General features: G+C 39.2%; 1 protein-coding gene and 1 long non-coding RNA gene across 2 annotated transcripts in view; both read left to right on the top strand.

Annotated features, from left to right (window-relative positions):
- Window positions 1-19,109: 19,109 nt before the first annotated feature.
- Window positions 19,110-20,463, top strand: LOC144239298 (uncharacterized). The gene is made up of 3 exons (XR_013337373.1): window positions 19,110-19,213; window positions 19,947-20,036; window positions 20,315-20,463. It is a non-coding gene; the product is annotated as an uncharacterized LOC144239298 (long non-coding RNA).
- Window positions 20,464-71,934: 51,471 nt separating this feature from the next.
- The window catches only part of LOC144239296 (uncharacterized), a 154,601-nt gene continuing 154,446 nt past the window's right edge, over window positions 71,935-72,089 (top strand). The window contains exon 1 of the mRNA XM_077773336.1: window positions 71,935-72,014. Within this exon, the coding sequence (XP_077629462.1) occupies window positions 71,995-72,014 (20 nt within the window). The 5' untranslated portion in view covers window positions 71,935-71,994. The remainder of the gene's footprint in view (window positions 72,015-72,089) is intronic.

Here is a 72,089-nt window from a genome sequence, read left to right as displayed (position 1 = left end):
ACGAACCGCGAGATCATGACCTAAGCGAAAGTCGGACGCTTAACCGACTAAGCCACCCAGGCGCCCCGGCATTAAACTCAGATTTAAACATACTTAAGTTTTATTTGTTTTTCCTAATGTTTTATTTATTTCTGAGAGAGAGAGAGAGAGAGAGAGAGAGCGAGTATGAGCAGGGGAGGGTCAGAGAGACAGAGAGACACAGAATCCGAAACAAGCTCCAGACTCTGAGCTGGCTGTCAACACAGAGCCCGACGTGGGGCTCGAACCCACGAACCGTGAGATCATGACCTGAGCTAAAGTCGGACGCTTAACCGACTGAGCCACCCAGGCGCCCCAGATTTAAACATTTTTTGATCCCACCTTGCTCTGTACATTCATTCAGAGGTGAGGCAAATATTCGGATTCTGTCATCTGGTGCCTGAGTGCCTGGAGAGTCAGTCTTGGTATGAAAAAGGGATAGAACTGTTGAAGTTCTATGAAGCTTCATTTTTTGTGGAGTTACTATTTCAACTTCTTTCTTTTCCTTTCCTCCTCAGGGGAGTTAACCATTTTCATGAACTGTTTTATCACTTCCTTCTTTCCAAGGTGAATCTTTGAAACTCTTCCACGTGTACCTTTTCAGGGACCTGATTTTTTTACATTCTTTTTGCTTGTCTGTCTCTAGGATGTCTTTCCTGGCAACATGTGAACATATTTCTATTTCTCCCATCATTAAATGCAAGCAAGCAATCAACTTCCTCTGTCTCACCAAATGGATATTCTCTTCCTTCCAACTGCATTCCCTCTTTCTCCCCAGGGCCAGGCCAACTTAAAGATAAATGTCTAATCCTGGTCTCCACTTGCTTATGCCCGATTCATATCTTACTGTATTTCATCTCGGTTTGGCCTCCATGACTCACCTAACCTTAACTTCTAATCTCACATTCCTTCACAGAAATTGCTCTCTGCTGAATTACCACTGGCTGTCCACTTGCTAAATCCCAAGGATCTTTTTCAGTCCTTATCTGTCTTGGTCCATAGAAACACAGAATCTCACATCTAGGAAACATCTACAGCATCCCCTCCAGCCCCCTCAAATTAAGCATACAAAAACTGGAGCCATGAGTCAAGGCATTCTCTTTCCCCACCACTCTCAGCAGCCCTTCCCCAGTGAAGGGAAAGAAATGAAATGTCATGTTGCCAGAAGACTCTTCACTGTTCATCTCCCTGTCTCTCTACCAGGAGAAATAAATGAAAATTCATGATGCTGAAAGTGAAATGCTTTCAATAGGAGGTCGGGGGAGAAGTGTTTTGTGGTTTGCATGCCTAATAAGTCTCATTCGTGAACTTCATGGTAGCTAGCTTTTAAAAATAATGTGTGATTCTGGAATAGAAGAAAAATAGATATTAAAGAACCAATAAAGGTTTGCCAGGAGTATAATCCCTCTCTTAGTACCAGTGTATTTCTGAAATGGTCAAAGCTGAGACACCTGCATGAATGAATTGTAACTACTTACACAGTAAAGAAGTGAAAGACGCCTCTCGTTGCAGATGTGACCTATCAGCCAGCTAGAGAGCTTTCTGCTGGAAGAGGAAGCTCTCTTGTCTGCTTCTTTCCCCTCACCTCACAAAGATGCTATTTTTAACCTTTTACTCTGGCCAGCCTGGATCTCCTCCTGGCCCAACTCAAGTACTTTTCATTTTTACACTCATCTGGTGTTTCTCAGCTTCAGGAATTAGGTCAGCATTTTAAATATAGAGCAACTCATTATTTAAAAAGTTGAGAAGCGCCGGAGCCACATCAAGCCTTATCTCCATGAAGAATTCTGAGTCACTCTTACTAACACGATTGGATAATATTATTTGAAATGTCCTCAGCACTTGCATATTCAGTTTGTGCTGCAGATCAAATGTCTGCTCACATGTTGTCTTGGAACCCTTTTGTAGTTTTTCTCTTCTTGAGGTGTGTTTCTTGGCCCACTCAGCTCAACATTTCCATGAAGAACTTGGACTCTACCCAGAAAGTTGAATGATTATGGGCAATTTACTTATCTTTCCTAAATCTTAATCTGCTCCTCTCTCCAATAGGAGTACTATTATTACCTGCTTCACAGAATTGTTGTGAGGATTGTATGTTCCCAGCGAGCTTGGCATATGGTGGGAATCTAACACACATTGATTTCTTATCTCCCGCGTTTCCTCTCTTCCCTCCCTTTCTCCCGTGCAGCACCTCTTACCAACTCACCTTTGGTAGATGCTTCTTTTTACATTCTCTTTAGGTGCATGGGTATTTCCACAGGCAGATGAAAGTGGGCATGTACTTTGCATGGTTAACATCGAAAACCATAGGTGTAACTTGGCATGAGTTGTTCTTTATGATTCAGCTAACTAGATATCTTATGCAACCTTTCAAATAATACAATAAATTATTAATCCAAATTAGAGAGTGGTAGACTGGAGCCCTGGATTCCTGCCACGTTATAGGCATATGGTCACCTGGCTGGGACAATGACTTTTTGTACATGTGCCAAATGAAACTTTACAGTATCTGTTGACATTCTATCCTTCCTTTGTTTTTCCATTATTGGATGACTTTGCTGCTCTTTTTTTTTTTGTGTGTGTGTGTGTATGCATATATTTGATCCTAACTTATGCCAAGTAAACTATTGCTGAGACAATGAGCAAGATGAAGGAACAGGTTTCTCTTCTTAGATGGTTTCATTAAGTGTTAAAGTGGAAGCCCTCTATGTTCATGAGTAGAGGTTCACACCTTTTGACTGAAGGCCTAGTTTTGTTTCTACTCATGTTTACACAATATGAAATACTCAGCAAGGCAAAATCTCTGTGTATGTGGAGTATGTGTATTCTCAGGGACTAGGAAGACACTGTCCTCCCACACAATAAATATCTGCCACTCAGCTGCCACAGAACTGCCTTCCACATATATCTGGTTAGGAATTCCTGGTACTGCAATCCTCAGTAGATTGGTAGTGATAAGTAATTTGTACCTATAATAATTTATATCATCTGCCCTATAAGTAGATTGCATAGCTAGTATCTAATTTCTAGGCATAAGATTAGAAAGCTGAATGAATCTTCTCAAATATGCCCAGATACTAACTAATGTTCCTTGGTTAAAATCAATGATACTTCTCAAAAATATTTTTTCTACTTCATAAAGCAAGTGATGTGATCTAAATTATAAGAGCATACATTTTGATTACTGAAGTTAATTCAGATATTTTCAGACTAAATGGTGAAGTAAAAAAGTTTCAACATTTTTTTGTTTTCTCAGCTAGACCCACCTGCCAGCTGCTTTGCCTGGCGTTCACTGATAAGAGGCTGGGAATTACTCTATGAAGGCCACTCTGAAACACAAACATGTGGGACAACTTATCTAAGTCTCTTTCTGAGCATATTTACCTGGTTAATGGAACAGACCAGTGAGTTGCCACTTTGGATTTCTTAGGGGGATCAGATGAAGGATTGGTAAGATTCAGTGGGGAAGGAATGAGCAGGGTCACATCAGGGAAAGGCTTCTTGAGGGCGTGGGAGGGGCAGCTACAACAAGGAGAGACAAACAAGACTGGCTTCTCTCAGGCGCAGTCACACAAAGGGCCTAGTCCCTGCATCAGAGGAGCCCAGCTGCTGGGATTGGCATATGGCGGTACAATAGGAGAGTGGAAAGGAAACTTCTGTGAAAGGCAGGAATTATGGCTTGATCTGGGTTTTGTGTTCACCAGCCCTGATTCTGAATAAGCCATTATTTTGGATGAGGCTTCCGTTTCTTCAGTTATAAAAACTGCAGTCAGGCGACTTAGGCCCATCTTTCTTCTGGTAACATTCTATGATTCTAAGATTAGCTAATCCTTATTCCATATTCTCTATATAATAAGAAAATTTCCCAAATTTCTAGGTAGAGCTGGGGAAATATCCACTGTTATCTTCTGAAGATTAGTGGATTTGACTTTTAAGTAAATTTTGTATTTTCAAGTTGACTAAATCGCTGTATCAACTATTTGTAGCTACCACTTTACTGATAAGACATGGTCTGAGAATATTAAATATGATTCATAAATATTTTCAGAAGCATTCTGCACAACTTTAAAATACCTCTATGTTTGGGGCACCTGGGTGGCTCAGTCAGTTCAGTGTCCAACTCTTGATTTTGGCGCAGCTCATGATCTCACAGTCCTGAGATCCTGGGCTCAGAGCCTCCCTGGGATCCTCTCTCTCTCTCTCCCTCTCTCTCTCTCTCTCCTTTCCCCTCTCCCTCTGCCCCTGCATGCCCCCACCAAAAAAATAAAAGTTAAAGAAATAAAATACCTCTATGTTTGGTAATTAGAAAATGCATTTCAGATCACTATTAACAATGATAAATTCTGACCTCAATATTCTTTAAAAAAAAAAAAAGCTTGATAAATTATTTGTAATGTGTATTATACTTTCATTTAACTTTATAGCTCTTGTTTTCACCCAAAGTGCTGAGACTAATAAGTGGTTATACCATAGTGTACCAAAAGTTCAAAATTAACTCTTTTTCTTATCTTATGGTTATTAAATCACTTGTTCCTTCTGCTTGTTTGGTTTTATTAAATAAATATTACTTATATTAAGAATTCATGGGGCGCCTGAGTGGCTCAGTTGGTTGGGGGTCCGACTTCGGCTCAGGTCATGATCTCACAGTTTGTGGGTTCGAGCCCCACGTTGGGCTCTGTGCTGGCGGCTTGCTCAGAGCCTGGAGCCTGCTTCAGATTCTGTGTCTCCCCCTCTCTCTGACCCTTCCCTGCTCATGCTGTCTCTCTCTCAGAAATAAATAAAACATTAAAAAAATTAAAAAAAAATTCATACACAATCCCCTATGACACAATTCCACATTCAAAATTATCCCTGAATTGAATGAGGAAATTCAGAGTATATATATCAAATATTACCTTAGAGGTGAAATGCATCATTTAAGTACGGAATTGAATCAAAAGAGATGTTAAATAGCTTTAGAAACCGACATGAAGTGAACATATGGAAAGGGCTAGAAGAAAAAGCCACTTCCTAGACTGGAAGAAACATCAGCATCTGGTTATGCCACTGGCACAGATGTAAAGAGGGGCCATATTTTTCCAATAGATTAAAATATTCAAAGGCAGAGAAAATTCCCATAGATTAAGGAAATTTATATCCCATCAATTAAACCTGGATAGAAATTATTACAGAGCCCTGAGAGACGAAATGCTAAAGGAATCGGTCGTAAAGAGTTACAGAACCACTTAGCCAAGTTTCCAGGCCCTACGGAAGATATTTCCTTTGACAACACTCCTGAAAAGAAGTAATGTGTGGGGATTTCAACCGAAATGGAGCTCTACCAGGGGAGTGCGAGCGAGAGTAGGGCAGTTTTTAGGAATTCAGTCCTTTTCTCTCTGTGGCATTCAGAAAAAAGAAATTGCAAGTGACCTGAAATTCAATGAGACAATATGTCTGTTTCAGTGAAAAAGTTCATCTGGTTCACAATGAAGGAAAACTGAAGTGAGATTTTTGCTGCAACAAGCAATGTTTATAATAACCACATGAGATTTTAAAAAAGAGGAAAAAGAAAAGCATTCTAAATAATTCTAAGAAAATAAGACGTAGCTAGAAAAATCACGGCAGTTCTTTGCCTGTTCCTCCTCAGGAGCTGGAAATCGTATACAGCTAAGAAGGTAGGCAAGTGTGGACACAGCAGAGCCTGCTGAGGCCTCTGCTCCTTTCCTAACCTAGCATCCTACAGCCTGGGGGGGTGGGTGGAGAAGGACAGAAAGCCAGTCAGCCCAGCTGACATCCGTCTCTAATGAGACACCATAATTCTGTGTCTTCTAATCTAGACTTCTCCCAGGTCAGAGATGAGAGTTTTAGGTATCAGGAATAGCAGCCCCAAAGTAGTTAGGAATTGCTGATTAGAGAAAGATTTAAGAACAAACAACACCACCAAAAAATTCCATGTCTGTTTAACATGATGAAGTTATAGGCAAAACCTATTTTAAAATATGTTTTTAAAATGTAACTTAAATGTTATTTATTCCTCTAGTCCGTAGAGGAGCCTGGGATTAAAACCAGGTATGTCGGCTCCATCCCGATCTTCCTCAGGGCCCTGTGCTGGATCCGATGTTATTCCTTTTCTCCACAATCCCAGGTAGCCCAAGCACTTCCATGACCACATGTGCATCACCTTCACATCTGTGTTTCTCTCTCAGATCTACCCGATGAGCTTTAGACACACAGTACACACCTGAAAGTTCCTCATGGATGTCCTACAGGCAACTCAAACTTAATAAAATAAAACGAAGTCATCATTTCACTAAATTTTATAGCTTCTTTGCTGCTGTGTGAAAACCCTGATTATCAGTGTTTTGTTCTCCTCCTGGTCCTCTAATTCCTTTTCCCATGCGTATTTTAAACTAAGTTTGTACTTTTCTATTATTTGTATATTTAGTAAGCTACCTTACACCTCTCTTCTGGAAGAGTAGTAGGTAAAATAAAGATGAAAAGCGAAAACACTCTAATGTGGCAGTGAGGGAGGGCACATTCACAAGTCAGAATGCTGTGTCCAGGAGATGGCGCTCACAGTGTATTTTTGTTTTTAGGTTTTTATGTTGAGAAAAATTTTACAATTTTCATATATAGAGAATTAATTCAAAACAATATGATGTTTCATATTTTATCATTTTGAAGACGGTTCTCTGGGCTACCAAGGCTTTACCTAATGACTTTGTGCGCTTATTTTACAGCTGTGTGTAGGGTTTGGGGGTGCAATTGCTAGAAAGAATGAAATTTTTGATGAGGGAGATCTGAGATATAAGTTGAGAAGAAGTACACACCTAAAAGCTGTTCCAGCAAACAGAAGGTCATAATCTTATTATTATAAGGCGGGAAGCATACAAGCTGGAAGGCAGAAGGGAAGACAGAGATTTGGAGAGAGACAGCTAACAACTGAACATATATTTAGGGTTATCTGAAAAAATAAAGTGGTAAAGCCCTATTTCAAGGGCAATTATATAAAGCAGTCCTGGCACTTCACTTAAAGGTTTTTTTTTTTTCCTCTCTGGCTTTTAGATTACTTCTCTTTTAGAGTCCCAAAGTTGAGCTGAGTTAATATCTATGGATACTACAGTTCTAAAATTCTATTGATTGTCAAATAGAACTACGGATGAAGGGGAAAAAAGCAATTCCAAGTTTAAAAGATGGAAGATAAGGGCTGAGAGAGTTTTCATGCCTTATGAAAAGGTAACCTACTGGTTTTTCCACAGAACTAGTTTGTTGATGGATCTTAACTCTGGGTCACTATTATTAACTCCGGCTTCATATTTGGTTCACTGGGGAGAATTCTGAATTATTGCAATGGCTGGGCCTCACCCACACCAACTAAACTGAATCTCTGGAGATAGGCCTAGATATCATTAGTTGTTAAAAAGTGCTCCAGGCAATTCTAGGTACAGACAATTAAGAACCACTGATCTAAATAACCTGGAAGATAATAAAGCTAAAAACCTATACTGGAGATAAATAACATTCTTAATACTAGTGAAAGGTGTAGGCATAAGGCTAGAAGGGAAAAAGATACAGAAGAAAAAAAAGCAAAAGAAGAGAGAGAGAGAAGATATAGACTATAAATCTGGGGAGGAGAATAGAGTGTCAGCTGCTGGGGATCTTGCCAACTCAACATGTCACCACAATTGGAAAATTTAATCTAATGAAGACAATTGTTCCACTGAAAAAAGAAGAAATATTTTCCTTCACCCATTCTATACCTTCAATTCTGTTGTCACTGTTGGGAAATGAAAAACCTCGATGTGGGAAACGATGGGAGAAAGAAATAACAGTCATGTTTTTATAGCTTTCATCATGTTATCTGGAATCTCTTCTCTTTCCAGATAGAAGGACCAAGTTTAAGGCATCTTTGCAGACAGTCTTCTTTCTATGAGATCTTCCTTATTGAACCCTTTGTTGAATTCAAGGTTGCAAGTGACTCTTATGTTTCTCTACTTGATTTTAGTACTTTGTCCCAAACAAGTCTGCAGGTTTTTTTTGAGTGTAAGGATCATTCTTATAGCCTTTTCTATCAGATTACTTGGCTCCATTTTGAATGAAGAGAAACTATTTGTTGCTTGGGTCATTGGACTTGGGAGCACTAATAACAAAAATGTCTCTTTTTGTAAACATAATATTGCTGTTGTGAAAATCTTACATTCTAAAAAGTTTATACTTGAGTAAGAATGCAGAGGAAAATGATAATCATCTCAGAGAAAACAAGGTAAAAAGAATTTCATTTAAAACACACACACACACACACACACACACACATTTTATATACAATCTTAAGCGCTTCATTATGGCCTTGAAGCCCATTCCTGGATTTCTACTGGGCCCTGGGTCTCAGGATATAACCAAGAGGAATCTGGACTGGACATATGGACAAGTTTATCTGCTGTCTTTGACTTGTCAAATGAATTTGTATGTATGAGTGAACTCTTGAAAGGCACAGAAGTAGACCTGAGCAAATGAAAAAAGAAACAAAAACAAAAACAAAACTCCTGTTCTTGGAAGGGTGACTCACCATGATAAAGTTGTCAGTTTTCCTTAAGTTATTATTTTAATTCAATTCAATAAAAATACCAGCAAATATTTAATGGAGCTAGACACATTGATTTGAAAGTTTATATTAAAATTATTCAAGAGTAGCCATAAAAACACTGAAAGCATAAAACTATGAGATGGACTAGCCCTACCAGACGTTAAAACACATCACAAAGTCGCCATAATTAAATCAGCCCAGTACTGGCTCTTGAATAGACAAATAGACTAAAGGAATAGAACTGGGGGAAAAAAAATGAAAACAAAAAAACAAACAAAAAAAAACCACCCCAAAATAGGCACAGTATTATGGGAATTAGTATAAGATAAAAATGATATCTCAAGTTACTGTAAGGAAGATGGACTTTATAGTAAATGGTGCTGAGACAACTGGGTAATAATATGGAGAAAAACAAAATTAGATTTTAGACCTTATGCTATACATAAGAATAAATTACTATACTAATCTAAACATACTATACACAAGAATAAGTGGAACAGAGATAAAGACAGATAGATAGATAGATAGATAACCATACAAACAATAGAAGAGAACATAGGTAGATTATTCCCTAACCTCAGTATTGGAAAAGGCTTTAAAACTATATTCAAAGTCTAGAAGCAATAAATAAATTGATATATTTGACTACATAAAAGAAAATTATTTGCATGCAAAAAATTACCTTTAACAAATTAAAGAACAATTGAGTATTCTCATGTAAAGAGATTGGAAATTGCTACTCTGTCTTAATAAGTAAAAAGCCAAACAGGCTGAAAAATCAACTCTTGATTTCTTAAGAGAAGTGAGGACACAGGGCAAATCCCAAAATTAGAGAGAAAGTCACGTGAATACAAGGAGTCACAGCTCAGTCTCCTTAACTGAGACGTGGGTTTTCTTAACAAGGCCTGCCCTCAGGAGAAACTAGTTAACCAGAGGCATCTCAGTGGGGTGTTATCAGAGACTAACCAATCTGGCAGAAGGGAAATACTCCAGCCTACTCTAGTCATCCTCTCCTACGTAAAGGGGAAGAAAAAGCCCTGAAAAAACCTCCATCACCCATTTTCCCCTCTCCCTTCCCTACCCCCCATCAACCCTCAATTTGTTCTCTGTATTTAAGAGTCTCTTATGGTTTGTCTCCCTCTCTGATTGAAACTTTTTTCTCTCTTCCCCTTCCCCCATTGCCTTCTGTTAAGTTTTTCAAGTTCCACATATGAGTGAAAACATATGATATCTGTCTTTCTCTGACTGATTTATTTCACTTAGCATAACACCCTCCAGTTCCACCCACATTGCTACAAATGGCAGGATTTCCTCCTTTCTCATTGCCAAGCAATATTCCATTGTATAGATAAACCACATCTTCTTTATCCATTCATCAGTTGATGGAATTTAGGCTTTTTCCGTAATTTGGCTATTGTTGAAAATGCTGTTATGAACATTGGGACATATGTGCCCCTATGAATCAGCACTCCTGTATCCTTTGGATAAATTCCTAGTAGTGCTCTTGCTAAGTCATAGGGTAGTTTCAGGGGTTTTCTTTTGGATAGAAAATAACATTTTATGAAACATTTAAGTGACAGTTTAAACAACACTACTTAGGCTATTTTAAAGGCTGTTTTCAATTGAACATAGATGTTCAAATAGTCCCAATTCAAAAAGATTGCAGCTCAAATGAGCCAATTTATTGTTTTCAATCCTAGACATGTGTTAAAGTTGTTGATTTTCACACTAGATTGCCAAATGGATGCAATTACTTGGTTACCTTAACTACTTAAAGGAAAACAAAACAAAACAAAAATTCATAGGTATATTTGCTGAGAGAACATCTTTGAAAAACCTACCAAACAAAGGATTTTCATTTTCATCTGATATGATATTTGGATGCCATAACAGGCAGTTATTTGGGGTTCTTTTTAGATTATGAGGTATAAAGTTGGCCTATAATTAGAATTTGTAAGTTCCGTTGACTTCTTTTTTGCAACACAAATTTATTTGCAGACACAGTGCACTATAATAACAACTACCAGTTGGCTTCCTCTCTCTTCTGTTTCTTTCATTAGTTACAGAAGTAGTTATATTATAGGTGAACATTGGAAACAGTGGTTTTATTTATCCTAGATGCATACTTAGCCCTCTATAAACATGTAGTAGTCCTAAAGGTGAATATTCCTTGGTACTTTTCCTTCTCTTCTCCTTTGTGCTCAACTACTACTGCTTTAACTATTTCATACTGGGTTTTAGACTTTAAACACGGTCTTTAATTTATGATCTCACTTTCTCCTGCCCTTTGGACTAGGCATTTCCACTTGTATTCTGTCCTTGCTCCTTAGTTCTGTGTAAAGGACTCTGGCTTGGATTCATTTGACTGCTATTTGAGAATTTTTTTCTGATTGCATATATACAGTCCTAAACTGGGTCCTTGCAATCCAAGTTGGTCTACCTGAGCCATAGTTAAGGGGATATTATGACCAGTGGGGTAAGTACAGAACCACTCAGTATTTTCTAGAGCATGAATATTAGTTTGGAGAAAAAAATGAATCTTCATTGCATTGTGAGCCTCTTCACTAGGACTAGCTTGATTACATAACCAATTTAAAGGAATAGCCCCAGTACTGCTCTATCAGCCCTTGCAAAGCTAGAGGCTCTATAAAAGTTAAGGAGTTGCAAGGCAGAAGATAGGTGGCCCCAAATTCCAAATGTGAAAGTTCTTCAGCTGGACCTTCTGAGGTTAGAGAGTGCCACTGCTGCCATGATACAGTATCAGCACAAGCCACTCCAATCCTATTTCAGAACCAATGCATTGCACAGGAGAATCCATTAACCACTTAATGTTACCTTTAGATCGGCAAATCTGTATTCCTGGGATTCCAAAGGGCTGATAAAAACCATACGATATGATAATAGAGATTCATTCATTCTGGCCTAAGAATCTCCAACTGAGATATTCACAATATGAAAGAAAAATTTCACTGGATGCTTATTAAAAATGGTAAGGAAGACTCTGTTCAACCATTTGCAGTGGGGATCAACTCCACTGAAACAAAAGGCAGCAGAGTTTAGAAGCTCTGATGTGAGCTAGTGGGAGATCACTGGAACACATTTAGGGGGAGGTCTGTCAGGGTGATTAGGCCATTTGTGTTTGCCAATCAGTGCTTATAAATTGGGCTTCCACTTTCCTACACAGACTTGGAGACAGGGGCACTATCTTTCTAGATGTTTACATTTCTGGGAGAAGATTTACATCCCAAAGGCGCAGAAAAAGAATTTCCACTTGCAAATTTTCTGGAGTAAATCCTCTAAGTTAAAGGGAAGTCAGGGGCCTATAGTCAGAAAGAAAGTGTCTAAAGTTAAAGTCAAACTGAGAGGATTATTAAGGCCATCTTGGTCAATTGGTGAGGGGAGCAGTGAACCACAAAAGTACCCAGGAGACAGGAAATTTTAAGCCATTGGCCGACCCACAACATGAGAAGAGAATACCAAATACCAGGCAATTAAGAATTTCTTGCCTCCTTTCTTCTGTCTTGAGTAGGAATTGATGTTTTAACTATTTTTATCCAGTTCTGAGGAGTCTGGTCCAGAAGGCTTCTTGATGGAAGAAGTGGAAAATCATGCCAAGTATTGAGCTTGTAGGTCAAACCTAAAATAATACACAATACTGCTTCTTTCTCTCTAGTCCTCATCCGTCTTTCCCATTGATATATTTTCAGGTTGTATCTCACCCCTTCATTTTTTCCAACATCTTACTTATTCTGGAAGTCGTACAGCATCCCTCCTTTCCCTTAGTCCACTCCATTGAAAACAGAATGAGATGTGATTTGAATTTATTAATTCTTAAGGGGATGAATGAAGTGAAGATATAATTAAAACATAAAGATAAGATATCATAATGTTAAGAACTTAAAGACGTTTCTGGAAAGAAAGATTGAGGACTTGCCACTGCTGGGGTGTTTTGAGCCACTGGAGACTTTTAATTCAACATTACATGTTAGAGTAACAGCACCAAGCAGGTCATGTGCTTGGTCCTCTGGCTATAAACTCTATCTGTTTATGATGGGGTTTTGGAGTGGTAGTGGGGGTTTGGAGCTGATGGCTAAGAAATAATTCTTGAAGACATTTTTGGTGCAAAAAAATGTAATTTTATTAAAGCATGGGGACAGGACTCATGTGTAGAAAGAGTTGCACTGGGGTTCTGAAGAGTGACTGGTTATATACTGTGGAGTTGGGGGAGGTAAAGTCAAGAGGAAATTTCTTAAAGGGATTTCCATATGCTAAAGAAGACTCACAGATTACTGGAGGTTTAGCTATTATCAAGCTAGGGTTGTTTTTCCCTCTAGCAAAGTATTATCCTTAGAACAGTAGGGGGTTCCTGGAGATTAGGCTATTGATAAGATTGCCCTTTTCTTGTAATATTACTAAGATATTTGTAAACTGGTGGAGACCCTATTAGTTTAACCTTTCGTTTTCTGTCCTTTCCTTTGTTCTTGGGCCAGGAGTGCTTGAGGCATGTCGCACATATCCTACCTGGGGGGATGGGTATCCTAGTTTGTGCTCTGCCCTCAGCTTGCCTTATGCTTCCTCATCAGTTTATCCTTTCCTTCTCAGGGAAAAGCGCTGGAGGAAAGCCTAATGATGTCTAATACCACCTGAAGATAGTCTGGCTTGTCAAGTTGTATCAGGCTATTAAGGGAAAAGGTTACTGATCCTTGATCTAGTTCTTTTCTAAAGAAACAGAGCTGTGGGGCGCCTGGGTGGCTCAGTCGGCTAAGTGTCCAACTTCAGCTCAGGTCATGATCTCCTGATCTGTGACTTCGAGCCCCGTGTCCAGCTCTGTGCTGACAGCTCAGAGCCTGGAGCCTACTTCAGATTCTGTGTCTCCCTCCCTCTCTGCCCCTCCCCGCTCATGCTCTCTCTTTCTCTCAAAAATAAAGAAAAAAGCCAACTCTGGGCCAAACACAGGGACAAGGATCCTCTTGTTTGGCCCTGTCAACAACCACATGATGTAGATTTATTATTCCTATTTTATGAGTAAGAAAATTAGAACTTCGAAAGGTAAATATCATGTCCAATCCAAATACTACAATTGGATCTGAACTCAATCAGATCATTGCAGAATCCCAATATTAACCACATCGCTATCCTGAGTTAGATGCTGTTAAAGAAAAACATTGCACTGTACACTTGTTAAAAATGACACAGAAGATTTTATTCAAGACTACTGCAGTAGAGGGTCACACTATTGCAATACAGGAGAGAAAATGAACTCAACTTCAAATACAATTAGGACAAATGGGGCTATACAGCCAATGGGTAAAGTGAGGGAGTGGGTGAAAAATTACTAAGTGGAACTTGGTTAGGTGTCAAGGGTGAGAAGGAGTAACTTGATTAGACCTCAAGGGTAGAGGAAAAGGACTTTGAATGGACATCAAGGGTAAGGATTCTTGATAAACTTGTTTAGTAGGATTCTTTGCTCAGCAGCCCAAAGTGAGAGGACACAGGAGCCTGACTAATTTTTGTCAAAGTCCTTGTCAATGCAGCAGTGAATTAAACAGCTGAAGATAGTAGAGTTTAGAAGGAAAAAAATAGGCATATAAAGTTGTTTGAGTCATTTAGATCAAAATGTGGTTAATTTGTAGATCTTGTTTTATAATGATAAGCTTTGAAAAACTCTTGGGCCTCAGGTCTCAGACACCTTGCCCTAATTAAATTACTCTTATTCACAAGAAATGATATTATGTCAATGTACATTGTAATATGCAGGAGGGAGGTAAAGAGGAATAATGTGGAAATGTTTCATATTTTTTGTTGCATTTCAATGTTTATTTCTTTCATATAGGTTATAGGGGAAAAATTTTGCCAGCCCAATATGTATATTATTTTTTTAAGCTGGATATCTATTTTAAGTTTGATTTATTTACTTATTTTTAAGTAATCTCTACACCCAATGTGGGGCTTGAACTCACAACCCCACGATCAAGAGTCATATACTCTTCCAACTGAGCCAGACAGGCACTCCTTAGACTGACTATTTTTAAGAAATTTCAGACACAAGAGAAACTCTAAAAACTGTATAAGTTACCTTTTTGTATGAGAAATTTACATGTATAAGGGAAAGCTCCATTTGTAAGAGTATCTCCCTCAGTACCAGGAAGATGAGGAAACTTAAATATCTAGAAACTGTTATCAATGGAGAAGGCATGGACTTAAATCTGGTAACGATCTTGCCCTTGTTTACTGTGCTTTTCCTGGTAACCTCCCACAACTGACTCCTTACCCCCAACATTTTGCCCTTAGTGGGAGATGGTATTTAAGGTTACGTCTTTGGCCAATCTGGGGAGTTATTCAGTTCTCCAGGGTCTCTTCCATGTGTACAGGAGGTATACATGTTATTAAACTTTGTTTGATTTTCTCTTATTATTCTGTCTCATGTCAATTTGATTCTTAGGCCAGCTAGAAGAACTTTGAAGGGCAGATAAAATTTTTTTCCTCCTCAATAAGGTACAATCCCATCGATAAGGGAGCATAAGGCAAGATGGGGGCAAAGTATAAGCTAACAAAATACCTGTCTCCCTTCCCGCCTCCCCCCCCCACCCCCAACACACACAGATGGGATATGTGTGGTATTTGCTGGACACTCCTGGCTGCCTAAGAACAAAGGAAAGAAAAAAAAATGGTTGACTGATAGAGATCACTGTCATGCAGGACAGGAGTCTCCTTCAGTTTATGGATAACTTAGTAACTGCAAGAAAAAGGCAATCTTACCCATAGACTAATCTCCAGAAACCTATAGACTCTGTTTCCTGGAGCCCTAATATCACCCTCATCAAGATGTAAGAGGGTTTGTTTAAGCGCTTGCCACGGTAATGAGGGAAACAAAGGCAAATGAAAAATTACATTCCTTTACTGTCTACAGCCATGGACAAGTCCTTGAAACAGGCAGAAACCTTCCTCTGGGAGCTCAGGTGCCTTGATGATGACACTTTGCTAGGGGCAAAGGGGAGCTTGGNCCGCCCCCCCCCCCCAACATTCTACTTAAACATATAAACATTCCTTTGCAAACCTCCTTTATCTTTAACCCCCAAATATGTGTTGGCACTTATACACCAAGCATATGACCCCTTGATTTACATCTGAAGGGGCTCATGACTGAGGTTTTACTAAACCTTAGTACATGACATTTTCCTAACAACAGCTAGCCTCTCAAGGGCCTGGAAACCTTGCTTTCAAAATTCCTTAGAGACTTATCCTGTCCTTAACTCCCTCCCAACCTGAAGGTATATAACCAGTCACTCTTCACAACCCCAGCGTGGCTCTTCCTGCCCACGGATCCGGTCCTCATGCTTTAATAAAATCACGTTTTTGCACCGAAGATGTCTTCAGGAATTCCTTCTTGGCCATCAGCTCTGAATCCCACCATCACCCCAAACCCTCATCACCATTATCTGGATTTTGTGTCGATCTCGTATTTTCCACCCTCCCTCCTTCCCATCCAACTTGATCTTTTTCTTTTTCTTCTTTCCAAATAAAGAAAAGGAGATTTATTTTTTCTTTTTATATCTAGAGTCCTAGTTTCAATTTTGTTTTATTTTTTTCTCATAATTTTTAGGTTTTTTAAAATGTTAAGTTAGTTACTTTCCTTCTTTAAAATGTGTTATAGCAAGAGATAAACATACTCAACTATTTTAGGACATATGCAACTTTAAATTATCTGTGAAAGCCAGCTGAGATCTAGAAACATTGGTATGCAAGAGCATGTACTTGAGACTATTTGGTTTCCAAAGGTCCTTCATAACATCCAGTCCTGAAACAACAAACATCCTTTTGCTCTTGAAACTGGTTCAGGACAGAATAGAAAGAACAAGGCCTGCTGGTTAAAGCATTGGAGGTAAGCCGACCATTTGCTGAACAAAGCAAGGCTTTACCTCTCCAAGGCGCTTTCATCTGAAAACTGGGTTTGGAACCAAGTAGAAACAGGCCCGCTCCAGTGGGATTCATCACTTCCTGGTTTCAGATGGGTACAAAGAATAGACTCTTTTGTGTTTTCCTGCTATTCACATTTTTAGTCAGATCCGAAACTCAACTCGAGGTGTGCTTCAATAATGATGGCTGGTACACATTTCCTTTTCTCCAGTTGGGGATTCAGATTCTTATTTTCCCAGAGCAAGGTGAAACTGCTTTTCAACTCAGCACACTAAAAGCTGATGCAAAATAATATGAAAGGAACAGTCCTTCATAATGAGAAAGATAATTGGAAACATACAGTCTCTGCTGCCCCCTCTGAATGCCCTGTAATTTTTTTTTTCTTGGCCTTTAAAAGCTCTGGGTTTCTTTCTGAGGACAGAGAGTAGAAAGGGGAGCTCTTTAGCTATACAGATACTGCTAAAATCAGATAATTTGGCCTAACATGCCGTTCAGAAAGCCATTTGTTCCCCATCTTCCCGTTTTTGTGTAATTAATGAGAACTGTGTTGATTTACATATGTGTACACTAGAAGTTTGAACATAGTGCTAATCATCAGAATAGACACGGTTTCATCTCCACCGCCTTTTAAGAGTGGTCAGCCTCTATTGAAATGGAAATAAAAAACACAAGCTAAAACCAAAACCAAACCACAGGCAAGTGCTGTTTCTGCCTCCAAATGTGCATAACTGTAAAACTCCGTTTCCTGGTCTGACTGACCCTTTCAACAAATCCTGGAATTTATGACCACAAAGGCACATTGTTTTGTTCAGAAGTGAGTCTGGTCAACTTGAAGATGTGGAGAAGAAACTAAAAGCAAGGGACCGCTAATGTTTGAGGCTAGCTCATGCCAGGACACTTGTAAGACCATCACATTCCATCTTCTTTGTAATGGAAGAGCACAAAGGCACAATATTCAGTATTCGAAAGGCCTCTTAAAAGGCAATAGTTGAAGAAAAAGAGGTACTAATATTGCAGATGGTCATTCACTTCTTTTTTTTTTTTAAATTTTTTTAATGTTTAATTTATTTCTTTGAGAGAGAGACAACGTGAGCAGGGGAGGGTAAGAGAGAGAGACACACACAGAATCCGAAGCAGGCTCCAGGCTCTGAGCTAGCTTTCAGCACAGAGCCTGAAGTGGGGCTCGAACCCATGAACCATGAGATCATGACCTGAGCTGAAGTCAGATGCTTAACCGACTGAGCCACCCAGGCGCCCCCATTCACTTCTTTCTTATCACAACCTACTAAAGACAAGAATCTAAAGATTGGGTCTAAACAAACAAACAAAAAATACAAAAACAGAAGAGTGAAAATCATGAAGGACTGATAGGTGGGTAGAAATCTAAATATTTAGTAAGTGAGCATTTTATTAAATGCTGTACCAGATAGTAACTAAGAAAAAGATATATTGTCCATCTTTGAGGACTTCTTGCATTCTAGACACTAGTCCAGAATAGAAGAAGTGAAAGCATAGCCTCACTTGTTATTGTCAAATGACAAAATAAAACAATTTAAGTAAACAGCGTGATGTCTTTTATTCAAGGTAAAACAATCCACGGACTAGGGAGTGCAGTTCTAACAATCTGTGGAGTGCTCTTCCCAAGGGATTTTGGGTGAGGGAAAGTTTTGTAGAGCTTTAGAAAAGGCAACATGAAAAATGGCATGATTGATTAGGGGGTCAGCGATTTCCTCATAGGGCGAGCAGACCCTATTTTCTAGGGTCAGGTACTCTAGTTAAAACTGAGTTGGAGGATTGTGACTCGTGTATGGTAGGCTTCCTTGACAGTGAGGCATTTTCTCCACATGCAAGCTGATTTAGGTTCAGGCTTGTGGTGTGGGCTGGGCCTCTGGGGCAGCCTCCGTGTTGTGGGTCCTGAGGTACGCAAATTAGTTTATCATCATCAGTCCTGAAAGCAGGTGAACAGTAAACTAGAATTGTTCATTCTCTGTCTCAACATCTAATTCCCTGCACACCTTATCCCTGACTTTAACAGCATGTCTAAGGTTTATCAGGACTTATACTGACCCAGCAATACTTGAAGACATAGAAAAAGATGCTTTTGTTTTTGTTTTTGACAGAGTGTGAGAATGAGAGGGGAGGGGCAGAGGGAGAGGGAGAGAAAATATCAAGCAGGCTCCACACCCAGCATGGAGCCTGACCAGGGGCTCGATCTCACCACCCTGAGATCATGACCTGAGCCAACATCAAAGGTCAGATGCTTAACTGACTGAGCCACCCAGATGCCCTGAGGATTTTTTTTTTTAACCAACAAAACCATGATACAACAATTGTATGGAAGAAAGAAGAACAAATGCATACATTCTGTTTGTCAAGGCCTTTTATGACAAGGCTGAAAATGGTGTTTACTTTTCTGAGGTTTTATTTTATTCTTTTGTTTGGAACCTATTCCTGTTTATTTTGCTCCACTCTCTGTGCTGGTTTCCATGCTTTAGGTAAAACGGCTACCTCTCTCTCTGTCTTGAAGGAGTGGCCTGGAGCAGGAGATAAACCTCACGGTCCAACACTGGCCTACCTCTGGGTTGTCCTTCAAACCTTTGTGATTGTCTCAGCCGCCAGTTTTATCGGTGATGGCTCCCAGTGGTTCAGTCCGGGACCTGAAGGGAATGATCTCAGCACCTGATTCAGGTTGATTGGCAACTGGACCCTCAGGCAGTAAGTAGCTTCTAAAGTATGCAAATACGGGGGCGCCTGGGTGGCTTAGTCGGTTAAGCATCCGACTTTCGCTTAGGTCATGATCTCACGGTTCGTGGGTTCGAGCCCCGCGTCGGGCTCTGTGCTGACTGCCAGCTCGGAGCCTGGAGCCTGTTTCAGCCTGTGACTCCCTCTCTCTCTGACCCTCCCCTGCTCACGCTGTCTCTCTCTCTCCTAGAAATAAATAAAAATATTAAAAAAAAAATAAAGTATGCAAATACAGACAGTCAGTGGGGGCAGCAAGCTTGAGCCCCCCTGGCCACCAGTGCTAGGTGAGGTACCGGGGTCCCTTGTGCTGCAGCTGCAAACATCCGGCCTCCGACACGTGTATGTAAGCTCCTGTCTGGGAGGCAACAGCGGGCGGTAGGGAGGCAGAGAGCTAGAGTAGAGAACGCGCCCGCCAGGAAAGAAGAAAACAGAGAGAGAAAAGATGGCACCCGCCAGTCTCCATCCTCAGAGAATTCCCTAGCATTGGGGCGCCTGGGTGGCTCAGTCGGTTACGTGTCCGGCTTCGGCTCAGGTCATGATCTCGCGGTCTGTGGGTTCGAGCCCCACGTTGGGCTCTGTGCTGACAGCTCAGAGCCTGGAGCCTGTTTCGGATTCTGTGTCTCCCTCTCTCTCTGACCCTCCGCTGCTCACATTCTCTCTCTCAGAAATAAATAAAACAAAAACATTAAAAAAAATTCCCTAACAGGCCTGCCAGTGTTTGTCAAATGCCTGCCCTTCAGGCCGACCCTCCAAGACGAGCCCAGGAGCCTCTCCCACGCGAACCTCAGGCGGGGAGGTGAGTCCCTGCACACCAGCCGCCTCTCGGGTCCTTAGAGCCCTGGGGGTCTGAAGGAGAGGAGCCCTCCTGGGTTTCAAAGCGGGGTGTTTTGAGGGCTCCTCTCTCAGATGCAGGACTTAAAAGTTTGGGGGTGCCTGATGTGGGTTCAAACCGTTGGGGTCCTGAGGGAGAAGCTCTGGGATCTGAGTTCCCTCCCTGCTGTGGGTCCTGGCGCCGCCGTGGGCGGGGTTTATGGCGAGACTGTGTCCCAGCCTCTCCTACCTGCTTCTGCGCAGCTTCTCTCGCCCGGGACGCGGAGGGGCCGCTGCACCTATAGCTGCACCTGTAGCCCCAGAGTCCGTCCGCTCCATGGAGGAACTGAGTTCAGGATGCTCTTACGTCGCCATCTCAAATCCCAACCTGATGTTGATATTTGAAAGCTGAAAATAATAAATAAGGAACAATTCAAAACTATTAAAAGTAACTACGGCAAGGAACTTGGATGAATGTCTTCATGATTTTCTATCAGATTTTCAGGCCCAAGAGACCCGTTTACCTGAATGAGGCCTGGGCTAGTCATTTATTTATTTATTTATTTTCTAAACATTTTTTTTATTTTTGAGAAAGTGCGCCCACATGCCTACCTGCGTGAACGGGGGGGGGCGGGAGAGAGAGAGAGAGAGAGAGAGAGAGTCCCAAGCAGGCTCTGCACTGTCAGGTCAGAGCCAGAAGCAGCCTGGAGCCCACAAACCATGAGATCATGACCTGAGCTGAACCCAAGAGCCTGAGGTTTAACTGCCTGAGCCACCCAGGCACCCCTGGACTAATTATTTAAAAATCCAAACCCAACTAAACAAAACAATAGCTTCATTGTTAATTCAAGCATTCATTGAATAAATTCTAGTGGTTAAAGAAACCACAACCCAAGAAGTATCATAGTTCTTGTACAAGGGCTTTTCCTTCAATGAGCATTGTTATTCATGATAAATGTCTAACAATACATGGTATTTGCTGAATGAATATATCTTGAAGGTGAGACTTATTTTTTATTTTTTATTGCACAAATATTTTGTTTGTGGATGTTATAGAGAAATACAATTTTTATATATATTTTAATTCTAATATTTTATCAGCATATTCTTTGGCATTTTCTACTGTGTGTGTGTGTGTGTGTGTGAAAATAACAGTTTTTTTTTTTCCTCTCCAGTATTTGTTATCTTTTTTCTCCAACACAATTTGAATAGAAATGTGGACGGAAGATATGCCATTCTCATTTTTGATCTTATCAAGTTTCGAACATTTTGCCATTGGGCATGATATTTGCTGGAGTTCTCTTTTTTTTATGTTGATCCTTTATCAAAATAAGGAAAATCCCTTCTATTTTTAGCTTCTGAGATTTAAAATTTTTATCATGAACTGATGTTGAATTAAATCAAATGCTTTATTTTCATCCACTGGAATGGTCACATTATTTTTCCTCTTTAGTCTGTGTATTGGAAAGCTATTGTTACCACGAAACTGCAAATCACCCCAAAATTAAGTGATTTAAAACAACAATCACTTGTATCAGGTCTGTTAATATCTCACTGGCCAAAGCAACTGACTTGGCTTAGTTCTGGGTCGAAAGGAGGGAAATGCACTCTGCCACCCAGGGAAAGGAGCCTCAAAATTACAGGACAAAGGACATGGATAGTGGGAGGGGTCAGTAAACAGATCTTCACTCCTTGGCCACAATTATTTACAACTCTTTCCATAAAGAATACATTTATGCTCAACCAGAATCCCCAGAATCTTACAATACGTAGCAAGAGGCTTCAGATCAGATCAAGATGCCACTCCTATTGATCTAGAGGGCTATAAACAAACAAACAAAAAGTCAAATTATCATCTCATTTACAGGCAACACTAACCTGTGGACCAGGTAACCAACCATAATAGGTGCTCTTAGATAATGGGAGAAGGGAGCCGTATAGCAACCCCTAGTCCAAGGTGATTCTGAAATTCCATTGGGAAAACGCTACCATCATCACTTATATGGGAGGTAGAAAATATTACTTGATCAACCTACATTGCTATCTGAGAATGGCTGCCCATGAACTGTTTCCTTTGGCTCTTGCCTCAATACTCTAGGAAATCATCCTCTTCCATTATCCTTCCTGGCCTCTTCGGAGGAAAGGCATTAGAGACTGTGCTTTCAGGGGGAGCAGGTGAGCAGTTTCATTGGCCTGCATACTGTCTCTGGGAAGTTGAGGACTAAGTTTTTTAAAATCTCCAACAGCATCAGTCCTTTTAGCCCAAGCTAGTGACACTTGAGCTAATAGAGGTCGTTGATTACCTTTGCAAAAGGAACTTTAACTCAACTCCTTTTGTAAAATGCTGCCTCTATGGTTCTTTTAAAGAGATTTCTTGCTTTCTTTAGGCTTAATTATGGGTATTTTTGGTCTATCAGATTTCTATGGGACCACATCCTTAAGCTTTCTAGGAGTCTTTTTATTCAGCTGGAAGGGTCTACTAGGTACCACCTTAATTTTTTCATAGCTTTTTAACAAAAGACATGACTGCTTCATCTTTGATTCAGTTTTTACTACCAAGATTAATCAAATGGCTGCAGTCTTGATTTAATTTCCCCCACCCCCCCTCACAATTTGAAAATTTACTCTCTGGAAAGGTATAGATGAAAGACAGTTTTATTTTTCAGCCTAGCAAGTTCTGGCCTCTTTATATACCGTCTAAAGTCTGATTGTAAATTGGCCAGTTCTTTTCTGAATTTATCTTTGCTTTGTAGTGTCTTTTTTGTACAGGCAAAAAGGATAAGCTGGAGCTTTGAACATCCTGCCTGTAAAACATCTTTCCCAAGACTACACGTTAATTAGGTACACTTTAAAAAAAAGTTTATTTACTTTTTTTGAGAGAGAAAAGGAGAGAGAGAGAGCACATGGACATGCACACACACACAAATGGGGGCAGGGCAGAGAAAGAATGGCAAGCAGGCTCCACATCGTCAGTGCAGAGCCAGATGTGGGGCTCAAACTTATGAACCTTCAAACTCACGAACCATGAGATCATGGCCTGAGTGGAAATCAAGAGTCAGACGCTTAACCAACTGAGCCACCCAGACACCCCTCATTAGGTACATTTTTCACTTTGCATGCTATAGTAGGTAACAGTTTTGCCCCTACGTAACATAGGTTATCATTTTTTTTTTCAGTGTCCTGTATTTTGTCACTTTTCGAGATTCATGACATTTTTCTCAGTTTCCACTATCTGGTTCAAAAAATGCTATATATATATTGCTATATACATTGGCATCATTCATTTCTGTTTTGGTTAACTATTGCCATAACGATGCTGCCAACAAACCATCCTGAAACTCAACACCTTAAACAGCAGTCATTTACTCTTCAGGTCTCCAGGTCAGGTGCAACAGCTCTGCTCATATGTTGTCAGACTCATCTTGGGACTAGTCATCTAGTCTGAGCATGTTCTTCTAACGTTGATGGCAGAAATACTAAATATCAAGTCCACTCACTTGAACCATTTCAAGTCTCTGTTCCTCCCATCCCACCACTGCTAACATTTCATTGGTCAGAAAAATCACATGGTTAAGCTCAAAGTTAAAAAGAAGGGAAATGCATTCCTTTAAAATTTTTTTTGATGTTTATTTCTGAGAGAGAGAGAGACAATGTGAGCAGGGGAGGGTCAGAGAGAGAGGGACATACAGATTCTGAAACAGGCTCCAGGCTCTGAGCTTGTTGTTGGGGCTCGAACCCACCAACCTGAGATCATGACCTGAGCCAAAGTTGGACACTTAACCGATTGAGCCACCAAGGAGCCGCAGGAAATGCATTCCTAATTAATGTAGTGGAAGGAAATGCAAATTTAAATGATCAAGGGCATGGATTCAAAGAGAGGTGAACAGTTCAAGCAATAATACACTCTAATGTGTTCATGTTCATGTTAAATTGCTCATGTTAAAATATTACTGGCATTCCTAGAATCATCTCAATTTTATCCTAATAGATTATACTCTTTTTATTGGCTGGATTTGACATGTTAATATTTTGTTTAAGAGTTTGAACTTATTTTCCTGATGGATTGACCAGTATTTTTTTTAAATGCCAGTTTTTAATATTAAGATATTATTGACCTCATAAAATGAATTCAAAAGGTTTTCCCACTTTTCTATATTCTGAATGTGTATAAAGTTGGTATTGTTTCTTAAATGTTTGGTAGAATTAATAAAGTCATGCATACCTGGTGATTATTTTTGTGTAAAGCTTTCAACTATGGTTTGAGTTTAATGTTTTTAAAAAATGTTTATTTATTTTTGAGAGAGAGTGAGAGAGAAAGTAGAGGGAGAAGCATAGAGAGAGAGGCATGGATGATCCAAAGCAGGCTCTGCATGCTGACTGCAGTAAGGCTGACATGGGGCTTGAACTCACAAACCGTGAGATCATGACCTGAGCCAAAGTTGGATGGTCAACCAACTGAGCCACCCAGGCACCCAATGTTTTGTTTTTGTTTCCATTTATTTATTTTGAGAGAGAGAGGGCGGGGGGAGAGAGACAGGAAGAGAGAGAATCCTAAGCAGGTTCTGTGTTGTCAGTGTGGAGCCCTATGTGGCTCTCGACCTCATGAACCATGAGATCATAACCTGAGCCAAAATCAAGAGCCAGATGCTTAACCAACTGAGTTACCCAGGCACCCCTGAATTTATTTAATGTTACTCAGGTATTCACTTTATCCTTGAGTCCGTTTTGTTTGACATTTGTGCTTTTCTAGAAATGTTCCATTTTATGTAAATTTTCAAATTTATGAGCAGAAGTTGAATCATTTTATCCTCATTTTATCCTTTTAATGTGTAGGACCAAGAGTTTTTCTTCATATTGATGTTTTCTGGCAACTCCCTTTCTCTCTTACACTTCACCACCTCCTATTGTGACTGTCTCTTCTATCTTGCATTTGCTTTACAGAAGCCTTTGTTTCAGCCAGATTTTTGCATCCCAGGTGATATATTCTGTTAGATTCTTCATTTGCTCTATGCCAATATTTTTGTGGTGGGTGCTCTTCATCTACTTTTCTTTCCTTATTCTTATCTTCCTTTATTCTTGGGGTATCTGCTAGAAAAGATTTTCTGCTGGCTTCATTATGATCACTTACCTTTACATGAGTTGAGATTAATTTCCTATACCAATGACTTGAGAAGTAGGGTGAGCCCAGAGCCATGTATCAATTTTGTAGGCATTTTCCCTATGCTCTTGCATTTTCATAAGTGAATAGCCCTAGTCTTTACTTTTTCCCAATCAATGGATATCAAAAGCTTTAAGTCTACTTAGCATTCAAAATTTTTCCTCTCTTCTTGCAAATATGGCTTATTTGTATGATTCCATTTTAATTCTCTTCTGCTTATTAGAACCAAACTGGAATAATTGAAGCTTCCATCTCTAGCATGTTAGTAGTCTTGTTAATTTTAGTTTTGTACCTGAGATCTTGATGCATCAAGATGCACTCTGGAGATGTGTATATACCTTGACTCTTTTCTGCTAACACATAATTCTTGTCTTAATTCTTCCTCAGAACCCTAATGCACTTCCCTACTTTCGACCCCTCTTTCACTGTTTTCGTCTTGTTAAATTTGGGGAAGATTCATTATTTTGCTAATTTTTCACTAATGCATATTGTTTCTTTTTTCTAGTTCTTCTTGTTGCATTTAGCTTTCTTTCTTAAAAGGTAAAGGAAAATGCCAATTTTACACAATTAATCAAAATTATGGACTGTGTTGATATGTGTTCAAATTCTGTTTGAAGTAATCTTTTGTGGGTGCTCTTGAAGTCAAATCCTGTGCTCTTTTCTCATTAATGCACAACACTTGGCTTCAGGTGGATTAGAGACCAACTATTTCAGTAGATCTAAACAAATCCAAATCCATTTTTGGAAAACAAGATTTATAATGGGTTTTCCAATGAAAAGAAAAGAAGCATCATTTTTGCATTTGAAGAATTCTTTCCATATCTATCTCTCTATCATATCTTACAATCATATGATAATAAAGAAAAAAATGAGTATTCATGGTTAAAACATTAGATATATATTAGTTGAGATCCCCAAGTAGACAGAAGACTGTATGATGTAGCCCTGAGGAAGAGAAAATGTATATACATGGTACCAAACTAACACAGGGAAATGGTACAGTAGATCTCAGCAGGAGGACCAGGCTATCTGAGGTCTAATCCCATCTCTGCTCTGTCCCAGCTGTGAGGCTTGAGGAAGTCACTTAAACTCTGTGTTCTCATTTATAAAGATGGGGAATTAGTAGCATCTCTCTGATAACGTTGTTGAATTGATATATGTGAGGAGCTTAGAATAGTATCTGGCATATACTAAGCATTCAATAGATGCTTACTATTATTGTGTGACAGTTGACCTTATGCAAAATTCTCCACAAGTTAAAATAAAGGCTTTTTCGTGTGTGTGTGAAATGTATAAATTTATGTATACATTTCCTCAGCTAGATAGTAGTCTTGTATGCATGAAATGGAAAACAAATTGGCAGACTTTTGAAGTTTTAATTATACTTTTGCTTTATATTATTACTTTACAGATACTTGCTTTAAATTTCTCATAACTTAAGGTAATTCTGACTCCATAAAAATGATTTTTTAGAGAGAGTTTATGCTAATCGATTGCTGTACATGAAAAATATAGTCTCTAATTTTCAGAAGATCAGAGAATCTGGTCTTTGTTCAGGGCAGACTCACCCTGTACACCGTTCATTGACAAATGCTTTCAAACCCAAGGGGCCCAGCTCTGTGCTGTCTTCCTCAAGAAACTTTCCCAAATTCCTGCGGGACTGTAAGTCTCTCAGAGCAGTCCTCTAGCTTATAGCTGCAAATATGCGAATCCCCTAAGAAAGTGACCTAAACAATGGTGGTACTATAGAATACAAAAGTTCTAGAGAGAGCCAGCTCCAAGATGGGTTCAGCTGCTTTCTGCCATTGTTGAGGGTCCGTCTTTTCACCTTATTATCCTCATAGTATTGCATGAGTCTAAGGGACCTGTGGAAAATTGCTAGATATCAACTCAAGGTCTTCCCTCTTCTGCTTCTTTTTTTGCTAACAGAATGACAGTTTTATTTGCAAAGGCTACTTGTCTCGCTTAAAAAAATGTCAGAGGAACGCCCCATGGATGTTACTGACATCCAAATACATTCTGTAAAATACCATTGTTTTTTTTTTTTTTTTAATGCCCACAGATATTCCTTGGAACATTTTAGGGGCTTTGATTTCATTATAAAAGTGATTCATGCTCACTAATAGATAAAAACTATTAGGATGGAAAGTCTTAAAGTAAAAAATAAAAATGATCTCCCCTGATCCACTCCTATACTCCCAATTTCTACTCTCCGTTCTGTTAATTTCTGTTAACAGCTTCTTGTATATTCTTTACATGACATTATTTTAAGATGTCTTTTATTTGCTGCATAAATTCTTTCTTAGCCTTTTATTTTTCTATTACAGCTGCCTGAATTCCTTTACTTGTCTATATATTCTGAGGTAGGTAGGCTAGAAATCATTTTTAGAACTCTACAGAGACATGGGCTTTCTTTATCAAAGACAATATGTTCATTTAGGAAAAGAATTTTAATGAACAAAACTATCTTTTGAAACACTAAAACTTGTGATGATTGTATTTGTAATTGACGATGGTCAATGATGGTGTGTGTATGTGCATTTTTGTGAATAGATTACTGTCATTTTACCTCTGTATTATCCATTGTTAATAACCCTGGCAGTGAGATGTGCTGGTCAGTTACAGACTTTGTAAATGGTCTGCCATCTTTAGCAGCAGGTAATATTTTATATTTTGTTTTAGCACCAAAGGTATGAAGGATATCCTTTCACTGACACATATGAAGCAAGATGTGAGGTTTTAAAAATGCGAAGCATGTCTTGGGTACATATGCTGGAAGATTATGGCAGAGAAAAATGACTGAGGCTAATGCATTTGAAGCTTGCTATAAAGTACAATATACTTTAAGGTAGGACTGTTTTGGATTTCTTCCAAGCCATTTATTTCTAAAGAACCATAAGAACCTTATTAAATAGGGGTTATCCTGAGCAATGTTATAATGTCCTTTTAAATCTCTCAGCTTTCTTTTTCCACACAGTTCTCCCTTTCCTCCAGAGACTATTCTATCCAGTCCTATCCCAGACTGTTTCTCCTTCCCATTACTCCAAAGGCAGTAGTATTCATTTACTTCTTAAGTCACCATGCTCAGATCCCATCTCTTACTCTAAGTAGACAAGGTATCTTTCACCTTAATTCCTTAATTAAAGGAATATACACCATTCTTGAAGGAGCTGGGAGTTTCTGAGCCCTTTAAACCTCACTTTACCACCTGAGAAGAAAGATGATCCTTCATTTAATATGTTGTCATTTCAAAGGCAGTCACAGAGGTAGCATTTTAGTGAGGGTCCTGATTGACTTGTCTGTCCCAAACTTTTTTCTTGTAATCAGGTAACTTGGTAAAGAACACCAAGGAAAAGCATGTTAATTTTTTTAGTGGCCGGAGAGATTTTCATTTTGAAGATTCCCTCGCACCCAAGTCTTACTGTGGTTAACTGCTTAACTTCCTGCTTTCTGCTTCGAAAAGATGAAGTCCGCTTTGCCATGGTTTCAGCCTTTGGTTGGTAAAGGTACTGTAATAGTGAGTTGGTGAGAGAGTCACAGCAAAATATGGCAAAGTATGGTGCTGTCGTGACTGCCAATCTTTGATACCCTAGTCGGGTCTGTCTGCAAATATTTTAGAGTGTGAAACAATATCAAATTTAATTCACAAGCAAGGGGCAATGGAAAAATTCTGTTGTGAAATAAGAGGCACCATGATAAGGTGTCTCAGCTCTTCCAAAAACGGGTTGTCACTACTATTATGCATCTTTTCTGGGCCTGAGGTACAGTAGGTGTTTCTTTAGGATCTGAAATTCAATCAGTGACATTTACAATTCTTTAAAAAAATTTTTTTTAATCTTTATTTAATTTTGAGAGAGAGTCTGAGTGTGAGTGGGGGAGGGGCAGAGAGAGACTGAGACACAGAATCCAAAGCAGTCTCCAGACTCTGAGCTGTCAGCACAGGGCCCAACACTGGGCTCAAACTTGCGAGCCGTGAGATCACGACCTGAGCTGAAGTCAGATGCTTAACTGCCTGAGCCACCCAGGCGCTCCGACATTTATGATTCTTTTAAGAGTTTTGCAATGTACTTGAACTACCCGATAACCTTATTTGTGAGAAACTATTTTCTTGTTATCTATCCAAAGACTACATGATGATTTTTCAATCTGTATCTTTGTGTGACTATCTTTTTTGAGAATTTAAATTGCTATTTCATAACTCTTAGTCTTATATAGAATCATTTGACTAAGTGTCAGAAAGGACCTAAAAGGAGAGCTGATGATGTAAAAAGGAAGCTAGCGGAATGACTCCACTAATTTTTAACATTTGACTAAGATAATATCCCCGTATTAAAATATGGGTTAGTCAGCTTTCTGTATGAGAGATGCTCATTTATTAACCCCATCCCCTTATCTGGTAAAGTATACACTGAGATTCTAAACAAGTACTCTGGAATTCACTATTATTTTAAGTAACAAAAATTCCATTCAGAAAATGTGCTTATATGTTTTTATGTTCCTTTATTCAGAAACTTCTTTTGCTTTTAGGATAATAATCACTCATTTGAGAAACCAAATTTAGTGACGTTGAAGATACCTTCAGTATGTCTTCCCATTGTCAAAATCCTGTTTTTGTGTGTTTGAAGGTAATAAAAATGTTTAAAATAATGACTTACTGAAGAGCACCTGGTTGGCTCAGTTGGTTAAGCGTCTGACTCTTGACTTCTGCTCAGTTCATAACCTCATGGTTCATGGGTCCAAGCCCCATCATGGTCTACACGGAGATTGCAGAGCCTGCTTGAGAGTCTCTCTCCCTTGCTCTCGGCCCCTCCCTGCTCACATGCTTGCTCTCTCTCTGTCTCAAAATAAATAAACTTAAAATAAATAAATAAGTAAATAAAATAATGATATACAGAAAAGAAAAAGAAAGAAATGAGAGAAAGCAAGCACACAAGCTCCGATGTGATATCTACATTATATTTACTTGTTTTCAGTTTATAGTTGTAGCAAATGCTACCCAGAAAATATTAGCTTTGTATTTTAATCCAACCCACACCTTTGGGAAGAAATGTGACCTGGCTGAAAGCAAAGGGTGCTGATGGCTAACTGGAATGGTAGGCTGCAGGATGTCTTTGGTTTAACGTTTGCCTAGTGAACTGTTTCTCTGTAATCCCGGAAACTCGGATCAGCAATGCTGTGTGTGTTAAGACTACTAAACTAGCCACTGAGTGGATGTTGGCCCTCCCAAGGAAAAATCTGCAATCAATTCAAACAAAAGATTAACTTGGATTAATAAAATGTACTAATGTAGTGGCCAGAGTACCGTTTTCTTTTTATTTCCCCACAAAGTATCTCACTTTTTAGCTGATAGAAGGCCTATAGCTAGGTAACAAGAGGCAGAATCTACTATTAAATTAATTAAACAGGGAGGCCATTAGACTGATGTTGATCTTGCACCGTGATTGCTTACAGAAGCAAACCAAAATCTGAGCCTAGAAATGCCCCCAGGTTACAAAATCAAAATGCTAAGGACAACCAATTACTGACAGCTAACTAGGCTTTAAGCTATAGCCAATCTACTAATTTCCTTTCTTTGCTTCCACACTTTCTCTGTAATAAGTTTTTCCCCTGGCTCCTGTTGGCAGAGTGCTTCTAACCACGTTTGAAATCGACTTTTGCTCAAAATAAACCCTCAAAAATTTTAATGTGCCTCAGATTACCTTTTGACATTACCAAAGTCAAGGAGGGTATGATGAGGATGATTAAAAATACATGGACTTTTATAAGGTCTAAATGCAGCAAGTGCAGATGGTCCTCCCTGGAGCTGAACAGGAGAAAGTAATCAAGTCTCTTTCTGTCTCCCTGTCTCTTTCTGTCTTTGGTTCTATCTCTCTCTTACATATATACACCTGCACACAGGCACACACAGGTCCTTGGTCTTGGATGTACATCGGCTTCATTCTTTTCTTTTTATAGATTCGTTACTTATGCTTAATTCTCAGGTCCATCTGGTCTTTTAGTTCAAGTTTTCATACAGCTAATGAAATCTCTGTGTCCCTGTTTTTAGATTCCAGGAAGAGAGAATCATTTCAGCCCTGGATGTGACATCCATACTGAGCCCAGAGCCCCTGAGTCTACAGTGGAAAGATAGGCTGAATTCTGGCACAGATGACCAGCTGTCTTAAATATGTCACTTTGTCAATCTGGGTTGGAGTTTGGGGGTCCAGGAATGGGGAGAGGCAGCCAAATTAAAGGTAAAAGTCTGAACCCAGGCCGAGTAGGGTGTAGGAGAAAGCAAGGGTGGACGGGAATTTAATTCTCTATTTCCAGCTCTGCTTTGAGCTTCATTTTTTAGAATCACTTTAAGAGACTGTACCAGATACACAGAGAAATAATTTTATTTTCTTTCTGGGTACTCTTTCCTCACCTCTGCCCTTTCTTATTTCCCTCGATTCATTTCCTCCTCCTCTTTCCTTCATTTGCCCTTTAACAACAAAACCGCAGTCTGAGCAGTGCCAGAGACAGATGCTGGTACGTGTGTCAGGGACCAGGAAAGAAGGCTGAAGGGCAAGAGGAGGTTAGGGGGCCAGCCCAAGCCTGGAAGTCTGGCTCACGGCATACGCGGAGGCAGCCTTACTGTCCATTTTTATGGTAGCTATTACTGGGCTTGTGGAAATGAGCAAATGCCAGTTTTGACCAACTCTGCTTTTATTATTCCTGTGAACAAGACAACTCTACGACACAAATGGAGATGTCTAAAACAACCAATTTAAATTAATATTCAAAACAAATAATAAGATAAATACCTCCTCTACTTAGTTAAAAAAATATAGTAGCCCAAGTTGATTTGAGTAAATAAAGTTTATTATGCTGTCCTTCTGGCCATGGCCAAGTCATCCACAACCCTGACTCTCCAATAGTTACAATGATTTGAAAATTTCTATGGCCAGAATCCAAATTGCTTCTGTGTAACACTATAGTGGGATATGTGTGAAGCCATTTAGGAATTTTTAACTGAATTCTGTTAGCTATAAAAATTTCAGTCATTAGGAGGTAAAGGCTGCCTGTAGTCTGAAGGATCTATCTATCTATCTATCTATCTATCTATCTATCTATCTATCTCTATCTATCTATCTATCTATCTATCTATCTATCTATCTATCTATCATCTATCTATCTATCATCTATCTATCATCTTTCCATCTTTCTATTTATCTTTGATACCCTTGTTAAAAACAAATCCATCTCATTCTTTTATAATCATATCCTATACTTACTGACCTGGGCCAAAATCAACTTTTGAAAGTCCAAACTTTGCAGGTAGAAGTGATTTCAAAAACACAATTTACCAGAGGGTCATGGAATAGCAGAAGCATTTATATTTGTGTCTCTGATCCTGAATGCCCACACTCATGAATTTACTTCTCATTATCCATGAGTCAGTGCTTGATTTTTTTTTTAACAGAAATGGCTGATGATCCAATTTTACCTGATTCAGGTTTGCATTCTTGGAGGTACAATGATGCATATATAACAGGAAGAAATGTGTGTTAAATGTATGTAGACCTTCTGAGAATGTTTTCCTCTAGAAAATGTCCTATGGAATCTAATGATATCATAACATTTGATTTGATTTCTCACCAGAATAAAACATCAGTGGTACCTCTCCCAAACTCAGAGCATGACAATTTATTGCTCAAGGAGTGAAACAAAGAAGCTCATGTGCTACTTTCTTTATTATATAGTCTCATTATGGTTTATTAATATGGATCCAATAAACACTGCATTCCATACTATGTTGACTTACATGATAATGAGACTGTCATAATTTATTTATTCTACAAAGCATTTATAAGATATTAATATTTACATATTAGTATTTATATCATAGGAGTCCATGTTTAGTGCTAATATTCAAAATCTAGGAGAAAAATGATTCCTTTGGTATTTCACTTTTAAAATGGTGTATACTAATTAATATATTGTACTCAATGCTGCTTTGTAAGAGAAACCAGGGAAAACTGGGCCATACATCCTTTTTACTATTGTATTAATTTATGTACAATATGAAATCAGTGTTAGTGTCTCATATTTATTAATTTATTTCAAAACAAAAACAGAACAACCTCGGATCTTGCCAAAGAAACTGAGACAAGTTTCTTCCTGGCAGGGACTGGACTTGAGTAAATAAAGTTTATTATGCTGTCCTTCTGCCCATGGCCAAGTCATCCACAACCCTGACTCTCCAATAGTTACAATTATTTGAACATTTCTATAGCCAAAATCCAAATTGCTTCTTTGTAATACTGTAGTGGGGTAAGTGTGAAGCCATTTAGGACTATGGTGGATACTGACTTGAGCTTATTCTGTGAGATTATTTATTCAAATTATCTTTGAATGAAGGCAATACAAAAAAAGTTTTTTTTTTAAAAGAAATGTTTTAACTGCCTGCGACACTAAGACCTATAAACAGTTAGGTTAGTGTAATTAATCTGACTTAAAAAAAAAAGGGAATCTGCCTGTATTAATCTAATAGTAGGTGGCAGAAATAAACAACTTTCTTTCTTTCTTTTTCTTTTTATTTATTTATTTATTTACTTTTATTTTTTATTTGAGAGAGAGAGAGTGAGAGAGAGAAAAGGAGGGGAGCAGGACGGGGGGTGGGGGTGGGAGGAGAATCTTAAGCAGGCTCTATGCTTAACACCAAGCCCAAGGTGGGGCTCCATTCCACAACCCTGAGATCACGACCTGAACTGAAATCAAAAGCAGGATGCTCAACCGACTGAGCCACCCAGGCACCCCAGAACACCTTTCTTTCAATAATTTACAATAAGAATTAAGTTTCGGTGTTAAGAGTGAGTGATATTACAAATTGGTAGAGGGAAGTAGTCCATGTGAATTCTTTAGTGTTTCATGACACTACAGAAAAAACAAAGAAGAGTCAGGAAAATACCTGTGTCTCAGCTTCATAGTCCTCACATGGAAAATGAAGGAGACAGATGATCTTGAGCACCTTCCCAGACATTCTTTCTATTTTCAGTGTTTTGCAAAGATCCAGGATGGCACCTGTAGTGGCTTCCATTAGTCAGAGGACATGCAACAGAGCCTGAGCCAAAGAAGTCTGGCTTTGAGAATCTCTGAACACAAAGATTGACTTCCCTTTTCTTTTGCTTGGCAACTGGATGTGATGAACTCTGGCTTCTAGCAAGGCGGGCTTGTTCTTTGCTAGAGAACTTCGTGGACACATCTGCTTTCATCAGTCTCTCAATATAGCAGCATGAATATCATCCAAGTTATTAAATAAATGAAGGCAGTCTCCTAAGGGGGCTGCCATCTGCTTTGTCTACTGGTCCTAAGGGGATTGAGCATGTAACATCATGTTTTGAAAAACATCAGAGAAAATGAGTCAAGAAACTGCTGATTGTAGAATCAGCACCATTGATTTCATATTTACAATAACGAAGCATATTTAAAGCTCCTTGCGTTAAGCCTTTACAAATAATTTTAAAAGTATTGACCTAACAAAATAGAGCTTTTGTCTTTTCTTTTGTTTTGTTTTAATTGGACAAGATATGGATTTCAGGTTTTGTGAGTACAGAAAAAAAATAATGTAAAAACATTCTTGGCTATCGTTCTCTCCCCTGGCTTTCCTGAGGCTTCTTTAAACCCAGAGAACTGGTGTCTCATCCAGTATTGTAGGCAGCCTTAGAGTGCTGCCACTAAAAGGAAGTTCAGAACCATTGCAAAGCACTTTGTAAATATGGATTCTGTCCAGAGGCTAAATGAAAATCTATAGCAGAAAACAATAATAAAAGATTGTATTCCAAGTGGTAGGCACATAATTTTAGTAATTTAATAAAACTGTAACACATAAGTAAACATATTACTTCTCTAATTTATTGCTGGTCAATTAACAGCTGCAATAGGAATGGATGTTTTGTGAATTCATGAGTTATTCTTCTGCTTGGTCTTTCATCCCTGAAACTAAATGTTTAAGTTGTATTTTCAGCTTCCATTCTTTGTATTATATAAAAAGAACTCTTCCTTCAGGCCTAAAAATGTAAGTGGAACATATTAGTGTAATCCAAACATATTTTTCATTATTAATGGCCACAACAAGCCTGTGATGAGGGTTACAAATTGCTATGTGAATACACAATTGAAGGTGCCCAACTTGTCACTGGGTTAGGAGAGCTGTATGTTAATGTGAGGGAATTGCCATTGAATTCTAGTCCTAACAACTGTGTCTCTCTTGGAAACATGTTTCTCTGTATTTGCTTTTTGGGACTGTTTTATATAGTGATCATATCTGGCATACTGTGATTATATAGTGATATAAAGTCATTTACTCACATGGCATATATAAGCCATGGGTCCTGTGCTTTCCATTTAATAAATTTTTACTCAGGGGTGCCTGGGAGGCTCAATTGGTTAAGCAGCCAACTCTTGATTTTGGCTCAGGTCATGATCTCATGGTTTGTGAGTTCCATGTTGGTTCCACATCGAGTTCCATGTTGGCAGCATGGAGCTTGCTTGGGATTTTTTCTCTCCCTCCTTTCTCTCTGCCTATCCCCTACTTCTTTTCTCTCTCTCAAAATAAAGAAATAAACTTAAAAAAGATGTTTAGTCAGCTGTCCTAGCTGTTATTAAATGAAGACTGAATTCCTTGTTTGAACTCTGCACAACACATGCCTGTGGGTCAGAGAAAACTCTTTCATTTGCTTCTATTCTATTCTATTCTATTCTATTCTATTCTACATATACNCCTTTCTCTCTGCCTATCCCCTACTTCTTTTCTCTCTCTCAAAATAAAGAAATAAACTTAAAAAAGATGTTTACTCAGCTGTCCTAGCTGTTATTAAATGAAGACTGAATTCCTTGTTTGAATTCTGCACAACACATGCCTGTGGGTCAGAGAAAACTCTTACATTTGCTTCTATTCTATTCTACATATATATAGAGAGAATGTAAGTGGGGGAGAGGGGAAGAAGGAGAGAGAGAGAATCTTAAGCAGGCTTCACACTCAATGTGGAGCCCAATGTAGGGCTCAATCCCATAACCCTGGGATCATGACCTGAACTGAAATCAAGAGTCAGATGCTCAGTCAGCTGAGCCACCCAGGTGCCCCATCATTTGCTTTAGTTTTAGATGGAATAGAATTCTCTTGACATTCAACTTTAAACTTGTCTTTTAAAAATCCACCCAGGGTTTATTACAACCTAGACTCAAATTTGCTTATTGGAGCATTGTACTCCTTGATAAAATGGAATCAAGTTTCATTTTAGACACATGATGGGAGATTGCTAGGAAATGATTACTAAATGTAGGCAATAGGCAGGGGAGCTCTCTTTAACACTAATCTTTCTGAGTAAGAAAGCTTTAAGAGTAAATAGAAAATAACATTTACGGGAAACAGTAAAAGATATAAATGGCACTGCCAGAGAAATGAAATAAAATCCTGGCTGACCACTTAATTTACTAGGTGACCCTGTGAAAATTACTTAACCTGATGTCTGTACTTCATTGTCCTAATCAGATAAATGAGTGTGATAATGGTACATGTTTCATACAAGTTGTTGTGAGGATTTGGGACATCTGGGTAGCTCAGTTGGTGAAGCATCAGACTCTTGATTTGGTTCTGGTCATGACCCCAGGGTAATGGGATCGAGCCCCACAATGGGCTCCATGCTGGGTGTCATGAAGCCTGCTTAAGATTCTCTCTCTCCCTCTTCCATCTGTCCTTCCCCTGCTCACTTTCTCTTAAAAAAAAAAGTTATTGGAGGAGTAATTGAGATTATTATGTAAAGAACTTGGTAGAGTGCCTGCTCATAGACATTCCTCAATATTGACTAATAGTTGTAATGTGGTACTTAGCACAGTGCCTTGCATGGAGTTTTTGATAACTGTGTAGACAGTACCTTGAAGAAACATCATGATTGGCCAGTAACCATAATGAAAAGTTTGTCTCCGACTGCCCCTTTACAACTTACTCACTAAGAAGACATTTCTCTTGTCAATAGATGAAAACAGCATGTCCATGACCTTTATGCTCATTCTTAGTAAGGGTAAGAAAAAGTAAGCACGGAATTACGGTTATTTTAAGGTACAAAATGCTCTGTCAAGTCATAAATCTGGTATTCAAAGACCTGCACTAACATTTCACTCTTCCATAAAAGTTACACCTTCACCTCCTCTTCCTGCTCCTTCTGGTATCTGAAGTTGGTGGGCCGAATGCCTTGGGGTGGGGGTAAGGGGGTGTGAGGCATCACTGTGGTGTTTGCATTCTCTGCCCTCTGTGTCAGAGAACATCAGGGATGGATTAGGGGAGAACACCTTCTTTCTGGACTGATCACTGAGCCTGGCAGGAACTAGCTTATTCTCTGGCTCTAGATGTTTAAATGTGGATCTTTGTCTAGTGGACTTCTCTTTGGCAGGCCACTACTCCCTCAGCCAGAGTCTCTAGGAGCATGTTTTGTACATACCTTCTCACTGTTGAAATCCCCATCACCTTCCCAGGTTGCCATCTTAGCAGAATTTGAAATGGTTCCAGGCACACATTTCCCTTTTAGTTCCTTCCGTAAGGAACAATCTCTCATTCCTTGTCCACATCACTGGTGGGAGTGGAGTTACTTTTCAAATGCTCTTCTCTACCTTTCCCTCTCCAGAGCATGTGTCAGGCAAATGCCATCACATCACGTCACGTCACGTCACGTCACGTCACGTCACATCACATCACATCACATCACATCACATCACATCACATCACATCGTCTCTCAATTGCAGACAACAAATTACAAACTTTCCCACTGGTTCCCTGGAAGCTTGCTCTCTTTAGGTTAAAGAAAATGAAGAAACACCAATTCTCTCTTGTTCTTCCTGCTTATCACAGGGCAGCCTGTCACCCCTCTGAAGAAAGGAGGGGACCTTCAGGAAGCCACTCCCTCCAGAAATCTCCTCACAAATCTCCTTGAACACTTCTATGGTTATAAAGCAGATAAGGAGGGTTTAAAACACTGTGGGGTAGTTTCATGATTTCTCCTTTGGAATTTCAGTTAGGGGTAGAATAACTATATTATTACAGAAATAATAACAAGCACAATAATAATAAAGATTTATGGAATGCTTACCATTGCCAGATAGTGTGCATATGCTATTTTATTTAATCTGTTAAAAAAATCTTGCTATAAAATAGGTCCTAGTTTCTTTTTTTAAATATGTTTTTATTTATTTTTGAGACAGAGAGAGAGACAGAGCACTAGCAGGTGAGAGGCAGAGAGAGAGGGAGACACAGAATCTGAAACAGGCTCCAGGCTCTGAGCTGTCAGCACAGAACCCAATGTGGGGCTCGAACTCATGAACTGTGGGATCATGACCTAAGCTGAAGTTGGATGCTTAACCGACTGAGCCACCCAGGCACCCCAAAATAGGTCCTAGTTTCTAATTCAAAAAAATAAGAATACTTACTGAAGCATAGAGAACTTTAGTTACATGTTCAAGGCCACGGAGCCAGTTAAAGCCCTGGCACTTTAATTTTGAGGGACACAAGCACATTGTAAGCTGCTTCTTCATTACTGTTAAATGAATCCATGATTATATTAGTCTCATTTTCCACTGGGATTTTACACAGTTCCTGACAGAAGATAGGCTTCAAATTTTTAATGAATGAGTGGGCGAAAAAAAGAAAAAAACAAGTGATGGAACTCGAAAGATTCTATAAAATAGATTATAGTCTTAAGGACAAAAGATTTTTTTCTGCAGTTGGGTCAGTGTGTGAATTTGTTGGGGTTGGGACACAATTCAGGCCATGACACATGGTGACAACTATAACACTTCCACAACATGGGTTGACAGCCTCTTTTTGAAATATCCTCCCAGATTTGTGGGGCCAAACTAATTTGAGAAAATGCAAGTGGTATTTTTCAATGAAAAATTTTTACCACCACTTAGCTTACTGGAGAGAAACACATGCTCCGAATGGAACAATCTTGTTTTACAAACAGATTTTGTTTGTGGAATCTGCACTCCTAACTCTCTGGTGACTAACAAAATTCATGTCAGGAGTGAGATCAGAGTCCTCACATGTTCTGATCTTGGGGCAAATTATTCCCCAGGAGCTGAGTGAGTAGCGCGTGTTCACAGGGTCAGCAGTGAACAGAGCTCCCCACAGAATTGGGGGAAGACTCGGAATCTGGCTCATTAGTTTGTTCCTCTGCAGATTCCTTGTTCATTTAAAAAGAGGTCATCGTTTTAGCTCTTTTTTTTTGGTTTCATTACAGCTCGCCCTTCTCTGCAGAAGTCTTCTTTGATTTCTAAGTTTTTAGAATTTTCTTGGCAGGATTTCCTAGAGCTGCTCTTAATATTCTTTTAATAATCAGTTTTGGAATTTTCCATAATAAATGCTTTTCACAATTGGTAATTGTAAACGCCATATGCCTTCTGTTTATTTAATTCTTCTCAAGGTTTCGTCAAATCCATGTGTATAATATAAAGAAAAAGCACTATGGAATTTAAATTCGTTAAAGAAAACTGATGTAGGCTCTGTAGCCAATTTCCTGGGTTTAAAATCTGCCTCCCCAATTTATAATCAGAGTGTCTTGGGAAAGTTACTTACTTTCTTTGTGTCTCAGCTTCCTCATTTGTAATATGGGGGATAAAATAAGATGTTGTTGAGATTAAAGGAACTGATTTGTTTAAAAGGACTTAGAATTAACATAGAATGTTGCTTGACACACACACACACACACAAAACCACTCAGGAAATGTTAGCTGCCAATTAGTTTTGTTGATTCTGCTTTTTTTTTGTTTTTTACAAATAGTTTATTGTCAAATTAGTTTCCACATAACACTCAGTGCTCATCCCCACAAGTGTCCTCCTCCATGCCCATCCCCCCCTCCCCCCACATCCATCAGTCCTCAGTTTTTGTCAGCATTCAAGAGTCTCTCATGGTTTGCCTCTCTCCCTTTCCCCCACCATTTCCCTCCTTCTTCTCCCCCTTGTTCCTCCGTCAAGTTCCTCCTAATCCTCCTATACGTGCAAACATATGATATTTGTCCTTCTCTGCCTGACTTATTTGTTGATTCTGCTTTTACTGAGTAGTGTGGACATCTCTCGGCAGTTGAGGAAACTCCATGATGCTACTTGTCACTATTCAGAATCAGCTACCAGGGGAGGTCTTGGTTTCAGGAAGACAAAACCTCTCTGTAGGGCTGCATGGGACTCTGGGCTCTTGACTTTGCACTTGTCCGTTTCTTCCAAGCTGGGGACATGACGTAAGTGAAGTAAAATCAGCTTTCAACCTCCACTCTTTTCACTCCTTGGCCTACTTCCTTGACTGGAAGTAGACACTAGACTTTTGGATTTAGCTTTGTCTTCATGTTTATGAACATGGGCTTCTTTGCAAAGCACTGGGAAGCCACTTAGATTTACTTTAGTGACTGTCTAATCTCCGTTGGTACTTTCCGCCACAGCTCCATCCACCACCAGAAGATCCCTGAGTGCCCTACCACCTAAGGCTCTTCATGCCCTCCAGGTGCTCTGATCCTCCTGGGAAAATCCTCCTGGACTGGTCTCCTCAAAGGGCATGAGAAACACAGGCAGTTTAAAACTTGAGAGACTGGGGGCACCTGGGTGGCTCGGTCGGTTGAGCGTCCAACTTTGGTTCAGGTCATGATCCCATGTTCATGGGTTTGAGCCCCGCATTGGACTCTGTGCTGACAGCTCAGAGCCTGGAGCCTGTTTCAGATTCTGTGTCTCCCTCTCTCTCTGCCCATCCCCTGCTCACGCTGTCTCTCTCTCTCTCTCTCAAAAATAAATAAAACATTTAAAAAAAACTTGAGGGACTGGGATGAGGAGGACAGCTTGGCAAGGTAAATCAGTGTGCCAGCAAGATGATGCAGACTTGGGAAGCATCCTCCTTGCAACACAGACTCTGGAATAAGAGTGACCTGAGTCCTGGGCAGGTCCCTCAACATTGGTAAGCTTTGGTTTCTGGATGTGTAAAATAGAGTTAGTTATATTTCCTACTTACAAGTTGTTGAAAGATTTATTATGTTTACATCTATTTATCTATCTTTCCATTATCTCTCTTAGATATAACTTTATCTGGGGCCTAACACATTGTAAGTATTCAATAATTATACTGTAAAAAAAAGAAAGAGGGAAAGAAAGGAGAATCTGAAAGAAAAGAAAAGAAAGAAAGGAAGGAAGGAACAAAGGAAGGAAGGAAGGAAAAGGACAGGGAAAGGAAGGAGGAAGGAAGAAGGAGGGAAGGAAAGAAAGAAAGAAAACTAAAGAAAGGAAAAGGAAAGAAAAAGAAAAGAGTGGCATATCTCTACTCAAGGCATCTAGGCTGGCCAGTTTCTGGTCTCTCTGTCTTACACTAAGCTGTAGCCACCAGAGACATTTGTGCCTAGACCAAAACAACAAATTTGGAGAGGCAGGTGGGAGGTCTCTTGGAACTGCCCTCTTCTAGTTGAGGGGCAGAGTACAGGCTGAGGGGAGGAAGCAAGTGGAGTGGGCAGATTGATGGTGAAAACACTGAAGTGATCTGTGTTCATGGGAGAGGGTTAGGTATGGTCTCCAGGATTCATTTTCAACTTTCCAAGAAAATATGAATGTTAAGAAGAACCATTGGGAGATTATAATGCTGTTCAGATTCAGATTCAACCAAGAGAGTTATATTCTACAAAGTGTTTGATATGCTATCAAGGCCATTTGTCTTGGTGCTATATCATTTGAAGTCTGATGAAAAACAAGGACTAAGGGGCACCTGGGTGGCTCACTCAGTTAAGCATCTGAATCTCAGTTTTGGTTCAGGTCATGGTTCCATGGTTTTGTGAGAGTGAGCCCTGCATGAGGGGATTCTCTCTCTCCCTCTACCTACTGCCCTTCTCACACCATCTCTGTCTCTTTCAAAATAAATAAATAAACTTAAAAAATGACTAAGATGGGGCCCATTTCAAGGGAGACATTTTTCTGGGTTGTCCCCAGCTACTGTGCTGACTGGATACTCACCCACTTTCTTGCATGTATAATTAGCTCTACTGTATTACTTTCCAGACACTGTACCCAGTGAGCCAGTGAGTAGGTCTCCTCTACGTCAACTACATGTCTTTTGTTGTTTATCAATTAGTGTATTTTCAGCGGCACTATTTTCACTTAGCACTTGTTACTATTATCAGTGCTAAATTCAGAGATTCCCTGATTTTTTACTTGAGAGAAGCAGGAAAAGCATCAATATCAATATCAATCAGTTCAAACTGATTATGGAAACTGGTTAGTCATGAGGTATTTCAAGGAGCTCCAGTCTGACCTTTGAGCAAAGTACTTTGATAAATTAGTGAAAACTGACAAGACACGATAGAAATGGTTTCAGAAATTCAGGAAAAGAATTCATTTAGGTTGTGTGGTTTTCATCCTGCAGAGACTACTTCCATCTTCTTCATTTTATATCTTTGTCTTATTCCTATTATTTCCATAGCCCTCTTTTGCCCTGGTAACACTTCCTTTCAAAAGAGTTAACAAGCTGTCTCTTGGGTGTAAATTCATTTAGCTATTGAGTTGCCTAATTTGTGTAGGGCCCGCATCCAGCAGGTTAGTGAAGTTTGCTTCCTGTCCCCTAAGAGTAGACTTCATAGCTTGGTAGGAATTTCATGAATGAATTACAGAAACTTAGATGGTTTCTCTCTCCAATGGATTGATACTGATTAAGCATCCAAGTCTTATAAAAATGCGTGGCTTTTTTATAGCCATGAACTTCAGGCTATGTGAAGCAGATGAAATATATCATGGAGGTGAGTGAATCATCCTGAAGATCCTAAAATCAGTGGACCTGGTTGTTTGGAGATTCCAAATAGGCAGCAATGGCTCCTGGGAGTTACGGCTTCTCTAGAAGGTCTACTCCAGAGAATAGGCACCATATCTGTGTTATTCATCACCAAGCATACATAGGACTTGAACACAATACATTTACGTTGACTATTGTTGCAGGGACTCAGAGAATTTAAAGGCTGTTCTTACAGAGGAAAACAGTGGGGGAGAAAAACTAACTACTGTAAAGGTAAGGTTAGAAGTCAAGGACGCGTTCAACTATCTAGTGACCATGGCAGTTTGTTATTACCAAACATTCAACATAAATGTATCACCAACTTTTCCTTTTTATTACATAAAAAACCACTATGGCAGTTGTATAGGGACCTTCCCTTTCCATCCTTTCCTCAAAAGGATTTGACACAATCAGTCTTAAAAAAGTAGAAAATCATAAAGAGTGGTTTGGGCTAGGGCTGCCTCTTCAAAAACTTCAGAGCCTCACAGAAATCTTTAATGGTATTTCTTGTGGTCTCTCACTCTCTTCTCCAGAGCAATGGATAAAGTTAAGGGCATCAAATGTCAGACACCCCTACTCCAGAGTGGCATCTAATCTCCTTTGGTCTATTTTATTTATCCTGTTTATACTGACTCTAATCCATGACTTCTGAGCAAAGGGAGTCCATTTCTTAGAAGACACCCTTGATTTAACCCTCAAATTCATATATAAATGGCCATGTTTTATGGTCAAATAATTGCATATATAGTTTTATTTGTTGAATTATTTATATGAATGTCACTATATCAAAATCCCTTTCCTGACCACATAGTCTAAAGTACTTCCGCATTCCAGCCCACCTTAGCACTTGTTAGCCTTTATCCTGCTTTATTTTTCTTCTTAGCATTTTTATCACCACCTGACATGTATTTATTTGTTCATTTGTTTGCTATCTCTTAGCTTAGTGTTCTGTCCTTAGTGCCTAAAATAGCACCGGGGGGATAGGCACTCTATAGATATTGAATGAATGAATGAATGAATGAATGAATGAATAAAATATCCTATAAAGCTTAAGCCACATTTAAGCATATAGTCAAGGTATTTAGAATTATAAATAATAAAAGTATACTAAACCATGATCTGGTTGCTGAAGTTGATGGACTTTGGAAGCACAGGAACCTGGGTTATATCCTGATACAATTATTTATTAGTGGAGTCTTATTAATCCTTTTTTTATTTAAAAATGGAATGCTATTGGGGCACCTGGGTGGCTCAGTCAGTTAAGTTTCCAACTTTGGCTCAGGTCATCATCTCAGAGTTTGTGACTTTGAGCCCTGCTGACAGCTCAGAGCCTGCAGTTTGCTTTGGATACTGTGTCTCCCCCTTTCTCTGCTCCTTCCCCACTCATGGTCTGTCTCTTTTTCAAAAATAAACATTAAAAAAGAACATAATTAAAAGTGAATAATAATCAAAAGAAGATATCATTCCATTAAAAAAATTTTTTTTAAATGCTTATTTATTTTTGAGAGAGAGACAGAGCATGAGAGGGGGAGGGGCAGAGAGACGGGGAGACAGAATCTGAAGCAGGCCCCAGGCTCTGAACTGTCAGCACAGAGCCCAACACAGGCTGTGAAATCATGACCTCAGCCGAAGTTGGAGGCTTAGCTGGCTGAGCCACCCAGGTGCCCCTAATTTTTTAATTAATCTTTATTTCTTAGAGAGTGACAGAGCACAGTGGGGGAGGGGCAGAAAGAGGGAGACACAGAATCCGAAGCAGGCTCCAGGCTCTGAGCTGACAGCACAGAGCCCTACACAGGGCTTGGACTCAGGAACCACAAGATCATGACCTGAGCCAAAGTCAGAAGCTTAACTGACTGAGCCACCCAGGCGCCCCTAATTCTGTTTTAAAGATTAGGAATGATGTATGCAAAATGTGAAAGATTGCTCGGTTCCTGATAATTATAAAAGAAAAAGAATCATGATTTCAACAACTAGAAAAACAACAGCAACAAAAACTAGAACACCCAGGATATTTATTTTAGCTACGGGAAATTCTTAGAATTTTATGGAATTATTTTTCAAGTCATGTCAGGTGTTGTTGGCAAGTTGTTGCTTGCCACCTATTATAACGGATCTTTCAACTCAAAAGTTAATGCCACTACACACATCAAAAATTAAAAACTCTTTAGGCTAATGCTGTGTGTGGATTAGAGAAAATGACCAGTGGATCTTTTTTTTTTCCCTCTCTCTTTTAAAAACTGTGTAAAACATCAGGGGGCACCTGATGGCTCAGTTGGTTAAGTGCCTGATTTCAGCTCAGGTCATGATCTCAAGGTTTGCAGGTTTGAGCCCTGTGTGGAGCTCTGTGCTGACAGGGCAGAGCCTGGAGCCTGCTTTGGATTCTGTGTCTCGCTCGCTCTCTCACGCTCTTTTTCTCAATAATAAATAAACATTTTTTTTTTTTTATTTCTAGGAGAGAGAGAGAGAGAGAGAGAGCGTGAGCAGGGGAGGGTCAGAGAGAGAGGGAGTCACAGACTGAAACAGGCTCCAGGCTGTGAGCTGGCAGCCAGCACAGAGCCCGACGCGGGGCTCGAACCCACGAACCGCGAGATCATGACCTAAGCGAAAGTCGGACGCTTAACCGACTAAGTCACCCAGGCGCCCCGATAATAAATAAACATTAAAAAAAAACCTGTTAAAACATCAGGACACCCCCAATTAGTTTTGAATAGCTATGCTCTTTTGTGATTCTGAGTCTATATAGAGAAAATTCAAACAAAAACTCTGGCTCATAGGATTCCTAGTGGCTATGTAGTTTGAGTGGGAAACAGACCTTGCTATGGTAAGCTTTGGGGGTTAATGTGTTACCATAATATAACGTAGCTTATTCTAAACAACAAATCCACAGATTTATTGTTTTCTTTATGCTCTTCATTCTATCTTGCCTCTCAAACCTTCCATGTAGGGTGACTTTCCTTTTCTTTAACGTGTATATCTATTAACTCCTTTGATTTATGTTTATTGGTGGTAACTTCTTAGTTTTTATTTGTCTGGAAGTATCTTTAGTTCTTCTTTGTGCTTAAAGGATATTTTTGCCAAATATGTAAATCGAACTTGGCAATTATTTTCTCCCAGCATACTGAAAATATAGACTATTTTTTGGCTTTCCTTGTTGATAAGAAATCAACTGTTCTCTGTTACTTCTTTGAGGTTGATTTGCATTTTCTCTCTGGTTGTGTTCTTTGGTTTTCTTTTGGATGATCTTTGATTTTTTTGTTTTCTTTTGTTTTTGGTTGTGCTTAGCTTCACAAAAGTAGATTTCTTTTCATTTATTCCTGAACTTTTCACTTGGAATCTTTTATTATTTCTAGAAAATTAATATCATTTCTTCAGTCATCTTCTCAGTCATCATCTCTTCAAATGCTTCCTCTACCTCATTTTTCTTTCTCCTTTTGGAATTCCAATTAGATGTATATATAGCAATTTCTCACTTCATTGATTGATTGATCACTTTTAATCAGCGTATGTTAATTGAGCGTCAAGCATTTGCGTCAACCCCACTCATGTTTCTTTCCCCCCGCCCCCCATATGTGAAATCTTTATTTGAACCATGTATTTATTCTCTTTGGCAAGTCTTAAATGAAGCATTTGAAATAAAGAAATAAGACATCTGAGAAAAATATCTCCACCCCCCCATCTCCGTGTTTTTAGATTTACTTATCACATGCTTCATTTCTTGAATGAAACATAGTTTCACGTATTTGGTTTCTTTTCTTTCTTTTATTAAAAATTTAAAAAAATGTTTATTTATTTTTGAGAGAGAGGAGAGAGAGACAGAACATGAGTGGGGGAAGGGCAGAGAGAGATGGAGACACAGAATCCAAAGCAGGCTCCAGGCTCTGAGCTGTCAGTACAGAGCCTGGCATGGGGCTCAAACTCATGAACAGTTAGACAAACTTCATTAACTGTGAGACCATGACCTGAGGTGAAGTCAGACTCTTAACCGACTGAGCCAGCCAGGTGCTTCTCTTTGGTTTCTTTTCAAATATCCTTGGTCACTTATAATTTATTGTTCCTTGCACATATTTTCAAGTTTGTTTTTAATTTCTTGAAGCAATAAAGAAATAATAGCTGTTTTAGTCTCTTTGCTAGTACTGGTATTTGAAGTCATGCTTGTCTATTTCCACGGGCTCTCTCTCAAGATAGTTTATTTTTGTGCTGATCAGTGAATTGTGAAGGTGAGCAAATATTTGGTTGATCTCTTCATTCAGGAAACCTCTTTGACTAAATGGAAGATGCTTACCTCCTGGTAGTACTTGGGTTCGTGTTTGCCAGAGTCAGGGCACACTCCTTACTTGGAGCTCCATCAGCTGCTCCACCATCACCGGTTCAATCTCAGAAACGTTCAGTTTGGTGTTTCCAACTCATCAGCATTTGCCTTCAGGGAAGCCCTACCTTTTGTGTGTTCTCAGAATTTACCTCTTTGGTTTCAGTTCATGGTTTGTGAACTGACTGGCCCTAAGGTGATTTCCCTGACTTCTCAAGAAAAATAAAAATTAGGTTTTACCTAGGATCTAGCTATTTTAGTGTAAGAGGTTCTTCAAAAGCATCTACTCCTCCATGCTGTTTGAAGAAGTACTTCTGGTAATTTGGTGATGAAAAACAATTATTTGGCCACATATCGTTGATCCTCTGAAGTATGAGCAGGTGTGAAGTTATACTTCTACGAAATAAGCCAGCTCTCCATCCTTCTCCTTTGTCTCTGTATGTCACTAACATTTCACATGTCTTCCTATTTGAGCAGATGCTGCTTGCAAATGTGGATTCTAGAAGGTTACTATGCATATTTTTTTGTGCTTCCCTAAGCAGTAGCTTGTGTTGTGCACGTATATTCATTTGTAACACACTCCTAGGTGACTGTCATAGCAGTGAGGAGATCTGAACTTGAAACTAAGTAGAGCATTTTTAATGAAACTTTGTGGTCACTGTCAGGGACACTCTTTTCCAAACCACGTAAAGGCTTGTCATTACATATGTGCATGTATTTTTAAATCCTGAAAATATTCCAGAATTTCAAGAAGAATCAATAATATGTGATGTAAACCTGACATATTGAGACATTTTGAAACCTGATAAATGCCAGAGTGAAGGTTTGACACACATCGTATCAGACCTATGGTGTTTTTTAAAGGCGATTTTTGGAGTTTATTTTGGTACCTAAATAGGAATGCATTATTTGGGGCATGCTTTATAACTGCTTCATATTATTCAGCACTATTAAGATTGCTGGGTGGTGATTTCCCCATTTTCCATCATCATATTTGAGGGAGACTGATTTTAAGGAACACTTTTAAAAACCACTCGAAATTCAACGTGTCAGCTTCATCAAAATTTGCTGAACAGATACCTACCACACTGTTGCCAGATACAACCTGCCAAATGTTCTTGGTCTCTGTCCATCATTTTCTCTGCCTTTCCCTGCTCCATCTCTCTTAGCCTGGCTCACTGACTTCCCTCCCCATGGACTCAGCCTACCTCCAGCTTCTAGCCAGTTCTAATTTGAGGCATTAAGATGGAATGCCCCTTCTTCAGATGATTTAGGACACAGCGCTCAGTACTGACTCTGGTAGTGCCTTGGGATCATCCTTATTGTCAATTTAACTATTACCTGGTGACCCAAAGATGAAAACTCAGGGCCTACCTTTTTCTCCAAATAACGGCCTGTTCTGTCTTCTTGGCGCCCACAGGATTGCCGTGAAACACCAATGGGTCCTTTTGCTCGGCAAGGCTTTAGTTTCTCCATCTAACAAATTGGAAAATACACATTTTTCTTAAGTGAATGTGTTTGTCTTACAGTTTCTAAATCATGTTTCACTCATAAAAGAAGCTTCCCAGAACCCCTCTAAGAATTTGTCCCTTCTTCTGGAGGACAGATTTCTCTAAGTGCTGGTACTACTTGGATTTCTGAATATTGCTCAGCGTTATTTCTGTTGCCAGACTCCAATACCCTGCCCAGCATACCTATATTATTTGTCTTGAACCATCATACCAACTATTTACTGGACTTGAGATCAGAGTTGCTGAACACCTTAGGCATTTGATTGTTTGTCAGATTCAGAGTAGAACAATTACCAGGATCTAGTCCTTCCTCCTACCCACTTTACTTTTAAGTTTTTGCTCCTTATCTTTGAAGAATATAATATCTAACTTATCAACGGGCCTCATGGAAGAAAACAAATTTCTAAACACTCAGAATTGAAAAGTAGGGGTTTGAAAATCTCCCCCAGTATAATATCATTTATTAATTCTGATTTGATATATTAAATTCCTTGATGATTTTCTTCCTCAAAACATTACAATATGTTAAGTGAAGGGGAATTCAGAGCTCATTTCATAAAGTACTTTTATAGGTAAGGAAATGTAGACTTGCTATTTTATATTAAAACATTTTGGGGGGGGCACCTGGGTGGCTCAGTCGGTTAAGTGTCCGACTTCGGCTCAGGTCATGATCCCGTGGTTCGTGGGTTCGAGCACAGCGTCAGGCTCTGTGCTGACAGCCAGCTCAGAGCCTGGAGCCTGTTTCAGATTCTGTATCTCCCTCTCTCTCTGACCCTCTCCTGCTCACGCTGTCTCTCACAGGGGAAAAAAAAACAAACATTAAAAAAAATTTAAAAAAATATTTTAAGTTTATTTATTTATTTTGGGAGAGAAAGAGAGAGCTCATGTGTACAAGCAGGGGAGGGGCAGAGAGGGAGGGTGAGGGAGGGAGAGGGAGACTCCTAAGCAGGCTCCATGCTGTCAGTGCAGAGTCTGATGCGGGACTCAGTCTCATGAACTGTGAGATCATGACCTGAGCTGAAATCAAGAGCTGCATGCTAACTTGACTAAGCCACCTAGGCGCCCCTAGACTTGCTATTTTAAAGTGCCTTGCCCAAGGTCACATATAGAGAAGCTAATCTTGCTATGTCTTACCCGAATGAAGGTGAGAGACTAAGTTTTATAGGCTTTATTTACCAACAAACAGCAGCCTCTTTATTTCAGTGCTCAGCTGACTGATATCTGAAGAGATTCTAGTAGCCGTTAAATTTCAAGGAATAGACCGTTGAATTAAGTCATATAATAATACTGAAACAAGCTTCAGTGATATTTTCAATTTTATAGAATTGTTTCGAAACTAAAAGAATCCATCAGCTTTTAGATTCACATACTATAGTGACTAACACAATGTCAGTAGGGGCAGCCAGCTACTAAAACTTAAAACATGCTTCTTGGTTTTTCTCTTTGTCCTAAAGTTTCCAAATCAGATTTTATAAAATATTTATGTGTCAGATATAGGAGTGATTTTTAAAAAATTTTTTTTAAGATTTATTCATTGTTGAGAGAGAGAGACAGAGTGCAAGTGGGAAGTGGCAGAGACAGAGGAGGAGACAGAGCGTTTCAAGCAGGCTCCAGGCTCTGAGCTGTCAGCACAGAGCCTGACGCGGGGCTCGACCTCATGAACCATGAGGTCATGACCTGAGCGGAAGTTGGATGCTTAACTGACTGAGCCACCCAGGCACCCCAGTAGTGATAGTTTTTGATTAAAAATAATAAGAATTTATTCAATTTCTACCGCAGGTATTCTAATGCCAACCGGTGTGCTGAAAATCATTTCTGACACTAACCACCCAGAGTTAATGTCAGCTTCACAGACTGAAGGGCAGAGTCCTCACTAAGACCATCGTCACTTCACATGCCAACCCAACTTCACTTGCCAGTAGAGTCCCCGAACTATTCACATTTCTGACTGACTGGGTGTAAAGTTGTGCTCCCATAATCCCCTCAGGTTTAGAATGACTCACAGAACTCAATAAAGTGCTACACTTATGATTACAGTTTTATTACCAAGGGTAAAATCAGAGGGCCAGCCAAATGAAGACATGCACAGGGCAAGGTTTGCGAGGGACTATAGGTCTTCTGAATCCCTCCTCTGGAATCAGGGCATTTTAGTCCCCTGGTAATCAATGTGTTCACCAACCAGAAAGCTCTACTGAGCTTTTGTTCCCAGAGTTTTTGTCGCAGTTTCATTACACAGGCATGACTGATTGAATGATTTGTTACAACCTTGAACTCAGTCTCCAGTCCCCTTCTGCTCCCCAAAGTTGGTGATCAGGCTTATAGCTTAGGGCTCACAGCCCCAGCCTTCTAACCATGTGACTGGTCTTAACAACCAAACCAGCCTTCATCCTGAAGCTATCTAAGGCTGAACCAGGAATTACCTCATTACCATCAAAAAGATACTCCTAAAATTCAAGAGACCTAAGCATTTAGGACCTCCCTCCCAGGAACCAGGAACAAAGGTTGGTTAAATTCTTTATAACAACAGACTCATGTACACATATATACACCCAGTTTTGCCAAAGAACATTAGTGTTTATTAATCTCCTAATTATCATTATCTTTATTATTTGTTGCTGATTTTTACTAAAGGACTGAAGGAGAATATGTGAACCATACATTGTAGACTTTTTTTTTCTTGAATATATATAGAAAGAAATATTCAAAAAAATATTTTGCTATTTATCCAATGGAGGAACACTGCATTCCTGATTAAATATTTTTGATGGAGTACGTTCTAAAGTTTGGGTTCGTACTCAGCTCATGTTAATGATGGACACTGGGGACAAGTGAACAAATTATAGGTAAACCAACAGAGAACGCAGGAGGAAAGCTGCTAAGTGAATGCATAATGTGATGATCTTAATGAGGGCGAATACGGAGGCCAGATTTACATCATTTTGGTTCTATTTCTGGCTAGCCATATTATCTTGAAGATCTGGATGCTCACAATCTCTCTTCCACTTTCACTATGTAGAAATTACATGTAATTATTTTTAGTATAGTTAAAAATACATTTCCCCATTTAAAAATAATAACTCTTTTAACAGAAATGGCCAAGCCTGTGGTATGGAAGTGGACTAAGTCCATTACTACACAGGGTGCTGACACCTAGTACTGGCAATTGGGTTCTGGATTTCAGTGTCTAAGGGAAAAGTACACTGAACGTATCCCACAAGGGGCAGGGCACTGGAGACTATAGTCACACATTCATAAATGGAAGCTATAAAAATGGTTTTCTTTTGTAAGGCTGCATCCAGGTAAAACAGGTTCATAAATGGTGAGGAGAGAAGCAAAGAATCCTATATGATTAGAAATGAGACAAATAGGGGCAGTTGGGTGGCTCAGTCAGTTAGGCATCCGACTTTAGCTCAGGTCATGATCCCTGTGGGTTTGAGCCCCGCGTCAGGCTCTGTGTGCTGACAGCTCAGAGCCTGGAGCCTATGTCGGGTTATGTCTCCTGACAATGAGACAAATAGTGGGTATTAGCATCAGTTCTGAAAATGCAAACTCCTTGAAGAGATACAAAATATGCTTCTGATTCAACACAGGACCTGAGTTGAAGCTACTTAAAGAACACCCAAGAGGAGAGGAAAAATGAGAGAGAGAATAAAAAATAAATCCATGGGAAGTAAACACACCAACAAAAATGACAGAGCACCCAAGGAAATACAACCTCATAATGTAGATTATCCCCTACTGCAAACAAACAAACCCAGGAACGCAAAAACAAGAACAAAAGAAAAGAAAACAAATAAAACAAAAAAAACAAAAAAGCCCCCAAAACAAAAAATTCATTTATAAAAATATAGAAGTAATTAAATAATCTAGGAAGTACTTTAAATGTATGAGTTTAACATACATATATTTAACATATATTTAACATATATTTGAAGAAATATCCATAAAACAAAAGTAGGGAGCACTGAAACAAGAACAGTTACTTGTGAATCATGAACCAATTAGATTCTTTGTAATGAAAAAGGAAATTAAAATGGAACCATAAAACACATTATTCTTGAGACAGTTGAAGAAAAATAAAGAAAAATTCTAATAAAGAGCTTTGAAAATTACCTAGAATATGGCTTAAAAAGATGAAGAAATAGGGGTACCTGGGTGGCTCAGTCGTTTAAGCGTCCGACTTCAGCTCAGGTCATGCTCTCATGGCTCGTGAGTTCGAGCCCCGCGTCAGGATGTGGAGCCTGCTTCAGATTCTATGTCCCCCTCTTTCTCTGCCCCCGCCCCCCACCTACTCTCTCTCTCTCTGTCTCTCAAAAAATAAACATTTAAAAATCTTTAAAAAAAAGATAAAGAAATAAATTAAGTGAAGTTCTGAGAAATAGAACATAGATTTAGATGCTCTAGTAAAATCTAAGAGAGGATGAAAAGCCAACAATTTTCAAAACTGAAGGGCAATACAAATCCTGATAGTGAAAGAATACCTTAACTGGCATGTATAACTTAATAAACAAAACATCACTTAGATTGCATAGATTGGATCTAGTGTAATTAAGATGACAAAAATCTGTATCCAGCTAAACTGTAACACTCATGAATAAAACCATCATTTTGGACACTTAAAGACAAAAATATATTATTTTCACCACAAAATATCATTGAAATTTCTCTAAAGGGTATAAGTTAGCAAGAGATAATAATGAAAGCAGAAAGAAAAAATGTGATGCAAGCACATTGATAAAAACATATTAGGACATAAAAATAAACAATGTGTACAGATATAATTTTGTTGATATATTTAAAAACAAAGAGGGGCACCTAGGGGCCCAGTCGAGCATCTGACTTCAGCTCAGGTCAGGATCTCACAGTTCGTGAGTTCAAGCCCCACGTGGGGCTCTGTGCTGACAAGCCCAGAGCCTGTTCAGACTCTGTGTCTCCCTCTCTCTCCCCCTCCTCCCCGGCTCATGTTCTGTTTCTCTCTCAAAAATAAATAATTAAAAAATAAAAATAAAAATACAGAATAGGGGCACCTGGATGGCTCAGTCGGTTGAGGTTAAGCATCTGACTTCAGCTCAGGTCATGATCTCACAGTTAATGAGTTTGAGCCCCAAGTCGAGCTCTCTGCTGTCAGCACAGAGCCTGCTTCAGATCCTCTGTCTCCCTCTCTCTCTCTCTGCCCCTCCCCCGCTCTCACTCTCAAAAATAAACATTAAAAGAAAAATAAAGAACAACATTCTATACAACAATCTGCCTACTTATCAATCTATTTGATTAAAAATTTAATGAGATGAAATTTATGAAGATTTACTACTACCCACATTATATCATTTTTTGTTACCTTACACAAAGGAAAATTGTTTCAAAACTTTAAAGCAAACTGAAACAGAATGGGGGATTATTACCATTTAACTTTTTGTACAGTAGTCTGAATTTGATAATTACACAATTATGTTGAACCCATTAGACCACTTAAAAAAAATTAACTAGTAGTTAATTGCAGTAGTAGTAATAGTTGTTTGAAATATTCTGTGGCATGATATTCTACCTTACAAAAATCTAATTTAGATTGACACACTTTCTTCTCTTCTAATTTACAGCTTTTCACATTAGAATAAAATAGAACTAAGACTTAAATTTGGAGATTTAGTTTCCAGAACTGTATACCTTTTAGTGCTACACAGTGAAGAAGAGAAATTGATCATATAAATCATTTGTCTTTTTCCTCTTTGCCATAATTCCTCCCTTGTCACATTAATATTTTCAACATATTTACACAAAACATTGCTTTATTAAGTTGATAACAACAGAGATCATTGAGTCATTTATGTTAGCTTGTAACCTGAACATACCCAAATCTGAGGTGTAGATTAAACAGGTCACAGAAAATATTGACATTTGGCAAGTCACCATTTTTCTTGTTATTGTTGAGATATTTAAAGGACAGAAGTAGTAAGTTGAATCAGAATAATTTAGACTGTATCTAGCAAGTGCTACAGGCGATATTTTTTTCACTCTTGGCACTTAAACGCTACTTCAGTGAGAACTCTAAATTATCAATTTAGACAAACTGATAATGTTTTCATGCTAATTAGTCGAATGGATCCCTTCTCCATTTTGTAAATTGATTGCTAGGCTGTCCTAAAGCTCTGAACAGAAACTCTCCGATATTGCCATCCCATTCCCCAGAAGGATATCGTAACATTGTTTGACTTGATATTGAGCAGGGGCGTGACGTCTAAGACTGGGTATTTGCGGAAGTGTGTGATGCCGCCAGGCGTGAGGCGTGATAGCCTCCTAGCTGTCAGCCAAAGGAGGGTGGAAGCCTGCTGCTTCCTAAGTGTTCCATTTTCATTTTATTCTAATCAGCAATCCGATCACTGCTTCTAATTAAGATGCCATCACTCACGGCAATTTGAGAAGAGCAAGTTGTGTTCCTGTGAGTTGTCCTGTACAAAGTTTGCAGGTATATAAAAGAGAAGAAGCCTTTGTATTATGTGTTTCAAGTGTGACAACTCTTAAGACATAAGACGTAGATAGTATTTGCCTTTGCTGAGACCACAGGACAGGCTTTCTCTCATAACACGTGTGACATTGAGATCTTTTCTTTGCTTTCAGATTCCAGGAAATCATATATAAAATAAATCATATGATCCCCAAACAATTAAAGCTCCCCTAGAAGATTCCTGAATTGCAGAATACCTTAATATTGTAGCATGAAAGACTTAAATAATACTGTTATGTTGTAGAATAGGATGGTTAAATAATGTTCCTAGGATGTTTAATGGGGAGTGGGCTGTAGAGGATGAGTTGAGAAATGGAGAGACTGGTATCAAAGAAGTAAAATAGGAAACTGTAGAAATTTTCTTTGTGCAGTGATGCCTGTGGTTATAATAATAGAGGCTGAGAAAAGGACTTTAGTGGTAATCTACTGAGACCCTCACTTTTTTAATAAGAAGTGAGGGTCAGAGACATTGACTGACTTGACCAAAGTTACTTCATCCAAATTTCCTAATAGTACTTCGGTCCAGGATATTTTTATTGTAACATGAGCTGCTTCTAAGATCTATTTTTGAGAATTAACAGACTTTTAAGTTTTCACTGACTGGGGACTGGTGGTAAGAGAGACTCCTGTATTGAAGAAATTGTTTGCTTTCTCCTAGGCTAACGTAAGTGGGGAGGAGTAAGAAGGAAATTATAGATTGGGAATTAGGCCTCTTGGGTTGAATTTCAGATTTTGCCAAAATCTTATGATATTTGACAGAAGTTTTACCATGATTTATCATGAAGTTAACAAGTCTTAAGCTTCAGGACTGTCATGCCCACGCTCCATTTTAAAAGGGGCTTTGGAAATGCGTTCACATATTTGATAATATTTATAGAGTAAAATATTTAAACACAATCAATACCACAGTCTCTTAATGATTCTGACCTCCACTCACTTCCCCTTATGCAAGTGGCATTGGAATGACCACTGACATTGCTGTCTAAGAGAAAGAGACATTGACCATACATGTAAGTTTCAAGGGATTACATTCATGTGGTTTGCAGCCACAGTGTGAATAGATGTATTTCAGCATCAGGGGGAAGGAATGGCTTCCAAGAATTCTTCTACATCCTCAATGAAACAACAGACTCAATGACATAACAACAAACTGGTTATGAGTGCTGTCAATTCAGAGTTCTTAAAAATAGTCACAGCAGCACAACAAATCTAGATATGCTCTAAAATATTACAGCTTGTGTTCATGGGTTTAAAATTTTATGTCTTACGTGTAAAGGAAACCCGATAGAAGATTCCCCAAATTTGATAGCAATCTTAAAAATTTACATGCCATGAGTTGTGAAACTAAACCATCAATAATCAATGATAAATACATATCCACCAACCATGCTAGAGGGAAAATTCAATTACCTTCCTATTCTCTCAATTGAAAAAGATTTTACAAAATTGATATATATGAGAAGGTAGTCAAGGAGCCTGTATCTCGAAATGTAACCTAGACGTAAAGGAATTAATTAACAAAAGTATTATATAACTTTTCTAGATTTTATTACATTTATGTTCTCAGCTTTTTCATATTTGTGATTTTTAGATCTTCTTGCCAAAACATGTATATTTATTCTAAGACCCAGTTTTGTATTGTTTTCCCTTAAAAAGCATCTCCAAATTGTATATGATTAAGGTCACATAACACCTGGATTTCTTCCCATTAGTTGAGTCATTAGGATCCAGATAAAGAGAGTTAAAGAAAGGGAGAAAAGAGATACTGGACATTTCACTTCCTCATCCCTTCGAGTAGTGTTCTTAGGTAAGGGTATACGTGGTTAAACATGTACAAGGTTATCCATGGCATATAGGAAGAAAATCACTACTTTTGATTTACACTTATTCCTAGGGTGCAGTATTTTGGTCCTTCTCTCTGATTCTTGAAGCTTTTGAATCTAATTTTGATGCCTCTATCCTTCAACTAGAGTACAATTCAGTCTCTTGTCCTCTCTGACATTTCTTTTGGAATCTATAAAGGAACAGGAGCTCCAAACTTCTGGGTTTATCTTCCTAAGCCTCGGGTTAATACATCTCTCTCTCTCTCTCTCTTTTTTTGTGACCCCTCAAGCCATTCAAAGGGATTCAAAAAAATATGATAATGAGCTTTTTAACTCAAGAGTTTGGGCCAAATTACTCAATCTACCATTATCAGAACCTGATATCTGAATCTGAAATTTTAATGGCACTCATGCTGAGAATGGAAAGCATTATTGGCAGAATTGGGGTTTCTGAGTGGGTCTTCAACAAATGGTATCTCTCTCTTCCATTTGGGATCAACAATAGGTTGAGAAATATGACAAAGAGTTAAAGCTGTGTCCAAATTAGCAGAGTCAAAGTTGCAAAGATAGCTTAGCATGACAGTCAATTTGGCCTGTTAACTGAAACCAGAATCAGGCAGATGCACCCAGCCAGGGACAGGCCATGCGGTACAGGGAAGCCTCCTCATATAGCTGTCCTGACCATATGGCTGAGCAGGAGACAGCTTCAGCTTTCTACATGCAGGCCTGCTCTGTAGTCAAAAGTCTGTCACCTGGTGGAGTAAGCAAAGGAATGTGATGGTACCTAAGGAAAATCCTTTCTTGTAGACCCTGGAAATGCAGAAAGGCAATCCTTCTAAAAAGGCAATTGCAGAAACTTAATTTCATTAATATTTATATTTTTATAAGTATAATGAATGGCTTAGTATAAAGAGCTATGGGCTTTTGGAAGGTTGAATTCACTTAAATAGTGAATACACCAGTACTCAGTACTTTTGAAATTGTGTGACTTTGGGCAAATCACTTACCTTCTTTGAGACATGTTCTCTTTCTAGCTAATTTCTTTAAAATTTCTTTTATTTTTTTATTAAAAAATTTTTTTAATGTTTTTATTTATTTCTAGGAGAGAGAGAGAGAGACAGCGTGAGCAGGGGAGGGTCAGAGAAAGAGGGAGTCACAGACTGAAACAGGCTCCAGGCTCTGAGCTGGCAGTCCGCACAGAGCCCGACGCGGGGCTCGAACCCACGAACCGCGAGATCATGACCTAAGCGAAAGTCGGACGCTTAACCGACTAAGCCACCCAGGCGCCCCTAAAATTTCTTTTAATGTTTATTTATTTTTTTGAGAGAAAGATAGAGTATGAGTAGGGGAGGGGCAGAGAGAGGGAGATGCAGAATCTGAAGCAGGCTCCAGGCTCTGAGCTCTCAGTACAGAGCCCAAGGCGGGGTTCAAACCCATGAAACATGAGAATATGACCTGAGCTGAAATCGGCTACTTAACCTGCTGAGTCACTCACGCTACCCGCTAGCTAATTTCTTTTAAAAGCTAAATGAGATGATGTGTTTAAAGTACTGTACACATAAAAGGAAATACTCTTCGCACTAGTGTGTGTGTGTGTGTGTGTGTGTGTGTGTGTTTGGTGTTTTCAGTGCTGAGTGCAGCCTCCTGGGCGCTTCTCCTTATTAGGATGTTTGTTTGTCTGCCCTCTGACTTCCTGTCAATGCTTGAGGGGCTCCCTTCATCTTTCCTTAGCAGAGCACACATAGTTATTTCCATGCGGCATAGGCTTGCACACCTTTATTGCCTGGCTTTTTATTTTTTCCCCAAGCACAGATGAATGGCAGGTCTTATAGATCTTTCCTAACTTACCATTATGTTTCTGGTGAAAAACACTTTTCCATTTGAGAACTTCTCCCAAACCCTGAAGGTCACTTCTTTCTATCAAAATATATCCTTTAGTTCTCTGACATGCTAGCTTATTAAATCACAGCTCAGCTCTTGGTGCTCAGATAGAAAAAAATCTGCCAGCTTTTATTTTCTCTAGTATATGTCTCAGGCTTTACCAAGATATAAGCAGAGCAAGTCTGAATATATAACATATTTCTATGATATAATATTGATGTGATAAAATATAATTATGATATATAATATAATTTTGTGCTATGCCTTGCCCCACTCAAACCCCAAATTTCCTCTTTATGCTTATATAAATGACACAAACAATTTTAAAATGTGAGTAGGATTTCTACTGGGTTAAATGTAGCAGAGGTGGGGTTTCTCCTAGGAAATTATTTTGTCATTATAATTTAAGACTTTAAATGTTTTTTTTTAATTTATTTCTGAAAGAGAGAGACAGCGTGAGCAGGAGAGGGTCAGAGAGAGAGGGAGATACAGAATCTGAAACAGGCTCCAGGCTCTGAGCTAGCTGTCAGCACAGAGCCCGATGTGGGGCTCGAACCCCCGCACCATGAGATCATGACCTGAGCTAAAGTAGGATGCTTAACTGACTGAGCCACCCAAGCATCATCCCGTAATCTAAGACTTTAATAGAAAGCTTTTGTATGTTAGCTCTCTCTGCTTATAGATTTTAGAGAATAGAAATAGAAAATGCAAATATACATTCTTAAAAATCCTACTGCTTAGAGTTAAAATGTTTTCTTTTAAAACCCTAATGCAGGGCAACTGAGTGGCTCAGTCTGTTGAATGTTCAGCTCTTGGTTTTGGCTCAGGTCATGATCCCAAGGTCATGGGATTGAGCCCCACATAGGGCTCCACATTATCAGTGTAGGATTCTCTCTTTGCCTCTCTCTTTCTGTCCCTCCCTCATGCTCTGTCTCTCTCCTCTCTCTCTGTCTCTCTCTCTCTCCCTTTCTCAAAAATAAATAAATAAGTATTTGGGGATAAAAGAACTCTGATTTATTTAAAAAAATAAGTAAAGAAAAATCCTACTGCTAAATTCAGTTCTATTATTTACCTTGGCTCATGAGATATTTTACACAGCTGCTTATGAAAAACATATGCAGAACATTCAATTTTTCCTTTACGTCTGTTTAGTAGCCTCTAAAGATCATGTTCTTTTTGGCAAGCTTCTTCTCTTCCAACCCATCACTGGCTGTTGCTAATTTTATACCCTCTTTCTTCAATTGCTGCCTGAAGTCTAAGGCCTGTTTTACTCCAGTTCCAGTCTTTTTCTGGGATCATGGCCATCCTTCTACTGTGCCCACCACTAGTGTCTATATCCACTCAGATCTGAGAATGCTTTCCCCATCTAGCCAGGGTAGATGAGCTTCTCTTTGAGAGCCTCCCAGAATTCTCTCATTCACTGTTAACAAAAGGAGCTGTGACCTTGGGTTTAGGAAACATTCTCCGTTTCTAATTCTTCTTGCAAAATGAGCAAGTCTGTTGGAAGCCGTGTAGATGAGGGTTGCCTAGGGTTTCCACCTGCTGGCCAGCATGCACTTTCCTCTGCTGAATATATGAGCTTTCCTCTTAATTTTTATTCTCTGAATCATTTGTTTCTCTTAGAGGCTGCATGGTGCCAAAATATCATGGTTTTCTCCAGAGTCAATGCTGTTTGGACAAATGGATGTAAACTGTAGTTTAAAACAAAACGAGAACAACCCCTGGACCTCCTGAGAGGCCTGACGTCAGGGAACATCAGTCTCACTTCTGTATTTGTTTCCTGGCAGCATGGGGATGAATTCGTCACTTTTATGTCTGTGCTGCATAGACAAGATCCGCACTCATGTCTCTGGTATTTCACTTGATATATCAATAGTTGATATGTCATTTGAGACAGTCCATATATCATAAAAAAAAGTAGTAGAAAAGACCCCAGTGCCAATACCCAGCCTGTTATACGAGGATTTGGTGGATGTTTTATACTTTTAGAGTTACCTTTCCCTGGAACTGATGAATTCTATTCACAAATGATCTCAGTTTCCCTATACAGTCTCACATGGCTTTCAGGGCTTCCTTATTTGAAGTTGGATATCCTCTGATCCACTGTTTATTTTCTATATGTCTGCTCTTCACATATCTCCAGCATTAATCCTCTTTGAAAGGATTAGAACATATTCACTATTAATACCAGGCCTCCTATGAAAACTGTCGAGGCTTAAGGAAAATTATTTCATTAATCCGTGAACTTGATACTGTATTTAGCAGCAACAAATATGGGTGTCTCCAGAGCTCCAGAAAACAGCAAGCTTAAAATGGAAAACATCATAGATACCTCTTATCTCTTCATTGTAATATAAAGAAGAATGTAGATCTAGGAGTCTGCAAATTTTATTTTAGACAGTAATCTCTCTTTAAAAAAAATCTACTCACAATTAGTAAGACACTAACTAGGAATATCCTGTACTCTCTGTGCCAGAGATATTAATAAAATGGCTACAGTGTGTTGTAGAACAAGTTGAAGGTATAGATACTGATGTTCTTCAACAAAACAGCTCTGCATCTTGTATTTTTCTCCTTCTTCCTTACTGTTATCAATTTTATTTCATTTCATTTTAGAGCCAGAAGGACCCTTTCTGTATAGGTGCTGCCAAAGTGAGCAGTGGAAGGGGCTTTGAAGGACATCTGCTCACCTTCCACTCTCCATGTTAAGTAAACAGAGGCCCAGATGTGTGATTTGGCCAGAATATCTAGGCTGTTAGGGGCAGAACTTGGCTATTTGACCAAGAAAACAGTGCAGTGTCCGCTAAATCCCAATGTGTTTCTTTGGCTTGTTCTCTCTCATTTTTACACATATGGTCTGGCTCAGCTAGGAGGAAGGAGAATAAAAGAAAAACAAAATCAGTAAATATCAAGATTGGGAAATTATAGAATTTTAGTTTTGAAAAAGTACAGACCAGAAGGTATAGTCTATATAGATATAGGGAAATGTTGTAAAATTTTATTTTATCATGTTTTATTTATTTATTTTATTTATTTATTTTTGTAACATTTATTCACCTTTGAGAAACAGAGCATGAGTGGGGGAGGGGCAGAGAAAGAGGGAGATACAGAATCTGAAGCAGGCTGCAGGATCCAAACTGTCAGCACAGAGCCCAACATGGGGCTCAAACCCACAAATCCTGAGATCATGACCTGAGCTGAAGTCAGATGCTAACTGACTGAGCCATCCAGGTGCTCCAAATGCTATAGAATTTTAAAATGCAGTCTACTAACTTTTTATGTTATCTGAATCAAAATGAAAATTCTAGGTTGGACTTTAAGTCTAGATCCAAATTTCAAACTGATTCAGGAGTAAAGCCTTTAATGAATTTCCTCCCAGAAAAATTTCCTGTAGAAATATATATATGGAGAAGAGACAGAGGGACAAAATTCCAAGTGAAATAAAGCTAATAGTCTTCTTTTTATTGTAGGACTTTTCAAAAGTTTTGCATTGATTATGAACATGAACTCTTCTCCCTGTTTTTCTCAAAATTCATAAAANTCTTTCTTTCTTTCTTTCTTTCTTTCTTTCTTTCTTTCTTTCTTTTTGAGGGAGAAAGAGAGTAGGTGAGAAAGCGTGTGATCTGGGGAGGAGCAGAGAGAGTGGGAGGGAGAAAACTCCAAGCAGGCTCCACAGAGCCCGCACTGGGGGGTCGATCCCATAGACTGTGGGATCATGAGCCAAAATCAATAGTCAGATGCTTAACCGACTGAGCCACCCAGGTGCCCCATTATGCATATTTTTACCTCTGGCTCTGATTCCTCCTTTGAGGTCCAGAATTACACAGTTAAATGTCTTCACATCCTTATTTGGTTATTTAATAGGCATCTCAAACATAACAGAATCAGACTCTTTATGTATACTGCACACATTCATTCACACAACCTATTTTTAATCAAAGTTAATTCTCATCTCAATAAGTTACACCACCATCCACACAGTTTTTCAAACCAGATTTAAATGAGCTGTCATCCGGAATCATCTCCTGTCACAGGCTGGATTCTCTGGACGCAGAGCTGAGATGAAGTTTGATGTGCATATGTTTATTAGGGATCAATCCGTGTGAGAGGAAGGGGGTGGAGGCAGGAATGGGCGGAGGGGAGGTAAACATTTGTAATGGTCCCTAACAGTGGGCTTCAGCCAAGCTGGCAGGGAGCTGTCCAGCTAACACTGCCCCTCAGAGTCGTACCATGTTAGGAAAAAGGGGCTACTCCTTTGGACTCCTCCCCTGCTCACGTCAGTCCCATATCAGTTGTCCAGGGAAAGGCATAACTCAGCTTACACAAGTTTCCTCATCAGCATGTGCTGCTGAGGACTCTCCTGAATTCTTGAGGAGGACTCTGCAGATCTGTAGATTTCTCCCACTGGGGAGCTTTCTCTGTCTTAGAGTCTATTTGCCTGGGTCTTCTAGGATGCTCAGCTCTGTCTTCAACTCCAGTTACTCTGTGAGGCTCTGCCTGGCTTCCCTTTTCTTGATCTGCGACCTTGGATCTCTCTTAAGCTATAACCTGGAGCAACTGTAAGGTTTACTTTGTCTGCTTTCCATCTTTCAGAGATCGTTGACTTTTGTTTTCTGATGTCTAGTGTCTTGGGAATAGTGATTTAATACATTTTGTCTGTTTTTGTTTGCTTTTCGGTTGTTTCAAGAAGGAAGGTGAATAGGTTCCTTGTTACTTCATCTTGGCCAGAAGCAAAAGTCCCTGAAATTTCTCTTTTAAACTCTTCTTTGTCCAGTTTGTTTACTTTTGCAACAACTTATTTCCTTGCAAGGTCCAATTATGTCTTGCATCACCCCTCCATCCAAAACAGACTGTGGTAATTGCCCTCATTATCATTTGAAAGACTCGTCTTGGTCTTCCTTTCCCTTCCTGCCTTTGTGTTAAACCCTTTTCTCCTTTCAAGGGAGAAAACGTCAGACAGATACACATACACAAACAGAAACACAAACACACACAACTTATTTTCATTTTGGTAGTGCTATAGATCATCAAAATTAGGAGGAAGAGCCTATATTACTTCATCTCACCCTGTCCCAAATAGCTTAGAGGAGTTCTGTACAGATGAACTTCTGTGATGAGGGGACTGTTCTGTACCCGCACAGTTCAAGGCTATAGCCAAGAGTGAGCACTCGAAAAATGCCTAGAGCAACTGGCAGACCAGATTCTGGTATTATTTAATTGTGAATAATTTACATTTAAGTTTAGATAGCCACGCGTGGCTGGTGACTATTGTATTGGACATTGCAGGCATACAGTTTATTTTTTGCCAGAGCCTAATAGTAGTTTACAATGCTGTGGCTCACCTCTCCCTTAGCTACCATTGTTTTTCTCAGCAATTCATCCTCATGACGGATTGAATTGCCACAGTGTAGGGTCAAAAGCATAGACTCCTTTATTTACAGACAACTAATAGGTACTAACTGTATGTATGTGATAAAAATTTAACCTCTTTAAATTTCAGTCTTCTGGACTAATGGACACCTTCAAATAGATCACCGTCAGAGTTTATGTAAGATAATGTGTAGTGCATAGTCATTGGTAAATATTATTTGTCTTCTTCTTCTCTAATGTATCTCCTTTAAGAAATAAGAATATTTCTGAAGGCCATAAAATACTAAACCAATCACATTTTAGTGTGACTATGCTGAATAAATACCTTTCCTCTGGTTTTATTTTGCGTACTGAAAGCGCTCTTAAAGAAGGAGGAGGGAAGTAACTAGACTGTGTTAGAGGAAGCAGTCTAGTTACTAGCTATGGCCTTGAACTGTGCACTGAAGACAGTTTGTCAACTTGAAATGTCAGCAGAGCCGGGCAGCAAAATGGGTCAGCCTTCAGGAGCGCTAGCATCTTTTTTTTACCCCCAGCTTCCACTGGCATCCTTGCACTTACTGAAAGTCAACATTTCTTTCAACATGTTGTTCCCCGAAAGCACTCCATTCAAAGCCATCCCTTACCTTCAAAGCTTCAGTTCAGTTCATCTTAATGGGTTTGGACTAATGAGCTCCTATAGCAGCTTTCAGCCAGGAGCCCCAGAGGTAACATTCAGATCAGCAAGAATGACAAGAACAATAAAACATATTTAGTTTGTCTTTTTAAAATAACGCCATCGGTGGGGCGCCTGGGGGTCTCGGGCGGTTAAACATCCAACTCTGGATTTTGTCTCAGGTCATGATCTCATGGTTTATGTGTTCGAGCCCTGCATCTGCACTGTGAGTGCAGATACTCTCTCTCTCTCTCCCCCTCCCCTGCTCCCATGCTCTCTCCCTCTCAAAATAAATAAACTTAAAAAAATCTAACACCACAGGCACACAAGAGATTTAATTTTGTTGACTTCTGTCGTTTTACCCCTAATGCACTCATCTGGAGTGAAGCATCGCAGAGAGCTCTCAACCACCAAGGAGCTTCTGTTTTTACAAGGTGACTGCTATGCACGATTGTTTCTCTGTTAAGTGTAAAGCCGTGAGCCAAGTGTCCTACTGGAAGTCATAAATGTCTGTCACAAGCAAACCAAGACGGCACGTCTGCAGAGTGCTAAGATAATTTGGGGGGGCATGACACCAGGTGGCAGAGAAGCAGGTGTTTACGCTTTCTTTTGCTGTGTTCTCACCTGCACTGTGTGATGGTGGGAATGTTATATCACGTCTCTGAGGTCTAGACTGCCTAGCTGCTAAAAGAAAAAGAAAAAAGAAGGAAGGTAGAAACAGGTAAAATGAGGGTTATGGTGCCGTTCAGGGTTGTGTGGATAAATGAGATTTTAAAAAAAGGACAAAGAAAAAGGAAAACCTTGATGGGTTATACAGTTCTTATTTTTGGTGAACTAAATTTGCACTTGAGCAAGTACTCAGTAGAGCACATATGCAATTGAATTTATTAAAATGTCAGACAGAGCTCATGGGCGCCTCCAGCCCGTGCCCACCTTCTGCTCCTGCAGCTACACTTTCTACCGCCAGCGATGTGCAGAAACTCACACTAAGCCACTTGGAGATGTGAAAACGTAATGACATTTATTTGTAGTTGAGTTCAACTTTTACAGCAAAAACAAAAACAAAAACAAAAACAAAAACAAAAAAAAAAACCAAAAAAAAAAAACCAAAAGAAAAAAAAAACAGCCCAAAACAAACCCTGAAATCTTCCATGTATTTTATGTAGGGAAATTTCATAAAGTATTTCTGTTATCCCTGTAATATCATCTTGAAACACTGCACTGTAAGCATATAAACAAGGCTCTCCATTTCTTTCAAAGATGAAGTTCAGGGAAATAAATTGAAACCTGACAATGAAAATGTACTTTTGGCATAAAGTTACCACTTGATAGGTGAGGGAATGGAACACACCATTGAAGAAAATCTCATTGAAGTATGTGCTAGTGACAATACAGCAGGTACCTATGTGAGCTCTCATTTAACAACACTTACTATTGTTCCATAAATAGAGTGTAGAGAAGCATCTGAGCATGCATGTGTGGCAGTGACGCCAAATTGTCTTCTCCAGGATCTCTTCCCTCCTTTTTCCTGAGAGAGATAACCTGGCTCTTTGCTGGGCACAGACTTCCCCAAAGACTATATTCTCTGGCCTTCTTTGTATTAGACGGGGTCATGTGAGCAGAAATTTTATGTGGCAGATTTTAGGAGTGTCTCTGTTTTTTCTTGCCTTTTTCCTCCATCCGACTACCTGGAATGTGAGCGTGGCCGCTGGAGCTCTGACAGCAATTCTGCTCGGCTGAGGAAAGGTGAGCAATGACTTTGCTGGGTTTGTGGAACCACATCACTAGATTTGGGCTGCCTATTAATGAATTCTTTTGTATGTAAGAAAGTAAATTTAGGTCTTGTCTAAACCACTATTATCATGCTTGTTGGTCACAATCAGTTACACAAAATCTTAACTAATATAGACATTTAGTCACTTGAAGACAGAAATCATGTAATGTTCTCTCGGTTCTAGGGATATCAGACAGAAAGTTACAGATTGCTTCACTTGGCTTAATTTTTATGCCATATTCTAGGGGCTGAATATGAGGAGGACTGCTACTTTTAAACCAAGCGATCGGCATAATATAATAATATAAATATAATATAATATATATAATATATATGATAGAAGAAAAAATACTAAATACTCAAGATCAAGTTTTAACATCCTATCAAATAAAGTGGGATCTGGTGGTCTCTGTGCTGACAGAATGACTACAATAGCAGAAAACCCTGCAGGTTGGGAAACTTCTGTGGTGTCATAACCAAAGTGTTTTTAAGAAGTCCTTGTAGAGCTGCGTCTTCTGCAAGAATTAAGTTCTCAAGTTAGGCTCTCTGGCAAAAATCCCATGTAGTCTGTACTACCCTTAGAAATTTTTTAAAACATTTTGTAAATGTTTTATTTATTTCTGAGATAGAGAGAGAGACAGAGAGAGACAGAGAGAGCAGGGGAGGGTCAGAGAGAGAGGGAGACACAGAATCTGAAAAAGGCTCCAGGCTCTGAGCTAGCTGTCAGCATAGAGCCCGATGTGGGGCTCGAACCCATGAACCATGAGATCATGACCTGAGCTGAAGTTGGACGCTTAACCGACTGAGCCACCCAGGTGCCCCAACCCTTAAAATTTTTTTTTTTTTTTTTAATAGTTTATTGTCAAATTAGTTTCCACATAACACTCAGTGCTCATCCCCACAAGTGTCCTCCTCCATGCCCATCCCCCCCTCCCCCCACATCCATCAGTCCTCAGTTTTTGTCAGCATTCAAGAGTCTCTCATGGTTTGCCTTAGAATTCTTATAAAGTAAGAATACATATAGTTTTGAGATACAGCTCTACTCCAATTTCTGGGCAGTCAAAATATTCTTCATTGACATCTATGGTAAAATCCCTAATTGTGAGAGGGCCAGCGGGGAGAAAACTCTGAACTTGTTTGCTTCTCTTTAGGGTTTACTTCTGATTCGTATAGGAAGCCTCTAAATCCCAATACACACTAAGATATTTGTGCTGGTCAGGATTGAATAAGATGGAAGAATTGCATTTCAGCATCTAGCTGGGTTCAAAGTCATCTTACAACACGTTAGGTGCTCAGGAAGTTAGCTTCCTGTCCTCTGGGTAGTAGGCAGACACCAACATCTTTCAAAATGTCATTGGTTAATTTTCAGACACAATGTCAGTTTTATGAGGGTGTGTCTTCTGATTATAAGCTTTTCAAAATTATATGTAATTCTATGCACAACAAATTCCAGAATGTTACTTCTTTTTTATGTCCACATTCATTTGCAAGATGTCCATATGAATAATTCACCATATATGTTATTGATAGGGTATATTAGTTAATTGTTTTTATTTTATTCTTTTCTTTTTTATTGAAGAATAATTAACATATAGCTAGTTAACTATTTTTTTTTAATGTAATTAATATGCTTGCACTGGTTTGTATTGAGGTGTTCTTTTTTTTAAGCTGTTTTTTTAAATGTTCTATTTATTTCTGAGAGGAAGAGAGAGAGCATGAGCAGGGGAGGGTCAGAGAGAGGAAGACAGAATCTGAAGCAGGCTCCAGCCTCTGAGCTAGCTGTCAGTACAGAACCCCATGCGGGGCTCGAACCCACAAACCACGAATTCATGACCTGAGCCAAAGTCGGACGCTTAACTGACTGAACCACCCAGCCGCCCCGGCAGGGTATTCTATTCAACCTACCAAATGAACTTAATTTGCCAAGGCAGGAATGTAGTTGTACTCTGTGGATAAATCTTAGGGATGAAGTAAAACTTTTAAGTTTGGACTGACATGGAAAATAAAGTGAATATGATTCATTTATTGCTTTCGAGGTTTGATAGAAGTGAGCACTGAAGAGTCTTTTAATTTTAAATTAATTTTTATTTGTAACAAAACATTAAGGGGAAATAATTTAAAAGGCCATAGAGTGCTGAGAGTCATTAAAAACTGTCAGTTTCCTGTCCCGCAACAGGCTCCCCACAGGCAAAGACGAAATTTCAACTCTCTTGTTCCTTCTGAGATTTCTCTCTACGAAGTCAGATACCATTGGCTACTGCTATTTGTTGATTCAGGATTTTCAGACATATCCCTGGATTTTTTATTTTGAGAGACAAGGATTCGGGTTCCTTTCGTGCTTCTTCCTTGCCGTCATACTTTAAAACACTTTGGTAAAATCCACACATATATTTTCTTGTTACATTATAAATGTTATTTACTTTGAGCAAAATAACATTCTATAATTATATTTTGTTCCCTGAATGGCTTTCTATTTTTTTCCCCTGGAGATAATTGGCTCATTTTTACATATACTTAATTCTCTTTGAATATTTAAGCTTTCTGCACCCTCAAGGAACTCTGAAATTATTTTCCACACAATCCAACCTTTTAGATCATTTATCAGTTGCACTTTTGTTCTGGAGACCCACTCCTTGAGGCCTCTGCCATGCTGCTAATTGGAATTCTTTGCTTCGCGGGCCTGACATTGTCTTGATTTGGCTTTGCCACTATCCAAGACTTCGCTCTGACTCTTCCTTTTATTGCATTCTCAGTTTCTTGATTCTCGTATCTTCCCCTTTCCTGATTTAATCCTATATTTTGGTGCAGCACGTCTTCCAATAGCTTCCTGAGAAATGGTGCATGGGAAATAACTTTTGCAATTTTGCATATTTAAAAATAGCTTTATTCTAACCTTATATTTGATTGGTAGTCTTGCGGGTCTAATAATTCTAGTTAAAAATAATTTTCTCTCGGGGCGCCTGGGTGACTCAGTCGGTTAAGCCTCAGACTCTCAGTTTTGGCTGGGGTCATGATCTCCAGTTTCCTGAGTTTGAGCCCCGCATCAGGCTGTGCACTGACAGTGAGCTGCCTGCTTGGGATTCTCTCTCTCTCTCTCTCTCTCTGCCTCTCCTATACTCATGATGTCTCTGTCTCAGAATAAATAAACTTAAAAAAATTATTAAAAATAATGATTTTTCTCTCAACACTTTAAAGGGAAAGTATTGTTTTCTAGCTGTCAGGATTTGTGGTAAGTCCAATGCTATTCTTACTGCTAATCACTGTTACTTGCCCTGTTTTCTTTTCTGGAAACTTTTACTATCTTCTCTTTATTTTGGGGGAGTGATGGGTCAGTATTACCTGTTCTTTGCAACTTAAGCAAAGATCATACTGTCTAAATGTTGTTTCTATGAAAATTCCCTTGCCAAAGAGAGAAGAGCTAAGACAGTTATGTGGAATAAATTCACTTTCCAAACTCTAGTTCTCTTCTGGGTAGTAGCATGATCTGTCTTTCTGAGTTTTATTCGAAAGAGTCCTCTCTTCTGCCCTGTGCCATCAAACAATCCTAGGAAGGTGAGTTATGACGCTGAAGGCTTCCTAAGGTTGTTCAGGGACCAGACAGTGACTTCTCTTTTGCAATGCAGGCTTGCATTCCTCTACAACAGCCGAATTTTTGTGACATCATCTAGGTGAGCTGCATTCATCCTATCTAAGATGAACACAGATAGCTAATGTCTTACAGTGGGAAAACCTATGGACTCTGGTGTACTGTATTTTATTTTCCATTATATTTTTCCATTGTTAAAATAAGGCATATCGAATGCAGAAAAACTCAGGAAAGAAATTTATTCATCGTTCCAGAGATTATAAATATTCACATGTTAACACTTGTTACAGAGAATTGCATGTGTTGCTCCTCACTTTAACAATGTATCAGGAGCCTCCTCCCAAGTCACTAAATATCATTGCGCATATTGAACAACAGGATTTTTGATGGTTGCTGTGTTCCTATTATATAAACTTGCAGTACGTACAAAACCTTTTACATAGGACTTGCAACTTCCATTTTTGTTTTGTTTTTGCCTTTGCTATCCTAAGCATTGTGGAACCCAAAATGACTCAATTTTTATCAGCCTATAAATGAATATGGGATTGCACTCACATTAATTTTCAAATTATGATGTGTCATAGTGCCTTTCTGCATGATTTAATCCCATTAGTTATTTCTAGAAGGCCCTGGAGAAGACTTACTTGTATACTGGAGTTAGTCAATATATGTCCTTCCCCTAGTGCATCTTTGAGGGATTACACAGAATTTTAATGAGGGGTCTTGACTGCACTGTTAATGCTGGTCCCTTCTGGGGAGATGCTGGCTCACACTGCACCTCTGCATGTCCTTTGCAGTATTTGCAGACTCTACCATGACAGTGTTCTGACAAAGAAAGGACAGAATATGCCTTTTCCCATTTTGATCTGGAGATTGTTTTCTAGGTCCTAAGGAAGTAATGCTTATACCCAGAGTCTCAGGGGGAGTTTCATGAAAACAGTCCTTCAGCTTCTGCCTAGAACGCCTCCCTCTTGAAAGAAGTAGCTTTCTAGCCTGGTTGAACCACACACAAGTCTTTTAGAAGATAGAGATGCCCTGCGCATACTTCAGATCTGCTGAAATACTCTCAGGCAGAACCACGGGATGTGCATTTCAAGGTTTATCAAGGTACATCAGTTTTGTTGAATGTAGTAGATCCTGTTGGTTGTTCTTGTAGATCTTTTGTCTTGGAATCATGAAAGAAGTAGCTTTCTAGCCTGGTTGAACCACACACAAGTCTTTTAGAAGATAGAGATGCCCTGCGCATACTTCAGATCTGCTGAAATACTCTCAGGCAGAACCACGGGATGTGCATTTCAAGGTTTATCAAGGTACATCAGTTTTGTTGAATGTAGTAGATCCTGTTGGTTGTTCTTGTAGATCTTTTGTCTTGGAATCACAGCCCTCTCTCAGCTTCCATAAATACTGTGGTTAGCAGCTTATACTCGTGATCTTTCCCCCGGGATTGTATTGGTCTTCCTGCCCAGAGATGCTAGGCAGGCTGCACCAGCTCCAGAGAGGTTTTATCACTGTAACACGCTCTCATTCTAGGAAATCTGGTCTAAGACAGTGTGTAACTAGGCTACTCTTCTAGAGGCGCATGAGCAGTCCACAGAATAGGTAAGAGACTTCATCATGTTTTTTTAATCACTGGTCTGATTTCTCTCTCCAGAGTACTCCTGTTCATGAGCACAC

The sequence above is a fragment of the Crocuta crocuta genome, unplaced genomic scaffold (assembly GCF_008692635.1).
Source record: "Crocuta crocuta isolate KB4526 unplaced genomic scaffold, BGI_CrCroc_1.0 scaffold16, whole genome shotgun sequence".
NCBI classification, from domain to species: domain Eukaryota; kingdom Metazoa; phylum Chordata; class Mammalia; order Carnivora; family Hyaenidae; genus Crocuta; species Crocuta crocuta.
The sequence above is the reverse complement of the archived record's forward strand: the minus strand, read 5'-3'. Positions and strand labels throughout refer to the sequence as shown.